Source organism: Vigna umbellata, chromosome 8 (assembly GCF_029865625.1).
Source record: "Vigna umbellata cultivar VRB3 chromosome 8, Vumbellata_1.0, whole genome shotgun sequence".
Taxonomy (NCBI): Eukaryota; Viridiplantae; Streptophyta; class Magnoliopsida; order Fabales; family Fabaceae; genus Vigna; species Vigna umbellata.
Genome location: NC_142172.1, coordinates 23,904,012 through 23,963,022, shown reverse-complemented (window position 1 = coordinate 23,963,022; position 59,011 = coordinate 23,904,012). Strand labels below are relative to the sequence as shown.

Genomic DNA, 59,011 nt, shown 5'->3' with positions numbered 1-59,011 from the left:
CAGGAGAATGAGTGAACATTTCATCATAGACTTTATGGTAAATTAAGGGAATAAAACAGTTAAATTATATTTTGTCATTTTTATTTTTATTAACCATCGTGTAAAACTAAATATCATCGAAACAAAGAAGTATTTTAATCACGGAAACAAATTTCGTCAGTAGTATTTTCGACTGTGAATATCGAAATTGACTTGTAGATTCTGAGTGTATAAACCTTCGGGCTTTTCAAGTTCCCCATCGGGCTGTTATTTTCTGCACTCTCACAAATACTAACTACAGCCCCACAATATTAGAAAACAACTTAAACACTATTCATAGGAAGAAGAGAAAAAAAAAAACTTGTTCTAAAATGTTTTTTCCATAACACATCCATTTGTTTCGTGAAGCTTTTTCAAAATACATTCAATAAATATATATATATATATATATATATGAATATTTTGAAACACTCATCACGAATAGATTTTGAGTTTCTAAAAGCTTTTTTCAAAAATTCTATTTTGAAAAATGTATTCTGAAACATAATTTAAATATTTCAGAAATTTTATTTCGGAAATAATGTTCTGAAAATTTCGTTCTGAAATTATTGTTACGAAAATTTCAAAAACCTTTCAAAATCTTATTCACTTTTCAGAGGGTAAAATGGGCATTTCATAAGTTTGAGGCTATGTACAAAGAAATTAAAGGGTGCAGGAAGTAAAAGCCTCTTGTGAGGCCTTGGAAAATTAAACCGTAAGCCATCTGTCTAATCCAATTAAATGCACTAATGAGTCACCTGACTGCTCTCATTAATGCACTGCGCCACACACTCAGTCTCATTAAAAACGCACTCACACACTCTGACGCACGCCTGCCAAATGTCACTTTGGAACCTTCTGAATCTGTAGTGGAAAACAGGTGTCCGCATGAGAGTGCACGTCCGTTTGACGTTGGGAAGAAGGAAATGAAATTCTGAAAACACTTCTTCTCACTCTCTGCATTCACCTTCTTCCTCACGAAACTCTGGCCTTTCTTCTTCTCCAACTTCTCTCTAGAAATCCTTCAACTTCTCTCTACTGTTACTCACCCGTTTATTCTCCGATCACGTTTCAGAACCGTAGGAACGTCCCCTACGCCGTGAGCTTCATTTTGGACTGAACCACTTTCGGTTCCGTAACCGGTAAGTTTTCCCAGCCTAGACGTTTGGTTCTGTGATACATGCAAACTAATATTCAGTTGCATGCAAGGGTATAAATAGAGTTCTCTGAATTTTTCCTTGGTTAGACTTAGTTGAAGAGCGTAAGAAAGATCGTGGAGGGTAGAAAGCCATAGTTGGGCAAGTCCAAGTTATACTGTTAGACGTACACTGCTATCCAGGTAAGGGAAGCTTATTAATTTAGTTTATACTTGGATGTTGTGTGCAAGTATGATATGAACTGACGGTATGACATGTATGCTGTTTGAGTTTGCTTGAACGATCGCTGTTATGCATGAATGAATATAGTATGTGTTGGTTGATACGTATGAATTGGAAAATGGATGATTATTGTATATGATGTGTGTTAATATGAATTCTATAAAGTATGTGAATTAAATGATGAATATGAAATTATAAGATTATGATTCGTATGAGAATTGTTGAGTTAGAATAGATGAAAAATCTGAATAGGATAATTCTTACTTTGATAATGTACGCTCGTCGTTGAACGGTCTTATACCGTTCGGTTTCCTAGTAAATGACTTAAAATGGAATTCTTTCATTCGGAAAGAATTCTAATCGAGAACGAGCGTCCTCTTGTGAAATGTTAGGTGTGAACGCTCGGTTCAGCTTAGCAGTATATGAATAACTTATACCTTAAAATAAGTAACGCTCGGTCTTATACCTAGCGTTCGTCATAAGCAGCGCTCGGTCGTATACCTAGCTTCGTTCTAATGAACTCTCAGTCTTAGACTAAGCGTTCATCCTAATTAGTGCTCGGTCATCTACTTAGCGTTCGTCCTAAGTAGTGTTCGGTCTTATACCGAACGCTCGTCCTTACTGTTGATTTCTAAATGAGCGTAAATAGCGTTCGTCCAAATACTTAGTAAATGTACATTGTCGCGTTCGGTCATTGACTGGCAGTCTATCCATTTAAAACGATTGTTCTCAGTATAATTAATTGTGTGTCTTGTTGTATCTTTATCCGTTTGGATTGGTCTAGAGTCTTTGTACCTAAATTATTCTGACCATTCATTTTGTATCTCTAAGAGTCGGTTCGTTCAACTAATTCGGGTAGCATTGACGTTCGTCGTATAAGTAGGTGTTAAGTTATTCTGATTGACAGCAAATCTTCTAAAATCTAATTCTTAGCGTTCGTCTTCGTCCTTCAGAAGTATGAACGTTCGTTATTTTATACTTTTAAAACTGAAGTTAAAGATGATGATAAATTATAAGATGTTGACATGTGAACACTATATTGAATGATTATACGATTATGGAATTTGAACGAGCGTTCCAGGGGGGAACGACTCTTACATATATTGAATATTAAATTTTGGTAAAGTATGACTGTGGATAAGTTAAGACTCGCAGTCCATCCTGATGTTCCGTGAGTATTCATCCTCATGTAGAGGGAGTATGTCATGTGTGGGAACGGCAGGAGGTCCTTAGTCCATAAGTTAACATGGGCGACGTAAGAACGGACTAACCTCGAGTGGCAGCTGTTTGGTGTATCCCAGTTACTACATCACTCGGGTGCAAGGACGCTTGTAACTACACAGATTCATACAGTCCGGACGGTCGGTCTAGAATATATATATATATATATATATATATATCTATATATATATATCTATATATATATATATACTATATATATATATATATATATATATATATATATATATATAGATTTTGGATGATGTTATATGTTAAAATTATGTGCTTGTGTGGATTGAAATGTTTATTGTACATGTTGATGTAGAAATTAAATTACATAAGCTTACCCTTTCGTTTTTCTTTGTGTTGTCCATTGTATATGTACGTTCGTCCTGTCTTGCAATGATCATCCGTGTGGATGTGAGCAGAAGGCGAGGTCACTCTGGAAGACGTCGTTGAAGAAGAAAATCTGATCGAGGTGGAAGTCAAAGCTGAGCCTTAGAACGCTCGTTTATGTTAGGAGTGTAAATGTTAGTTTCCATTTTTACGTTCGGTTAAATATTTTGTAAAACTGTTCGTTCTAGACTTTCCTTGTTTCCGCTTCGTGCATGTTAAATTCTGTATTAAAGTCGTTCGGCTTTGGAACCTCATTTTTTTAATGTAAAGACTGAAATGTTTACTGTTAATTGTAATTAATTCTGATTTATGGTAATTACTGTATTTTGGGATGTTACATTAGTGGTATCAGAGCAGTTTTGTTCTTTTAAGGACACTGTAGGTTATGAGTGCACTGTGTTTTTGCTGTGTGCTTATTGTGTGTTTAATGAGTTATTGTTTTTAACTCTTGAACATTATTAACGTTCGTTTTTCTCTGATCCAGAGAACTAATGGCGCCTAGACTCCCTCCTCCTCCTCAACCTAACGAGCCAGATACGTCCAACAACAATAGGTTATTGGAAACAGTAATTGATAGGCTTCAACAACAAAACACCACCTTAATGGAGCAGAACACTGCTGCCCTACAGAGTCTGGAGGCTGCACGCGCCAACTCTGAAGCCACACAGAGGCAGCTGATGGAGATTATTGCTGCCACTAGAGGCACGCCTGGAGCGTCCTCTTCCAACGCTGTCCAACCTGCTGCTGAGTGGAGCTTGGAGAGTTTTCTCCAACACCATCCGGCGAAGTTCAGTGGAAAGGGTCTCCCTGACGAGGCAGATCAATGGTTGCGGGATATGGAGAGAATATTCAATGCCAAAAGGTGCCCGGACGAGAACAGGCTGACGTTCACCGAGTATCTTCTTACTGGGGAAGCAAGCCACTGGTGGGTGAGTATGAGGGCAATCTTAACGGACGCTCAAAATCCCATCACCTGGGAAGTATTTCGGAACAAGTTTTATGAGGAATATTTTCCAGATAGCGTTCGCTTTGCCAAGGAAGTAGAATTTCTGCAGCTTGTCCAGGGGGGTATGTCCGTTTTAGAATACACTAATAAATTCAAGCACCTCGTCAGATTCAACACGATGGCCACGAGTGAAGAGTGGCAGTGCAGGAAATTTGAGAACGGCCTGCGGAGTGATCTGTGTTACCAATGAAGAGCATTGGTAAATTTGAAGATAAATAATTTTGATGATGTTGAAAGATGATACATTGTTATAGTTGTTTTAAAAGCAATTTGTAGATTATAAATGTATTAGGAAAAGCCTTAAACATGTAATACTTAGAAAAATTCGTATTTTTTAGAACTGCTACGCATTTAATCGATTATTAGAAGCTATAATCGATTATCCTGAGCCCTTCTGAAAAACCTCGTTGCTCTGGAATAATCGATTATTACTCCAAATAATCGATTATCACAGTTCTGATGAGAACTGCCAAAAGTCTCTGGAATAATCGATTATTCCTCAGGATAATCGATTATCACTTTTTGAAAACCCTGTAACGGACTCGAATAATCGATTATCACTAACAATAATCGATTATCTGCGGCAGTTGTAATTCATCTTTGCAAACTTTAGAACAGTGGGCTATATAGATGAGTTCTAGAACTCTTAGAAAAACTACTGAGCTTTTGAGAATACAGTGTGATCTGAGGAAGTTCCAAAAGCTAGTTCATTGCACTGCCTAGTCTCGTGAAAAGGAGAAGCTCTCGCTTTGTGGGTCAAAGGTCGGAGCGATTCTCTTCGAGTTGGCAACGCTATTGTTCTTCCGGTTCGTTGGTCGAAGGAAGAACTGTTCTGCACTGTTCCAGAGTTGAAGGAAAGTGTAGATTGTTGGCTTCCATTTCGTTGGTCGAAGGAAGGTTTTATATTTCGGTTTGTTTATTCACTCTTAATTGTATTTTACTGAAACTGATTTTAGTGAAATCGTTAATCACTCTTTATAGTGATTAAGAACTGGACGTAGATTCTTTTGAATCGAACCAGGATAAAAATCCAGTGTGTCAACTTTTCTATTCCTTACACTCGTTACTGTTTTATGCACATCAAGTGTTTGTTAAATTTTCTCTAAGAAAATTGATTTTCTAAAACGAACCATCATAACTCGATTTGTGACCGTAACACGCTTTCTGAGTATTTTATTCCGCTGCGCAACTCTATAACGGTACCGATTGTTCCGACAATTGGTATCAGAGCTTGCTTTGATATTCTTTCAAACTTTTGCGAAAATGGCCGGTCATCAAAATCAAGTATATGCTGAGGGTGCATCCATCAACATACCACCTCTTTTTACTGGTGATAACTATGCATTCTAGAAAGTCAGAATGGAAATCTTTATGGGGTCTGTTGACAGAGGCATCTGGGAAGCTGTGCTAAATGGTCCCTATATTCCTAAAAGAACTGTTGATGGTGTAGAAGTAGAAAAACCATTCTTTAATTGGACTCCTGAGGAAAATAGAAGAGCCCAATTTGATATTAAGGCTCGTAATATTATTTCATCTGCTGTAGTACTTGATGAATTTTATAGAATTTCAGTGTGTAAGACAGCACAGGAGATGTGGGAGGTCCTCAGAGTCACACATGAGGGTACAGACGACGTGAAACGTGCAAGGAAGAACACACTCATTCAGGAGTATGAGATGTTCAGAATGCAGCTTGGAGAAACAATATCTGATGTCCAGAAGCGTTTCACTCACATTGTGAACCACCTGACAGGTTTGGGTAAGACTTTTGACACTGATGAATTGAATGTGAAAATATTGAAATCATTAGACAGGTCTTGGCAACCAAAGGTGACTGCCATTTCGGAGTCTCAAAACCTCACTCAAATGTCAACGGCGATTCTCTTTGGAAAGCTTCGTGAGCATGAGCTTGAGCTAAGAAGATTAACTACAGAAGAGGATCAAGGCAAAAGAAAGACGCTTGCCCTCAAGTCTGAAATCTCAAAAGGAAAAAATTCTAAGAGAATTGAGGATGATGATTCCGATAATGATGAGGAAAACATGAGTCTTATGATTAAGAAGTTTGCTAAATTTATGAAAGCAAAGGGAAAAGACAAATACCATGGAGAAAGGAAAGAAAATCGAGGATCTCCATCAAGCATTAAATGTTATGGATGTGGAGAAAGGGGTCATGTGAAGACTGACTGTCCTAAGAATAGGAAAAGTGAAGAAAAGAAAGAAAGAAAGTTTCCAAAGAAGAAGAAAGCTTACATAGCTTGGGAAGACAATGCTTCTAGTTCTTCAAGTTCAAGCGATTCAAATGAAGAAGCAAACTTGTGCTTAATGGCAGACTTAGAAGATGCAGGAAGCCAAGTAAGTGATTCTAGCTTAGAGTCAAGTGATGAGTTTGACTTACAAAAGGCATTTCTTGAGTTGTTAAATGAATCTGAAAAACTTGATGTTGCTCATAAAAAGCTAAAGAAAGAGCATAATGAATTGAATTTGAGGTATGAAAAAGCACTAGATGATGAAGTTGTTTTGAGAAACAAAGTTAGTAATTTGGAAACTAAATTATCTGAATTTGATACTGTTATACAACCTGCTGAATGTCTATCGTGTAAAAGTCATATGTTTGATATTGACATTCTTGAGAATTTACTTGCAAAGGCAAATAAGTCTAAGTCACATGCCAAAACAAACTTTGAGAGAAGCAATGCTAGAAGTGGAAACACGCATCTACACAAAAAATATAAAGTGATAAGAACTCGTAGAGTTTGGGTAGAAAAAGGAACTCTTGTGAAAAAAAAAGTGTATGAGGCTTGTTGTTTTTACTGCATGAAACTTGGTCACACCTCAAACAAATGCAACATCAAACATTTTGGTGTTCCAAATGGTAAATATGCATGGGTTAAAATTGTAAAATGATGTATATTTGCGTAAACTAACCCAAAGGACCCATAATAAGATTGGGGACCTAAAGTCTTGCTAAAATTTGTTTTGTAGGAACTTACTAAGTCAAAGAAGTCACTGTGGTATCTTGACAGTGGTTGTTCAAGACACATGACCGGTGACAAGAAAATGTTTATTTCTTTTGAGAAGAAGAAGCAAGGATTTGTGACCTATGGAGATAATAACAAAGGTAGAATCATTGGCACTGGAGACAATGGAGGAGGAAACACATTGACTATAAAGGACGTATTATGCGTTGAAGGTCTCAAACACAATCTCCTAAGCATAAGTCAATTATGTGACAAGGGTCTCAAGGTAACCTTTGAAAGTGATAGATGTACCGTATATTTTAAAAATTCTACTGAAATTGCTTTGCAAGGTGTTAGGCATAATAACATTTACTTGATTGATATTGAACATGCATCTAGTCATAGTATAACATGTTTAGTTGCCAAAGAGGAAAATCCTTGGTTATGGCATAAAAGAGCTGCGCATATTCATATGCAACATTTAAATAAATTGAGTTCAAAAGATCTTGTGATTGGTTTGCCTAAATTAAAATTTGAGAAAGACAAAATATGTTCTGCATGTGAAAAGGGAAAGCAAACCAAATCCTCTTTTTCGTCTAAAAACATGATTTCAACATCAAAACCTTTAGAACTTTTGCATATGGACTTGTTTGGTCCATCTAGAATTAAAAGTTTTGGTGGAAACTACTATGCTCTTGTGATTGTTGATGACTACACTAGATTTACTTGGACATTTTTCTTAACCTTGAAAAGTGAAGCTTTTAAAGCATTCAAATCATTTGCAAAACGTGTTCAAAATGAAAAGGATTTGAAAATCAAAACCTTGAGAAGTGATCACGGTGGTGAGTTTGAGAACAAATCTTTTGAAAAGTTTTGTGAAAAACATGGAATTGCTCATAATTTTTCTGCTCCAAGAACTCCCCAACAAAATGGTGTTGTTGAAAGGAAAAATAGGTCATTAGAAGAACTAGCTAGGACTCTTTTAAATGAATCTAATGTGCCAAAATACTTTTGGGCTGATGTAGTTAGTACTGCTTGTTACGTGTTGAACAGAATGATAATTAGGCCTATTCTTAAGCTAACTCCCTATGAACTGTTTAACGGTAGAAAACCAAATGTATCTCATTTGAAAATCTTTGGATGCAAATGTTTTGTTTTGAATAATGGTAAAGATAATCTAGGCAAATTTGATGCTAAATCTGATGAGGCAATCTTCTTAGGATACTCTTTAACTAGCAAAGCATATAGGGTGTTTAATAGAAGAACCTTGAAAATTGAAGAATCAATGCATGTTGTCTTTGATGAAATTGTGGACCTTGAGGTGAACCCTCTTGAGTCAAATAAACCAATTGCAGGTGATGAGGATTATTTGAGGGAAGCTCTTGAAGAGATGTATCTAAATGAAAACTATCCTCCAGAAACTCAAAATGAACATCAAGTAGTTGATCCTAAAAGCTATCAACAACCAAGAGGACTTTCTCTGGACAACATCATCGGAGATATGTTAAAAGGGGTAACTACTAGACACAATCTTAATAATTTCTGCTTAACAGTAGCTTTTGTGTCTCAGGTAGAACCTAAGAACATAAAGGAAGCTCTTCAAGATGATAAATGGTGTGTTGCTATGCAAGAAGAACTCAATCAATTTGAAAGGAATGATGTTTGGGAACTCATTCCTAGACAAGATGATTATCAAATCATTGGAACAAAGTGGGTGTTTAGAAACAAGCTTGATGAAGATGGCAACATCACCAAGAACAAAGCCAGGTTAGTTGCAAAAGGCTACTGCCAAGAGGAAGGTATCGACTATGATGAAACTTACGCCCCAGTAGCCAGGTTAGAAGCAATTAGATTGTTACTTGCGTATGCATCCTTGATGAAGTTTAAATTGTATCAAATGGATGTGAAAAGTGCATTTTTAAATGGTTTCATTAAAGAAGAGGTATACGTTAGTCAACCTCCTGGTTTTGAGGATTTTAAATATCCTAATCATGTTTATAAGTTGAAAAAGGCCTTGTATGGTCTAAAACAGGCACCTAGATCTTGGTATGAAAGACTTAGTACTTTCTTGATTGAAAATGACTTCTCTAGAGGAAAGGTTGATTCAACCTTGTTTATTAAAAAAGTAGAAAAACATATTTTGATTGTTCAAGTATACATAGATGATATCATTTTTGGGTCTACAAATGATTCATTGTGTGAGGGATTTGCACAAATCATGCAAGGTGAATTTGAAATGTCTATGATGGGTGAGCTTAACTTCTTCTTAGGACTGCAAATAAAGCAAATAGATGGGGGAACTTTTGTCTCCCAAACTAAATATTATAGAGAAGTGCTTAAGAAGTTTGGTATGGATACTTGTAAAGAGGCCAACACACCTATGGCAACGTCCTGCTATTTAGATAAGGATGAATCTGGTGAAGGAGTAAATGAAACCATGTTTAGAGGAATGATAGGATCCTTACTTTATCTAACTGCTAGTAGACCAGACATTATGCAAAGTGTGTGTGTGTGTGCTAGGTACCAAGCTAATCCTAAAGAATCTCATCTAATTGTTGTCAAACGAATTTTGAAATACCTTAAAGGCACCCCATCTTTTGGACTTTGGTATCCTTCTGATGCTTTACCTAGTTTGATAGGTTATTCTGATGCAGATTATGGTGGCTGTAAAATTGATAGGAAAAGTACTAGTGGAACATGTCATTTTCTGGGCTGTTCTTTAGTGTCTTGGCATTCCAAGAAACAAGCTTGTGTAGCCTTGTCTACCACTGAAGCTGAATACATTGCTGCTGGAAATTGTTGTGCCCAAATTTTATGGATGAAACAACAACTGGAGGATTTTGATATCTTCCTTGATCACATTCCTCTGAAATGTGATAATACTAGTGCTATCAACCTCACTAAGAACCCCATAATGCACTCAAGAACTAAGCACATTGAAATTAGACATCATTTCTTGAGAGACCACATTCAAAAGGGAGATTGCCAAATTGAATACATTGACACTTTACATCAATTGGCTGATATCTTCACTAAAGCACTACCTAAAGATAGATTCTATGAGCTTAGAAGAGAGTTAGGAGTGTTAGATATGTCCTAAATTCAATCTTTATAAAATTTCTTCAATTCTGGTACGATCAACGCTTTTAATCGATTATCATAGGATAATAATCGATTATTTTTTAGCTTTGGCAAAACCCCTATTCGCAGATAATCGATTATAACTTATAATAATCGATTATTTTTAGCTTTGGCCAAAACCCCTATTCGCAGATAATCGACTATCACTTACAAATAATCGATTATTCATATTCAAAACCAAAACTGGACTTGTATGCGAAGATAATCGATTATCTTCATACATAATCGATTATTACCCAATTTCTGGAAAGTGACTTACGAGCAGATAATCGATTATCACTTAGAATAATCGATTATTACGCGATCTGTTTCAAAAATATAGCCGTTACAGTGAATCCTAACGGCTGGAAACGGTCATAAACGGCTAGTTTCTCCATTTTTTCTTATAAATAGCCCCCTATAATCGATTATTACTCACTTCTTTGCACCGAGAAACCTGCTGCACCCAAATCTGAACCAAATCTCTCATCTTTCTTCTTTCCTTCCAAAGTTTCTTTTGTGCCCACTTCTCTCATGGCTGATTCAAGAAGAACCCGAAGGAGGACTACTGGTGCTTCTTCCTCTCGCTCCCGAAACGTTCGTCCTGCTTCCATCAGATGAGGAGCAACATGGTGACTATGTTCATTTCTGGCAAGAACGCCGAATCATGGCGGTAAAGTTCATCCGTCTCGACTTTTATCGTTATTATGGCTTTCAATTTCCAGATCTGTTTCGTGCTCAAGGACTTACTCATCTAGTGGATCAAAAGGGGTGCATATACCCTGATCTTATCCGTGTCTTCTACTTCAATATGCGTTATCGTGACGGTATCATCACAACAAAAGTAAAAGGTGTCCCTATAATTCTGGATGATGACATATGGACAAATGTTGCACAACTCACACTATGGGATGATGCTGTCAAAGTCCATCTTGGAGTTCCGGACTTCAATCGTCTCCTCGCCTTTCAATCTTTTTTGCGTCATCCTGAACACCAAATCAATCGTCGACAATAGCTTGTGGGTGGATTCAAGGTTGAAGAAAGGATGATTCATTACTTAATTGTATGGATCCTATGTCCTCGTGCCACTAACCATGCTCAATGCTCGGAGCAAGATCTTCTACTACTATATGGGCTTTTAAATCACATCCACATTGATTGGCCAGCCCTCATCTCCGACACCATGGTAAAGGCCAAGAAATATTCTTCTTATCATTTTCCATATGCACTTCTCATCTCTCGAATTTTAGAATACAAAGGTGTAAGTGTGGACGGCGAACTCACTACCTCCATTCAAGCAATTGGCACTGAAATTGGTGAGACAACATTTCGCCAAATGGGTTTTGTTGCTCGTGGCCGTGTGCTCATTCACAAGGATGATGATCACCACGAAAATGTCAATAACGATTTGGACGCCCATATGGTTGATCCCGTCCCAGCTGCTACCTCTGCTGATGCTGGTCCTTCTCACATGCCTTCAAATTCATCCCTGACTATGGAGGAGCATTTTGCAAATCTGTCTAAACAACTGGAGGATATGCGTCTCTTTCAACAATCTCACTTTGACCAAATATATGAGTGGCAACAAAATCATGAAGAATTTGTGATCGACCAGTTCAATGACCTTGATACTCGCATTGGAAACATTGAAAATCATTTTAATCTCCAACCTCCAGAGAGACCACCAAGTCCTGAATTTTAGATTTAGGATTTTCTGATTAGTGTGCTTTCATGTTTGTTTGCTTTGAATTCCTAGAATGTTTTCTCATATTCATGTCTTGCTTTATGTGCCCTTGTACTCTTTAATGTTTTCCTGAATAAAATGATCTACTGTTTTAGTACTTACACTGTTTAATTGAGGGGAGCTCATATTAAGGGGGAGCCTTATCACTCTTTTTGCTTATGATCAAAAAGGGGGAGAAATATGTGCAGTTACTACTAACTCCTATTGTTGTCTCTCAGTTTGTATCTTTTGCAGATAACCCAACGTTGCTTTTAAAAAGTGATTTTTGATCATCATCAAAAAGGGGGAGATTGTTACCAATGAAGAGCATTGGTAAATTTGAAGATAAATAATTTTGATGAATCAATATTTTCTCAATTTCACTTAGCTTATTGTACCGAATTTAATCAGGGAATTGTGCTAAAACGTCCGGTATTATCCTATTTTTCCTAATTGTGCTAAATTTGATCGGAAATTCTTATTTTAACTAATTTGAATTATCTGAGCTAATTATTTTACAAGGAAAATTTGGAGATACAATTTCGGACATTTGAAGGTTAAATGAGAAATGGCAATTGAGCCCAATGCATCTCAGTCATTTCAATTTTCGCACAGTGCTGCGTGAAAGTTGTGTCAACTTGTGTGTCCTCGTTTGAGTTCAATTCTTATCCTTTTTCCATGCAACTTTTTTTCATAGTTTCGTATGGATGTCTATTTTCACGTATAGTTTTTATTTTGTTCAAATTCGTTCTGTTCTGTTCCCAGTATTGTTTTTACTCCCCTATGTCAGTCCAATGCTTACTGTTTGAGTGATTTCTAATCTGTTTGCATTTGCTTGCTGTTGGGTACTTGTGGTGGCTAGGAATTGATAATTGGACAGTGCTAAAACCTCCCAACACTCTTAAACAAGGCATACAACAGCTTGGCTTTATTGGATAGCAAAGAAAAAAAAAAGAAAGCAGCCACATGCACATCCAGCACCATAGAGAAGCCACGGCTGGAATAAAAAAAAGTGGAGAAGGTGGATTTGTTTTAGTGAAGTAAGGAAAGGAGGTGTATTGATTGACAAAGGGAAGGCCACGTAGAAAGCTACCCATTTTTCTTTGGATTAGACACCTCAAAGAAGGAGACACGGTTTACATGGTAGAAGAAATTCCAAATTCATTTTCTGCATGAGTTACGGGAATGATAGATCAACTTTGGAATATTTTATTATATGTTCAATTGGAAGGGGTTTGCAGGAGAAGTAAATGCCAATTGCTTTTTGGGAAAAAGACAAGAAGTGGTAAGAGTTTGGAGTGGTAAGCACGTGGTGGCAGGAGAGAAGCGGCCCAGAGATTTCTAGCTGCCACGGGGGATTAATTGGAACATTGTTTAAGAAAGGAGGGGGTGCAGGAAGAAAAAAAAACCACGTCCAGATTTGGTAGTAAAAAGAGGTGGCATCCAGCAGCTTGAGGGGTCCAGAAAAAGGAGAGCTGCACAGAGAATGGGAGGGTTTTAAAAACCCGTGACACATGGATGAAGGGGTGTCATCCAGGAGGGGGGCATCCAGCCGCCACCTAGAGTTTTTTTGGTTTTCTTTGCTTTGAAGAAGGGGCGCAGCACGTTGAGAGAATGGAGGGTTACGGTTGAGCTGGAAGAGTTGAGCTGACACATGGAGAAAGGGACGTGAAAGAGGGGAAGTTCACTCATTTTGTTCTATTCCATGAACATGTTTTCACTTCTTATAGTAGCTTGAATGTTGTTCTATTTCTCTTCTTGAGCTGTTGGAATGTACTGTTATTTTATTAGCACATCACTGAAATTTTACTAGCATTGGCTTATCTTTGCAATTCAAGTTCTTTACTCAGCTGAATGAGAATCTTATTTCCGCATACTTAGTGTTGAATCTTATTGTCATGAGCTTGGTTTTTCTTTGAGCAACTTAATTAAATGAGAAGAGAATTTGGTTTTGGCTTCTCTTCTTTACGTGAAGGATAAGAGTTGGTAATATACTTTAGCACTTGATTTTAAATTGTAGTTTAATCATAGGAGAAGTAAGTATGTTTACGTGTGGAGAGGATGAGAGGCCACGGTTTTTTTTTTTTTTTTTTTTGAAGAACCTATTTCCTTTTGTTTTATTTTTTTTCTTTTGAATGAAATACATGGAAGCTCAACATGTTATGGCATTTAGGAATTTTTAGAAATAATTTCACTTTCAAAATTTAATTTCTGTAATTGTGCGTCTCTGCAATTTACTGTTCCGCATTTTATTTTCACTGTGATTTCGATTTTTACTGTTTAATTTCGTTTTTACTATTTACTGTTTTATTTTTACGGTTTGTTAATTTACTACTTTCAACATTTACATTTTCCTGCACAAAAACAACCATCAAATTCCCCCCCCCCCCACTACGTGTTTGATTTGAGACTGAACCAAAATTGGTCCTTGAGAGATGACCTAGGAGTCACTTCCTAGCACTATACTGCATTCTTTTATGCACAACTTTTGTGGGAGGTGCGACCCTCTCATCAATGATGCTGAAAGATGATACATTGTTATAGTTGTTTTAAAAGCAATTTGTAGATTATAAATGTATTAGGAAAAGCCTTAAACATGTAATACTTAGAAAAATTCGTATTTTTTAGAACTGCTACGCATTTAATCGATTATTAGAAGCTATAATCGATTATCCTGAGCCCTTCTGAAAAACCTCGTTGCTCTGGAATAATCGATTATTACTCCAAATAATCGATTATCACAATTCTGATGAGAACTGCCAAAAGTCTCTGGAATAATCGATTATTCCTCAGGATAATCGATTATGACTTTTTGAAAACCCTGTAACGGACTCGAATAATCGATTATCACTAACAATAATCGATTATCTACGGCAGTTGTAATTCATCTTTGCAAACTTTAGAACAGTGGGCTATATAGATGAGTTCTAGAACTCTTAGAAAAACTACTGAGCTTTTGAGAATACAGTGTGATCTGAGGAAGTTCCAAAAGCTAGTTCATTGCACTGCCTAGTCTCGTGAAAGGAGAAGCTCTCGCTTTGTGGGTCAAAGGTCGGAGCGATCCTCTTCGAGTTGGCAACGCTATTGTTCTTCCGGTTCGTTGGTCGAAGGAAGAACTGTTCTGCACTGTTCCAGAGTTGAAGGAAAGTGTAGATTGTTGGCTTCCATTTCGTTGGTCGAAGGAAGGTTTTATATTTCGGTTTGTTTATTCACTCTTAATTGTATTTTGCTGAAACTGATTTTAGTGAAATCGTTAATCACTCTTTATAGTGATTAACAACTGGACGTAGATTCTTTTGAATCGAACCAGGATAAAAATCCAGTGTGTCAACTTTTCTATTCCTTACACTCGTTACTGTTTTATGCACATCAAGTGTTTGTTAAATTTTCTCTAAGAAAATTGATTTTCTAAAACGGACCATCATAACTCGATTTGTGACCGTAACACGCTTTCTGAGTATTTTATTCCACTGCGCAACTCTATACGCTATAACGAGCGCTGAGGCAGCGAGCTCAGGTAATCTCATAATTGGTGAATGCTTGCTGTTTGGTAGATCGTGTTGTGCACTGTATGATTCGGGGGCAACTCATTCCTTCATCTCGAAGGCGTGTGTTGAAAAACTGGGTTTAGAAGTGAGTGAGATGCAGTTCGACTTGGTGGTGTCAACCCCAGCGGCTGGCGAAGTTAAGACGTCCACTATGTGCGTCAGATGTTCTATAGAAGTGAAGGGGCGTAAGTTTAAAGTCAATCTCATCTGCTTACCTCTTCAAGGTTTGGAGGTGATTTTAGGAATGGATTGGTTGGTTACCAATCGCATCCTTATAGATTGTGGTAGGAAGGAGTTAATTTTTCCGGAAGAAGAAGAAGTACTGTCAGTGATGCTCGGTCAACTAAAAGAAGATATTATGGAGGGCGCCAGCTGTTTTCTCATCATGACACACGAAGACAGGGAGGTTGGGATTGCGAATGATGAACGATCGTCCAAGAAAAAGATTGAAGGACGATCGGTTGTGGACGAATTTCCGGACGTCTTTCCGGAAGAGATACCTGGACTTCCCCCTCACCGTGAAATTGAATTCTCCATTGATTTGGTGACGACGGCAGCTCCTATCTCGGTTCAGCCTTATCGGATGTCGCCTGCAGAGTTAGCTGAACTCAAGGAGCAGATTGAAGAGTTGATGGAGAAACAGTTCATTAGGCCGAGCGTATCACCCTGGGGAGCGCCCGTACTGTTGGTAAAGAAGAAGGATGGCAGCTTGCGGTTGTGTATTGACTACAGACAGTTAAACAAGCTGACCATCAAGAATAAATACCCATTGCCGATGATAGATGACTTGTTGGATCAATTGCATGGGGCTGCTGTATTCTCAAAAATTGATTTGAGATCCGGATATCATCAAATCAGAGTTAAGGAAGATGACATCCAGAAGACAGCGTTCAGATCTCGGTATGGGCATTATGAATACGTGGTAATGCCATTTGGAGTAACGAACGCTCCAGCAGTGTTCATGGAGTATATGAATCGTATCTTCAGGCCTTACTTGGATAAGTTTGTAGTCGTCTTCATAGATGATATTCTCATCTATTCCAAGACCGAAGACGAACATGAAGAGCATCTTAGACTTGTACTTGGAGTGTTGCGGGAGAAGGAATTATATGTCAAGTTGTCTAAGTGTGAATTCTGGATGAAGGAAATTCAGTTCTTGGGGCATGTGGTGTCGGCTGGAGGCATCTCGGTAGATCCAGCAAAAGTTCGAGCGGTACTGGAATGGGAGAGTCCGCGTTCGGTCACTGAGGTGCGTAGTTTTGTTGGACTGGCGGGCTACTACAGACGTTTCATTGAAGGCTTTGCTAAGATAGTAGCGCCGCTAACTCAGTTGACTCGTAAAGATCAGCCGTTCGCTTGGACTGATCGTTGTGAAGCCAGTTTTCAAGAGCTGAAAGTGAAATTGACGAGCGCTCCAGTGTTGGTCATTCCAGACACGACCAAACCTTTCGAAGTGTATTGTGATGCGTCTCACCAAGGTTTAGGTTGTGTGCTGATGCAAGAAAAGCGAGCGCCCGTCAGCTGAAGATTCACGAAAGGAATTACCCAACGCACGACCTGGAGTTGGCAGCGGTCGTTTTTGCGCTGAAGATTTGGAGGCATTTCTTGTACGGATCCACATTCCAAGTCTTCAGTGATCACAAGAGCCTCAAATACCTATTTGATCAGAAGGAGTTGAACATGAGGCAGAGGCGTTGGCTGGAGTTCTTAAAGGATTACGACTTTGAACTGCTGTATCATCCGGGAAAAGCGAATGTAGTAGCGGACGCCCTAAGCAGGAAAGCAGTTCTTGTCTCGGTTATGATGGTGAAGGAACTCAGCCTGGTGGAAAGCTTTAGAGATCTAAGGTTACAATTTGAGTTGGAGCCGAACAGTATTAAGTGTTGTAACCTTAGAATATCCAGCAACGTGTTTGACCGTATCAGGATGAAGCAACGCGAGGACGAGGACTTGGCGAAGATTTTAAGCGCGCTCGGTACGGATCAGGCCAAACGTTTCAACACTGGAACGGACGACCTATTACGATACATGGGTCGGACGTGCATTCCTAATGATGGCGAGCTGAAGATAATTATTCTGGAGGAAGGTCATCATAGTCGTCTTAGCATGCACCCTGGCATGACTAAGATGTATCAAGATCTCCGGAGTTCGTTCTGGTGGCCTGGAATGAAGAGCGATGTCGCTCGTTTTGTAGCGTCATGCTTAACTTGTCAACGAGCGAAGGCGGAACACCAAAGACCTGGCGGCCTACTACAGCAATTGGAAATTCCTGAATGGAAGTGGGATAGCATATCCATGGATTTCGTGACCCATCTACCACGCACGGTCAGAAATCATGACTCAATCTGGGTGATCGTGGATAGGCTAACGAAGAGTGCCCACTTCCTGGCAGTAAATTTGAAGATGTCGATGACCAACTTGGCTAAGTTGTATATCAAGGAGATCGTTCGTCTACATGGAGTGCCTTCAAGCATCATTTCCGACCGAGACACGAGATTCACATCTCGGTTTTGGCAATCTTTACAAGGCGAATTGGGAAGCAAACTGCAGATGAGTTCAGCCTATCATCCTCAGACGGACGACCAGTCTGAAAGAACCATCCAGACGCTTGAAGACTTATTAAGGACGTGCGTCCTAGATCACTTAGGCGCTTGGGATGAAATCTTGCCGCTAGTGGAGTTCACGTACAACAACAGCTTCCAGTCTAGCATTGGTATGGCACCGTTTGAAGCTCTCTATGGTAGGAAGTGTCGAACACCACTTTGCTGGTTCTAGGAAGGAGAGAACGTACTAACTGGACCTGAACTCATCCAGCAAACGACCGAGAAAGTGAAGTTAATCCAAGAGAGGTTGAAGACGTCACTGAGCAGACAGAAATCCTATGCAGATAGACGACGAAGACCTTTGGAGTTCGCTGCCGGAGACCATGTATTCCTTCGACTCAATCCGATCAATGGGGTAGGCAGAGTCGTTCGTCCAAAGAAGCTATCCCCCAAATTCATTGGACCGTACCAAATTTTGAGGAAGATCGGACCAGTGGCGTATGAACTAGCCTTGCCACCTCAACTGTCGAATCTGCACCCAGTCTTCCACGTTTCTCAACTCCGGAAGTATATAGCCAATCCCTCTCATGTCTTGGAGTTGGAAGACGTTCCACTACGTCACGACCGAATGCTGGAGTTGCAACCGGTTCGGGTGGATGGTAGCCGCACCAAGCTATTCAAAGGTAAAGACGTTCGTCTAGTTAAAATGGTGTGGGACGAGAAGACTGGCGATTCAACGTGGGAAGTAGAGAGCGCCATGAAGGACTTATACCCTCATTTATTTCCGGGTAAGTCTTAATTTTCGAGGACGAAAATTTTTGTAGTTAGGAGGAATGTGAGGCCTTGGAAAATTAAACCATAAGTCATCTGTCTAATCCAATTAAATGCACTAATGAGTCACCTGACTGCTCTCATTAATGCACTGTGCCACACACTCAGTCTCATTAAAAACGCACTCACACACTCTGACGCACGCCTGCCAAATGTCACTTTGGAACCTTCTGAATCTATAGTGGAAAACAGGTGTCTGCATGAGAGTGCACGTCCGTTTGACGTTGGGAAGAAGGAAATGAAATTCTGAAAACACTTCTTCTCACTCTCTGCATTCACCTTCTTCCTCACGAAACTCTGGCCTTTCTTCTTCTCCAACTTCTCTCTAGAAATCCTTCAACTTCTCTCTACTGTTACTCACCCGTTTATTCTCCGATCACGTTTCAGAACCGTAGCAACGACCCCTACGCCGTGAGCTTCATTTTGGACTGAACCACTTTCGGTTCCGTAACCGGTAAGTTTTCCCAGCCTAGACGTTTGGTTCTGTGATACATGCAAACTAATATTCAGTTGCATGCAAGGGTATAAATAGAGTTCTCTGAATTTTTCCTTGGTTAGACTTAGTTGAAGAGCGTAAGAAAGATCGTGGAGGGTAGAAAGCCATAGTTGGGCAAGTCCAAGTTATACTGTTAGACGTACACTGCTATCCAGGTAAGGGAAGCTTATTAATTTAGTTTATACTTGGATGTTGTGTGCAAGTATGATATGAATTGACGGTATGACATGTATGTTGTTTGAGTTTGCTTGAACGATCGCTGTTATGCATGAATGAATATAGTATGTGTTGGTTGATACGTATGAATTGGAAAATGGATGATTATTGTATAGTATGAGTGTTAATATGAATTCTATAAAGTATGTGAATTAAATGATGAATATGAAATTATAAGATTATGATTCGTATGCGAATTGTTGAGTTAGAATAGATGAAAAATCTGAATAGGATAATTCTTACTTTGATAATGTACGCTCGTCGTTGAACGGTCTTATACCGTTCGGTTTCCTAGTAAATGACTTAAAATGGAATTCTTTCATTCGGAAAGAATTCTGATCGAGAACGAGCGTCCTCTTGTGAAATGCTAGGTGTGAACGCTCGGTTCAGCTTAGCAGTATATGAATAACTTATACCTTAAAATAAGTAACGCTCGGTCTTATACCTAGCGTTCGTCATAAGTAGCGCTCGGTCGTATACCTAGCTTCGTTCTAATGAACTCTCAGTCTTAGACTAAGCGTTCATCCTAATTAGTGCTCGGTCATCTACTTAGCGCTCGTCCTAAGTAGTGTTCGGTCTTATACCGAACGCTCGTCCTTACTGTTGATTTCTAAATGAGCGTAAATAGCGTTCGTCCAAATACTTAGTAAATGTACATTGTCGCGTTCGGTCATTGATTGGCAGTCTATCCATTTAAAACGATTGTTCTCAGTATAATTAATTGTGTGTCTTGTTGTATCTTTATCCGTTTGGATTGGTCTAGAGTCTTTGTACCTAAATTATTCTGACCATTCATTTTGTATCTCTAAGAGTCGGTTCGTTCAACTAATTCGGGTAGCATTGACGTTCGTCGTATAAGTAGGTGTTAAGTTATTCTGATTGACAGCAAATCTTCTAAAATCTAATTCTTAGCGTTCGTCTTCGTCCTTCAGAAGTATGAACGTTCGTTATTTTATACTTTTAAAACTGAAGTTAAAGATGATGATAAATTATAAGATGTTGACATGTGAACACTATATTGAATGATTATACGATTATGGAATTTGAACGAGCGTTCCAGGGGGAACGACTCTTACATATATTGAATATTAAATTTTGGTAAAGTATGACTGTGGATAAGTTAAGACTCGCAGTCCATCCTGATGTTCCGTGAGTATTCATCCTCATGTAGAGGGAGTATGTCATGTGTGGGAACGGCAGGAGGTCCTTAGTCCATAAGTTAACATGGGCGACGTAAGAACGGACTAACCTCGAGTGGCAGCTGTTTGGTGTATCCCAGTTACTACATCACTCGGGTGCAAGGACGCTTGTAACTACACAGATTCATACAGTCCGGACGGTCGGTCTAGAATATATATATATATATATATATATATATATATATATATATATATATAGATTTTGGATGATGTTATATGTTAAAATTATGTGCTTGTGTGGATTGAAATGTTTATTGTACATGTTGATGTAGAAATTAAATTACATAAGCTTACCCTTTCGTTTTTCTTTGTGTTGTCCATTGTATATGTACGTTCGTCCTGTCTTGCAATGATCATCCGTGTGGATGTGAGCAGAAGGCGAGGTCACTCTGGAAGACGTCGTTGAAGAAGAAAATCTGATCGAGGTGGAAGTCAAAGCTGAGCCTTAGAACGCTCGTTTATGTTAGGAGTGTAAATGTTAGTTTCCATTTTTACGTTCGGTTAAATATTTTGTAAAACCGTTCGTTCTAGACTTTCCTTGTTTCCGCTTCGTGCATGTTAAATTCTGTATTAAAGCCGTTCGGTTTTGGAACCTCGTTTTTTAATGTAAAGACTGAAATGTTTACTGTTAATTGTAATTAATTCTAATTTATGATAATTACTGTATTTTGGGATGTTACACCTCTGGTGATATTTTGATGTCCATCTATATTTTTTTTCCTACTCTATGTTATACTTACGAAAATAACTTTAAAATTTATATACTGCTTAAAAGTTGTTGTTAGGAATGTATTAAAAACGTTTGAGTTAAGTTTTCCAGAAGCATTTTAAAATAAATATATTTCAAAATGTACTGTTATTACTTACATCCTTGAGCCTTGCTGCACGAGCTATTGAATGCTAAAAAATTTTTACATCAAGCTATAGATTTATAGAAAATTAACTTTGAAAGTGATCGTTCGAATACTTGTTCAAGGCTACTTAAAAAAAAGGGATATTGATAATATAAAAAAGTGAGTATGAGTTAAAGATATGAATAATCATTTATTTAAAGGTATGTTTTTATACAGGTTTTTAGTCTTCAATTAAAAATAACATGACAAAAAGATTAGTAACAAATATATTTAAAAAATAATAATTAATTTATTGATTTGGTACATTAATCATTAATTTATAAGATATTACGATATGTTTTTATAAATAAGTATAGCAATAAGTTTCAGTTCACATTTTATTAATTGAAATTCAAGTATTAATTACATATAATTCTTAAACTTATAATTTTAATTTGTTTTTCTTTAAATAGATTCATGTTTGATATATTAATGTTATTACATAAAAATTTTATTTTAAAAAAAACATGGAGAATCAAACAAATCCATCAATGACATTGCACCCATGAGAAAAAATACTTATTATAAAAAGAAAAATTAAGTAAGTGCATTGATGAAAAGTTGTAAACCAATGCAACACTAAACAATCATTAATCAAATTCATCATCATATCACAAGATTTGTCGTTAGCTAACTCTTTCACATTCCAAAAGATTTTTATAACACTTTTTTAGAAATCCTTGAGAAGATTTAATATTAATTTTCTTTAAACTATCCTATTAAATTTTCTTATAATTTGAACTAGTTCATCATCATCTTTGGTATTAGAATCATCCATCGCATCAAGTATATTAGTCTAGTTGGAAGCAATTTTCAATTTTTAACAAAATGAGTTTTCTTAAAAGTCAAAGAATTAGGAGCTGCCTCATAATTACTATGAAGTGAATCGAGATGTTGTAAATCATGCAAACTATTGACAATAGAAGTGACATCCTTAAAAAAAGGCATATCAACCAAATAATAAGAATCTACTAGCACACTACCATTAGTAGAAACTTCTAAAGTCTTAATAATATAATATACATTTCACAACACAAACATTATCATGATTTAACTCATGTCGTGACTGAACAAATGGTATCACAAGAGAAGGTACCATAATAGACTGAACTATAGGTTTCAACATAGGCTCCTCCACAGGATCCACCACAAGCTCCACCGTAGGCTCCACCACAAACTCCACAACATGTTCCACAAGCTTTAAAACCGAACCTAGAGAACCCTTATTCTCATCTTGGACACCCACCACCTTAAGACAATAAATTTCTTGATTTTTTTCCCAACTATCTATGAACCTTATGAACAACGATGTCTTAAAGACAATATAGAATAAAAGACAAAAAACATTTTTTATAAATTGATTGTTTGTTGCATCTTTTCCTTGTACAAACAGTAATATGAGATAAAAGGAAATGGAATATGAGTTAATTATAATAAATCTGATTAAATAAAATATTAATTGGTAATAAAGTTTAAATTTTTATCAGCCATAAATAATATTTACCTTTATATTTAATATTACATAAAAATATTAACAACATTAAGATTTTATTTTAATTATTTATTTTTTAAATTATATTAAATATTTCCAACAATCCTTACATAATTTAAAAAAAACAAAAATAAAATATCATCTTTTAAAAACAAAATATTGTATTTTAGTGTAAGGAACCTTTCAAGCTTCAGCCTTACACCTAGTGCTTATAAACTTCCACTGAGAAAACACAGAGACTTAATTATCTTAAGCTACAATCCCTATAATCGAATCTTAGTAAATAACACATACAATATTAGTGTTCATTTTATGTTTGAATCAATGGTTGCAATTTATGGCCATGTCCATGTATCTTGTTTCATGAGTGTCACTTATAGACTTGCCTATGTCTCACAATGGCGGTACCATCATCATACTCACTAGGTAAACCCTCAAAGGGTGGTTTATGGCTCACACCCTTACAAAAATTGTCATTGAGTTTATTAAGAGGTATTTTAGACATAATAATAAAAATACATTAGCCTTATTATTGCCACAATTTATAGTACACCTCGTCATAAGAATGAGACATAACATGTTTCATATCATCTGATGTACTTTAGTCAACAACAACTTCATTGTTACCACTGAACTTTATTCCATGGGATCACCACTCATGTGGAGATGGGTGTCCATTGTTGCAACTAATTTATGGGATTTCGTATCATTCCCCTTGACGAATTAAGTATTTGTTGATGCATAAATCTTTTGGTAATTAGTAGATGAAGACTTTGTAATACTCTCCATAATCGCCCAATAGTATCCTACTCGCAAGGCTTTTGCTTTAAATGTTCATCGTCCAGTATGGAGACCACACATGATGTTATGCAGTTCGTTAACCATATCTTGGGATTATTCTTCTAAGAGGCACTTTAATAATGGAGTGGAGAACCTTCTTCTGTAAAAATCTTCTCCCACAAAGGTGAACCGATCAAACACCCTCGTGTTCGCTGAGTTGATGGCATCGCCATCATCTTGCTTCCTCATCAACACCTTGACATCCTCTCTCCACTCCTTTTGTTTTGCCACGGATGTAGTCATACAATTCATTGTTGGCTTCGTCAACACTTCTCTTATTATGGTGGACAATTGTCTCTTCTCCTTGTCATTTGCAAGCTTAAAGATGGTGTTAGTCGTGCATTCTTCGTTTGGGGAATCTGCTTGATGTTCACAACTTCAAATCCCTTGATAAGCTTAATAGCCTTGTAAAAGTATTAAAGGAGTTGGTCGTCCTTAATTTGGAAGGTTCCATTCATTTAGTTGACCACCAGTTGGGAGTTTATCCGGCAATCTACTTGTCGCGCTCCCACGTCTTTGGCCAAGATTAGACCTACAAGTAAGGCCACACACACGACCTAATTATTGGAAACTTTAAACTTAAACACCAATAAGTGTTCAATAATTGTACCGTTTGGCCCCTTGAGCATGACATTAGCTCCACCATCCTTCTGATCAGATGACCCATCAACGTATAGCTTCCAAGTTGGATCTAGGCGGTCGTCTTGTCATGGGAGCTCCACAATAAATTTTTGAGGTAGTTTCCTCTAACTTAGCCGCACGACTAGAAACGAAGGTCAAATTATGAAAGTTCTACAAATCGTCTTACTAGGCATCCATCTAGGTCAAGCTTCCTCAAGATCTTCGCAATTGGGTGGGGTGTGGACAACCACTTGATGACTTTGGAAGTACGACCTCAACTTACGGGCTGTTGTTAGTATCGCCAACGCCACCTTTTCAATATGCTAATAACGTGTCTTAGGATTCTACAAAGCTAACAAAATATATTAGTTTTGGCTTAGGGCCTCTTGGATCAAATTTGCACTAATCACTTCATATGAGATTCCCGGGTAGAGTTGTAACTCATTCCTTACTATTGTTCGTGCCATGACGAACGGGCTACCTTCGCACTTTTAATCCCACTTAGTGGGAGAACTATTCCTCATCGTCTTTAGGACAAACTTTATTATCTCAACTAGCTTAGGGATGAATCAAGAAATGGATGTCAGACGACCCATCAACCGATGCACCTCTTTGAGATTTTATGGGCTCTTCATCTTCAGGATGGTCGCACACTCTTCCAAATTTGCCTTGAAGCCTCGTGTGGTGAACATGAAGCATAGGACCTTACTTGCTATAACGTCAAACATACATTTAGAGGGATTTAGGTGCATGTTGTAGCGTCTGATTTGATCAAAGATCTCCTCTAAGTCTTTGATGTGCTCCTTTACTAATCGAGATCTAACCACCATGTCATCCACGTAAACATCCATGCATCAACCAATTTGGTGATGAAAGATCTTGTCCATTAGTCGCCAATATGTGGCCCCAATATTCTTGAGACAAGACGAAATGGTATCTCTTTTTGTGTTTCTTTGTTGTATGGATTGTCAAATTAAGGGGGAGTTCCATTTTGTCTGATTTAGAGGAAGCTCTTTAATCATGAGATATTTCTTTATTATGATACAAAAAAGGAGAAGAAATAAAGCTTCTATCTTATGAATATTTAATATTTTCTCTTATTTAATATGTATATTTACAGGTTACTACAAAAGGCTTTAAAATATTTTTTTTATCATCATCAAAAAAATGAAAATTGTTTGTAAAATAAGACGATGATGGAAATAATTCTTTGAGAGAAAATTTTGATGATGATAAAAGCAAGTCAAGAACTTAAAGTAATGACAAAAGATATTGGAAAACTTGTGAAGGAAGCAACTCCACACTTTATTCTAGAGCAACCACGCACATCAGAATCGAGCAGCGGAATGGAAGGATGAATGAATTCTCTAGTGCACACCAAGTGTTTGATGAAAGGTTCAATGGAGGTTTGGTGAGTGTGTAAGGTGTCTCAAGCTCAGAAGGTCTTCCAAAAGGGAAGGAAGCTAGAGGAGGGAGTGCAAAATAAGCACAAGAAGGTGAACTCAAAGTATAGAGGTCTGGAGCAATGTCAACAACACTTCAATATATCTTTCAAGTTGGATTTTACATGGAGAAAAGTCTCTCTTTTATAGCTGAAGAGAGGGCTCTAAATCTGAATTTGCAAAGCTTCTAAGATCACCAAAGAAGAGTATCTAAGACGCTACTAAGCTTGGTCTACAAATTCCATGCAAAACATTAAAAACATGTTAAATGTGTAAAAGCTGTCAAAAATGGTTGGGCTCATGGTGTTGGTGGCCGGGTGCCTTGCATAATCCGGAAGCCATCTGCCTTTGTTATCCTAATCCGGAAGCTACCAGTTTCAATCCAGAAAACACATATTTCCTTCTCTTCTTTGACTCCTTTGCTTCCTTTGGCTCACCAAGCTTCTTTGGGTGATTGTCCATGGTCCTCAACCTTTATTTAAGACCTACAAAAGAATGCAAATGTATTTAGCAAAGTGAATCTTTCTAAGCCTTAGATAAGGAAAACAATAAAGAACTTTTAAAGTCTTGCTTCCCTTTCTTAGCCTTAATGCTAAGTTGATACTTCTTTGGATGGAAAGTCGTTAAAGGAGTTGTCATCAACTTGTAATTTATTTATGTATATGATCAAGCCTTTGTAATAAATAATATATTAGTAAATATTTTGTGTGTAGGACTTAGCTTAGAAAGTCACAAAAGCAGCATGCACGAAGATCACTACGAAAGTTTTTTTTTTCTTTTTTTCAGAAAAGTTCTATGATAACAGATTTTCACCAGTAATAGTCGATTATCTAGTTAAAATCCCATTTTTCAAAAGAGATTTTGCGATAATCGATTATCACTATTAGTAATCAATTTTCATACCAAAATATGTTTTCAAAAGATTTTTTGAGATAATCATTTTTGTGATAATTAATTATCTCTATGAATAATCAATTATCAATGGCAGTTGTGACTTAACTCTTTAGATTCATGACCTAGATTTCAAGTAAGAAGTTTATATATTTTTGGGAACCCTATTTTCCAAAATAACTTTTTACATGCTAGAGAAACTCTTTGTGTTTGTGAAAAGGGGCTTTGAAAAATCTAGTGTGGGTGGAGCGATAACTTTCACCAAGTAGGTTCTTGGGTGATTGAGTGTTGTTGTTATTGTTAGGAGAAGTTGTTCATCCTTTGTGTGACTAAAAAAAGGTGGTTCATTCCATGTATGATTCAAGGAAGGTGTCTTTCATATCTTGTGTCTTCAAAAGAGGTGTTCTCTAACCCATGAACTCTTCCCACTATGGTTATAAGTTTAGTTTATTTTAGTGTTTGAGTTAATCCCTCTTTAGAGAGATTAACAATTGCACGTAAAGTCTTTTGATATGAACTGGTATAAAATACCTTGTGTAATCTTTTTCCCTATACTCTTTAAATAATTTGTTGTTATTATAAAGGAAAGAATTTTAATTAAACTTTGATCTTAAAAAAGGAAAAATATTTTAAAAGTACAATTTTTATTAACAAGCCAATTCATCTCCCCCACCCTCTTGGTTTTTGTCTAACATAAAAATTATGTTGTACGACTGTAACAAAATAATAGAAGTGGTACTTCTATAGCCATGAAGTTAAGCTAAAGAAGAAGTTGTAAAGCAAGTCTCATGAGAAATTTTTCATCAGATTGGATTAAAGATGAAGATGATGTACAAAACACACCTCTAATATGGAATGAAAAACAATGCCCTAGAATACACCTCTAAAGAATATTTATGCATTAAATTAAAAAGTAACTTTTTCACCCCAAAAACTTACAAGAACATATATCATCATTGCACTGTTGGTTTGCAGTCAAAGTTAAAATTTCCCTTAGCCAACACCCTCTAGAAAGAAAATTCATTAAACAAAAATTGCATATTGTTATAATAAAAGTATAAATCTAACAAGAAAACATAAATAAGAGATTCTACATGTTGATGAAAAGAAACAAGATGGGGTAGAATTTAACGAACCCGCATAAGCAAATTAGATGGATTGGGGCAAGAGGTCAAGGAGAAAAGGTCGTTGAGGTTAACCTTGCACTTGTTTGAAGCCCATGTCACAACTCAAAGATGATGGGAAAAAGGAGAAAAGGGAGGCCACAACACTCAAAGATGGTGGAGGAGGTAAGCTCCTTCGCACCGTTGTGGAAGAGAAAGAACAACAAAACTTAGACTACTGAGTTCTGATTCAGAAGAAGTGGAAAAGATAACAACCAAACTTGGACTAGTGAAAACTAAATTAATTTACTTTTAGGGTCAATTTCTATTCTTGTCCCAACCTACTTTGCATGGGATTTAAAGGACAATGGCTTTACAAAAGTCTCCTATTGAGTGAGTAAAAAAAAAGACTTAAATCTAGAGGGAATTAGAATTAGTTAATCGATTAAGGGCTCAAATAAGACCTCTAATGAAAGGTACATCAATATAAAAAATTGCAAGTGTTATGATAACATTCACATGAATGTGGAAGATATTAATGAGTTAGTAGTTACATTTGCATAAGTGTTGTAAACATATTTATAAAGTAAATTTTACTAAAGTTTGAGTACTTGATTGTGATTGCATTGACGTGTGTAAGACAAATTCTTATAGAAATCTCAATAGAATTGTGATCACAAAGTTATAGTTAATTTCATAGTGGTGCGATAAACACACTTGTTCATAAAAGATTTAGAAGAATAAATATTTTTTTATTCACGTTACTAAAACATATGATCAAGGCATCAGGGTAAATGTTTTTTACTAAAATGAGAAAGGTCTATAATGTTGTGCTTGCATTGGAGTGGAAATGAAAATTGAAGGAAGAAAAAAAAGAAAACGAATAGAAAGTAAGGATGTTTGATTCAACAAGAGAAGTAAGTTGAAAGCTTATCCAAAGTCTAAAGTGAATTTAATTAATATAATAGAAAATTAAATAAATAAACTATATGATATAATAAATTACAAAACACGTAAGACTTAATTTGAATGAAATTGAGTATTCATTAAAATTTAGAAATTTATTTTTAAATTAATTAATTTAAAAAATTGAAAAAATATTTCCATTTCTTTTGAAATAACATTTCATAAAAGTAATAACTAAAATTTTAATATAATTTTATATTTCTATATGAGTTTAATTTATTTTGATAATATTTATTCTATAAGAAAGAAAATAAAAATAACTAATTTAAAATTAAGCAGAATGATTAAAATTTTAAGATCAGTTTACACCAGTAATTAAATACAACTCTCATCTTTTAGATTGAATAATGTATGTCCTTGTGAAATGTACTTAATATGCATGCAATTATGAAATTCAAATCATTTCTAATCACAAAAGTATGTTACATCATTTTGTCATGAATAATTTAATTTTGTAATTTCAACTTTAATCAATGTTTTGAATAATTACTCTTAGAAATTAATTACATTAAATAATAAGATTTATGAAGATTAATAGAGGGTGCAGGGTTGTCTATGAAAATAATAACTTAGTCTAATAATTAAACCGATCAATTTGGCTCCCCTAACATAATTTGGTCTTGACCCATATGGATTGAGATCACAAAAATCCACAGAACAGAACTAAAAAACTCCTCATAAAAAAAATTCACAAAACCAAAATATCTACAAAAGTCTTGTAGGCCAAGGTTAACCTATGAGTTTTTTTTTAGCAAAAATGTTCATATTTTGAATATAAGAAAAAATGTAATTAACTTTTAATTTATTATAAATTTAAGTGTTTTTAATTTGTCAAATAAATATATATGAACATTATAATCAAACTAAATAGATTTTGTAATAGATTTCAATAAACTTGATTGTTTGTTTATATAGGAAAATTAGGCAGCAACATGAACATTAAAATCCATGAACATTAAAATTCTTGATTAACTAAACATATTTAATTTTTCTTGATTAACTAAATATATTTTTAAAGTATATAAGATAATCATTTAATTTTGTTGTGCAAAAACTTAATGTATATTTCTCATATATATATATATATATATATATATATATATATATATATATATATATATATAATATTTCTCATATAAAAATATTAAATTAAGTCATTTATACTTTTTAATGATTTTTTATCAAAATTATTAATAAATTATTTGCAATATTAAGTCGTTTATGATGTATCGTTTTATGATATTCACTAAATTTATTATTATTAGAATAAATACTTAAAGATTATATGCATTTTTTATACTAGTTGTTATTAATTTAATTGTTCAACATGCATGTAGTTTATTAGTTTCTCATTTTTTTACTTTTGTAATATTTTTAATCATACATATATATTTTTAATTATTCTTTATGTTGATTGATTCACTTTAAAAGTATATGTTTTACTATTGTACATAGAAAAAAACGAATAAAAAATAATATAAAATGTTATATTTAACTCAAAATTTTAAAATATAATTTATTGATTTTTTCTTGTATATTATGTTTTAACATGAAACTTCTATCTTTATGCTTAAATTTCTAATAAGGTTGATTTTCTTTTTTATAGAATCATAAGAAATTTAAAAACTATTAAAATATCATGAAAAAATATATAATATATAAAAAATCAATTATTTATCACAAAATAAAAACATTCACTTCTTATTAATTAAGCAAGTCATTTATATCTTTTAAAATGTTTATTTGATTTTAAAGAAATTAAAACCTAATTAACACAAAGAAAAATTATTTTATCTATTTAACATGAACATTTTTTTTACAAAGAGTACATTTAGTTAGAGAATATGTTAGAAGTGATAACTCGAGTTTTTTTTTCTTCAAAAATTAGCAATTAATAAAATTATTAAATATTTTGATGTGGTCGTGTAATGATATATGAGCAATATATATAGCGTTATTTCATACATGAAGATTGTAATATATGAGTATGATGTAAAAATATATAAATATATATTTTATTTAATATATGAAAACTCAAAAAGTATGCAGTGTTATTATATATTTTATTTAATAACATAATAATAAGTATCATATAAAAATATCGATTTAAATATAATAAAATTACAACATATTAAACTATCTAATAAAACACGTAGTTTTATATGTTTATATAAATGATATTGTTTCTAAATGTTAAATAAAGTATTGTAATGGGTCTAAACTCATCTTAACCCTAACCCTAACCCATTTGAGATAGGACTCTAGGGGTTAATGCTTTTTTTGGCCTCCACTCGAGGGGCTTTCTAAAATAGGTCATGGGTCAAGTTGATACCACTACCAATAATGTCTTCTCCATCATCTAGAATTATTTTTTTCAACATTTATCTCTCACGATTATAGTATATGTACTCACTTTACTCAACCTCATGCACACATGCATAATAGATCATGATATGTCATGACTCTACTCAACCTGATACATGTATTCACATTCACACACATGATTATAGTACATGCTCATACTCTACTCAACCTCACACATACATGCACGATAGATTGACAGACACACATTTTTATTTTAAAAACTCAAAAACACTTATTTTTATTTTCAAAATCTTTTATTCTTACTTAGTGATCAAGCTCATCCAACGAAATAAAGTTAGTGATTTTTTTAAACTAAGGCTTATCCTATAAAAAAAGTTTGGATTGAAATAGTAAGTAAAATTTAAATGAGCTAAAAATATGAAATTATGACCAATGAGACCAATTTGTTATTAGTATAATAAAATGAATTAAAAAATTAAAAAATTAAAATAAAACAAATAAAAAGTGCAACCAATAAAATAAATCCATATATATCATAAAAGCCCTCAACGAAATATCTTACCTAGCGAGACTAGACTCTTCTAGCAGTCCAACCACCTTTAAAAGAATTTTCTTCACAACCCAAATCCCTTAAAGTCATTTTCACAAGGCTCACCCAATGATACCAAACTCGTCTAGCAACTCAGTCACTTTGCACTCTCTAAATTTTATATAAAAGAATTTTTCCAAACACGCATTTTATTCACCCAACAACCTAAACCCTTAGGAGCCTTTTTCACCAGGCTTAACCAATAAATAAAACAATTTGAGCTCTTTGAATTTTGAAATTTACAAATTCTCTTAGCAAATGATTAATTTGCCCAATGAGTATGTGTAATTCAGGAAACTCAATAAAGATATTAGTTATTCAAATTGGTTCCAATTGAATTTATCATGTGATTTCTCAAGCCAAAAATGATATATTTAGTCTAGAATAACCTTTTACAAAACTAATATGATTCATTGGTATGCTAATTAATCTCATACTTATGCAAACCATTTTATAACACAAATATCAAATCTTATTCACATTTAAATAGTCAATAATTCACCATTAGGTGTATCTCATTACATATATCATCCACACAACTAAATCATCTAATTATAGCATAATTAACAAGATAGCTAGCCACTAGTACAAAAACAGCGTACAACGTCAAACATTTTCGGCTTTTCACATCGAATTCGAGAACGACGTCATATCGGAAAAAACAACAAATTTCAGTTTTTGGAATTTTGTAAAGCATGAACTATGAACGTGTAATATAGTATCAATAACAAACAAAAATAACAAACAACAAACAAGTTCAATCAAACAACAAACAAGTTCAATCAAACAACAAATAAGTTCAATCAAACAACAACAAATAAACAAGTTCAACCAAACAACAACAACAAAGTTCAACAAAAAATAACAACAAACGAGTTCAACAAATAAGTTCTTCAAAATGAAAACTAACCTTGGTTCATCGGAATAAAGTATTGCCACAAGTGAGAGAGAAAACAAAATGTGCCTATGAAGGACAAGAACACGAAAATAATTGGTCAAAACAAACGAAAATCATACCTAAAGTAGTAAATTAACATGCATTTGTATCAAATGAAAGAAAGATTACATGTGATGGTCGTCAAACTTCGTTCGAGAAAAGTTTGAACAGAGAAGAGGGTCTCGCGCGCTAAGATAAAGTGAATGAATTTTCAATCTCCCGCTCAAATTTTTATTGAATTCACTAACCTTTTGACGTCTAACGCTCGAGCATTCGACGTTTTATATCTTTTTACGTCTAAGTACAATTCTAAACGACGTTTAATAATTGCATTTATTTACAAAAATGCCATCAGTCATTTTTAACGTTAACTATTGAGTGATTCAACGTTGAACGCATGACGTTATACGCTGTTTTTGCACTAGCGAGCTTTCCTTATTTGGGTTGAGCTTCTTACTCAAATAAGCTCCAAAGACCTTAATTTTCACATAATATTATACATATAGATAGAAAAATGAGATAATTTGAATACATCCTAACAATTCTAGACAAAGAAAGATTTATCTTGAATCTTTTTGAGTCACCGGGACAACTCTATCGCACATGTATGTAAAACTTCTAAAAATTGACTCAAAAGAAGTACAAATGAACTTATTCAAGATAAGTTTTTTATAGGCTAAGATTGCTCTATTATATTATAGGATTCCAATGACAATCTAATATTCAAAGTAATAAACAAAATAATTAAAAGACAAATAAATATTTACTTTAATCCTACATGCAACAACTCTACAATACACACATGTAAAATTCTAAAAATTGACTCAAGATACTCAAAATAAATTTTTGATAAAATATTAAAATGATAAACAAAATAGTAAAATAAACGTCAACTAATTAATTTTTTTTACATATAAACTTTGTATTTTAATAATACATTATTTAACCTGTTTATAAAAATCCAACTCTATTCTAACTAACTCTTAAATCCTTACAATAAACTATTATGATTAAATTATTTCTTTTAAATCGGTCAACTGTACACTATGGAAAGAGTGTTGAACATTTCTCAAAGTGAAACAACTTGAAAAGGCTGTACAAGTCAAAAGGAACAAAAAATTCCATATAGAGATTTTAGAGAAAGATCATTTACACTTACGAAAACAAAATTATTATACCAAATACATTTTAAATTATTTTGAAATGATAACTCCGTAATAATAAGTGTTTCGAATTAAAATAATCTAAAATTAATTTTAAATTATGCAATTCAAAATATATTTCGAAAAATTCATTCAAAAATTATTTTCGGAAAAAGTGTAATTCAATGTCTTTTAATGTATTTTGGATAACATTTTTTCATAAGTGTAAACGTTTTAAAAAATTGTTTTTATCATAACATCATAAAGAGAAGAAAACACAGAGATGCAAAAAGTCATTGTAATTAGTTTTCACTTTCTTTCGTTAGAGTGGGACTAATAGAATTGTAGGTTATATTGACTGTGCCCTATCCGTGGAAGGAATGGCGGGCTACGGAATAGAACAGCAAAAAATAAAATTCACTTTCATATACTTTCATATTTAAGTTAATTTTTCTCTGTATAAATTATTTTACTAAATATAACTTATTCTGGCTTTACTATATAATAATTTTAGAAAAATGGACAACATTGACGCAAGAAAAAAATGGACAACGTTTAGTATTAATTTTTTAATAAAAATAACCTTTTGGCGATCTTATTTGTAAGAAAATAATATCATATTTTTTAAAAAAAAAATCTTTGTTGATTCGTGTTGCATGTTGTAATGGATAAGAATGCATCGAGGAAGTAGAACCCAACTTTTTAGCTGACTTGTTTTCCACTCTGTTTTTTTCTTCCTATATTTATGTTCTGATAGCATCCAAATGTCAGACCTCATATTTTCTTTAAATGTAAATGCAACCCAATACATCTTAATAACTAATTAACAATTAATAAATAGAATTTATTGTTAAATATAATAGCAGAGTTAAAGTTTGTTGCAAAATTGATAGAAATAATTTTATCTTATGTATCGATCAAAATTCTATCATAAATTTTTTATTTAATTATGAAAGTCAACTATTAGTATGTTTTTATTAATTGCAATGTCTCTATGGTATGCATATTCTGTAATCTAGCATAGGAAAAATAAAGTGCATTAATTAAAAGGAAGATATGCTAGTGGAGAAGATAGTGTAAGTGTAGAACACTATGGCTCTTGACTTTACCCAAAGGGTAAGCTCTTACATAATTGATCCTACGTCTACTTATCAAATTCTCATGTCATACTTCTTCAGTCATATTTGATGTGCCATTAAATAAATATTTTTGTTCTCTTCAAATGTTTAAATTTCCTTCCTAGCTGTATCATAATTGCCATTAATTATTTTATGTTAATAGTTTATTCAAGGGCTATAAGTATAAAATTTTTATATATTTTAGTTTCTAAATTTTTATACATTTTAGTTCCCAAACTTTAAAATAATGAATACATTCATTTTAATTTAATTACATTAAATGTTTTTGACATGTCAATTACGTTTTTCATCTTATATTAAATCGAGAATGTGTCAAATAAAGTAAACAATTCAAATACTAATATAAAATATGTTTGACACATAAAAAAATTAACATAATTAGGTTAAAAAGACTATCTCCATTAATTTTTAGAGTTTGGTGGTCAAAATGTATCAAAATTTTAGATAGGAACACTATAGAAAATATTATAGAAACCCATTCACACAATATAAAAAATAAGAAAAAATATTATAGAAACTCATTCACGTTCTCTAGCACATTTACCATAAGAAAAAATATGAATAGATAATTTACCAAAAGCATCTCTCATAAAATGAACTAAAAAATGATCCAAATGTTTGTCGTAGTTCCTGGAGGCCTTGCCGTAAATAGAATAGTAGTAGTGAAGCGAGATCTCATCATTAAAACCCTAGAATAACCTTCAGGCCTTGGTTATTAGAAAAACTAAAGCCTAAATGATAATATGCTTTGGGTATTCATAAAACCGAAGCGTAAAGACTGCTACTAAGATAAAAAGTATAAATTTCAGTGATAATTTTGAAATTTTGATCAACCTTTCGAACTCAACTCTATAAAATTCGAAGCAGAACATATGCATGACTTTGGTTATTGAAAAACTCAAGCCAAATCTTGCTCAAATAAAATAATTAAAAAAATAGTGGCAATTTTGAAATTTTGATAAATCTTTCGGCTTCAATTATGTAAAAACCGAAGCAGAACATATGTATGATTTTTGTTCCCTTATAGTCGAAGCAATGGTGAAATAATTAAAAAAAGTAGTGAGAATTTTCAAAAAAATTGAAATTTTCAAGCACTTATAGGCCTTGATTGTAAAGTAACTGAAGCAAAATATATGTATGACTTCAATTTCTTTGCAATTGGAACCTATAACTCCACCCATGGTGAAATAATTAAAAACATAACAGAAATTTTGAAAATTTTCATGCATTATAGGTCCAGTTGTAGGCCGAAGCATAACATGTTTATGGCTTCAGTTCCTTTGCAACTAGGGCCTATAAATTTATGAAAATTTCAAAATTATCACCAAGTCTTTATATGTTTCATTCTCTTGAAAACCAAAACATATAACGCAATTTAAAATTGCACTAATATAATTATAAAAGGGGTACAACATATATTGATTTATATGATTTACTCATTAGTAAAATAAAAAAAAGTTTACTAAATATATTAATTGTCATCCAAGTATCTGACTCATCTCATCCAAGTCAAATAACATATTCAATCTGATCATACATGTGTTTATTCTGTTATTTGAACTTAAACATATATTAAAACTCTCTCTTTTATGGCTTTGAGTGGATAATTGTTGTTTTGAAGGACATTTATTATTAAAATTAAGAAAAAAATATTAATTTTGCTTAACGTAATCTTTAATTATATCACTTTATTAATATACTATAACTTTTTAGATTTTTATCAACTTTTGAGAGGAAAGAAAGTAATTTGATGTTATCCTTGACTACAAGCAAGTCACTTAAATAACAACCTATATTGTTTGAAGGGAAGAAAAGAGCATTTGAGTGAAGAGATCCCTTATTCATGTTAAAAGATCTTTTAGAACCTTAACATAATATTAAATTTTTTATTTTTTTTACTGAATTAGTGTCATTTAAGTGTTAAAAGTTCCAAAAAAGAAAATTAATGTGATTATTTTTTTGCATAATCCTCAAGCTAGAGTTTGAGCAATGAACTCCATCAATTGAGAGATAAGTATTTAAGTGATAATTCTTTTCACTTAAATTATAACTTGACAGTTAAATGATATATGCAAAACCATTATTTATATGCTATTGGTCATCATTAGATAACTTGGCAGTTAAATGGTATATGCAAAACCAACATAAAAATATTTTTCAATCCAAAGACACTATGTAATGTATTCTAACAAGATTTAGATATATTTTTTATATTGCTTAAGTATACAACATTTTCATTATGGATAATTTAATTTAAACTAATAGTTGAAGCCAAAATTTGATGTTCAAGTATAAAGTCCGCCTTACTTACCAACCAATCCAAATATCTTAATTTGCAATCTCAATAATTTCAACAAATGCAACATTCAATTAATTCTTAATTGTTAAGAATCTAAGTGCAAGTTTAAGTTTCAAATTGGATAAAGACTAGAAATGAACACTTTATAAGAAGACCCATAAACATATTGTCTTAAGGTTTTGGGTTGGAAGTGTATTTTTGTGGGTGAATCCCTCTCAAAAGACTTGTTAATTGTACCAAAGTCAATGATTCATCTTAGTGATCGATTCATACAAGTCCAATATGGGTGAATAATTCTAGATGTGAGAATTTCTTGTATCAGAAGTCTTCCTGATATGGGATTCAGGAAAGTTATCTCACTTTTAACAAAATGGAAGCATAAGAAGGTCACCATTGATGTATTCATAGTTAGGAATGCTCCTACTCAAAGGAGAGTGTACCAATATAGAAGAGACTCACTATTGAGGAGGAGATTGAGGAGTGTACCAATATGGAAGAGACTCACTATTAAGAAGGCAATTGTTGGAAAGAAAACCTATAAACTTATTTGATGGACGAGTGACTCCGAGAAGTGACCAAAGGCGCGACGCGGACTCCTCGAAGCTTCTCCTACGAGTGAAGACGCAGCGGAATGGAGAGGGAGCTCTAAATCGAAGAATGACTCTCAGGAAATCTAAGGAAACTGAGAGTGCACACAACGAAACTCTAGACCTAGGTTTAAACGGTGGAAAATGAATTTTAAACGGTGACAAAAGGTGTTTAATCGGTGGAACATGATAAACAAGGTGAGGAGAGGTTTTTAATCGATCCAGAAGCTAGATCAAACGGTGAAAATGAAGAAATGGTGAAGGATGTGAATCTGTGAAGAGAATAAGGTTTATAGTTGATGAAGAGGTGAATCTGTGAAGAGAGAAATGGAACCCTAGCAGATGCGTTTCAGAGGAAGAAACCCTAGCAGATGCGTGAGTGGAAAAATGGAAAATGATGCGTTGAAGATGATCTGACATAAAACGCGTGGCTGAAGGAACTTTGACGCGTGCCGGCAGCAGATTGGAGGAGAAGTGATTATGCGTGGATGATGAGAGAGAAACACCGTGAAAGTTGGAAAATGAAAGTGAGAGAGGTGCTTGGAAGGTGGCTAGAGGGAGTCTTTGGACTCTCTAGCCTATGACTTTCAAGAGAGAATAGTTTCTGATTCAGAAAACTCAATTCTCATTAATCTCAAAAGTGACAATACAATAGAGGAGCTGGGTATTTATAGTAACCCATGCTCCTTAAGAGCTAAACTATAAAAAGTAAATTACAAAAAAAGGACTACGTCAAGTAGGATTCCATCATTATTATACTAAGAGTTTATAATATCACCACATCCACATCGTAAGTAGTAAATTTTAACTTTAAAAATGCGCAGTGACATTTTTGTAAATATTTTTTCCAAATTGATGTCAGTCCTACTCATGTCAGACACTAATTTGCAATTTAACATCGGTCCCAGGCTAACAAACATTAAATGATGTTGGACTACCCTAAGTCTTACATCATTTAATTTCTATGGGTCCCAGGACAACGTTAAATTTAAAATTGATGTCTGTTGTGAGGGTGTTCGACATCAATTTTCTTTTTAAACTTTTAGAAACACCATTAGTGTCTAATCTTTCTCTTTAACATTTGCGTGACATCTCCCAACAAAGTGTAGCAATGCCGCTAAACTTGTAGGAGCAACTTCTTTAACCCATTTCACTTCATATTTCCATTGTGGTGCTCGTTTGGGCTGAAGTTTTATTTTGTAAATTTTAAATTACCATAACTTTTGATATGGACCTCAAATGGAGACGTTCCAAAAATAAAAAGTTGTTGGAAATGGGTGACAAACACGTTGACTTTCGTTTAAGGTATTTTTTTTTGGAATGTTCTGGAATGTTCAAAAATCCATATTTTAAGGTATGCCTTTTATTTTATTAATATTTTTCACCCATTTTTCTATCTTTATACTTTTATTTTAGATACATGTACTACTGCTAAAATTCTGGAAGATTTTATGATGTATTCTTGTCTTGTATATTGATTTTTCATGGTTTCAGTGAAAGAAAATATTAGCAAAAATTAAAATAAAAAATAAACCCACAAATTGACGTTTGTTGTTCCTGCAATAGACGTCAATTAACATCTCTTCAAAATGTAACAAACGTTAATGAACGTATGGTTAGAGACAACAAACATCAATTTAACGTATTTCGCTATAACATCAAACCTTTAAGAGACGTCAAAAGCTTAAAATAATAGACCTTAAAAGTCTTTTTTATATTAGTGTTGTCTTATAGCTTTGAGTAAGAGACGAAGTTAATCTCTGGTGTGAGTTGGACTCAGGTTCCATGGATATTGTATCTCCCTACAAAATCTTCCTAAAAAGAATCATCACTATAGACCACCACATACATTAATAATTGAAAAGTAGTTTCTCTTATCTAATATATAATTGTTTGTTTCCCACCAACAACAAAAATAAAGAACAAACACATCAATGCTAGTAGGACCTAAGGAAAGACCACTACAAAAGAATAAAATAGTCATCAACAAATGAATTAATTGAAAGATTACCTTTCTCATGTAAATATTTGAAACTTCACAATATTCACATACCAAAAAATAATGTTGAAGACACTTTTAAAGTAAAAGAGAAACTTATTATAAATTGTTTTCAAACATTAAATTTCATATTTATTGTGTGAAATAATAACTTAAATTTAATGAATATTATTTTTAATTTTTATACTATTTTTCCATTTTTAATTTTTGATTCTCATGACTTCAGATATATCTTCATTTCTAGTTATTTGACTAATTCAAAGTTAAAAGATTCATATTTAATTTATAGAAAAAATATTTTACTTAAAACTAGTTTATGGACTAAAAAATAATTAAAAATAAAAGCAGTATTTTATATTAAAATGGAGAACTTATAAATATAAAAGTTGATTATTTAAGATTCATTTTACAAATATTACTGTCTCTCTAAAACTATTTTTTCTTATTTATCTAAATTCTCTCTATTTTTTTTTATCAATTTGTTCATCATTGTGAATCATGGAAATCCTAACATAAAGTAGAACAATCCTTACCGATCAGGATAATTTTTTTGAGTAAGTTCATATTTACTCCTTGTTTTCAAACAATTTTTTTTAAGTTATGCATACATGTGGAAAGAGTTGTTGCTTGTGACTTTTAAGATGAATTTTTGTTATGTGTTCATATTGAGTTTTTTTTTAGGTTGAACCTTTTTGAAGCTGTGTTAGAGTAAAAAAAAGCTTAGTCTAAGTAAGCAAAACTAATGTTTTTGTTGTTAGTACTTTATATTAAATGATACGGTGGTAGATGGGACATGGTCAGTGTATTCATGTGAGAAATGTAAATTATGTTGATGAATTTTGGAAAAATTGATTGTTAATTAAATTTTAACATAAAGGTTGAGTTGATGCATATCTAGTTGTATAAGTTTTGAAACATTGAGATATATCAATTTAGTATGGTTTAAAATCATTTGGAACAAGAATGAAGTAGAAATTTCTTAGATTGATTTTATATTCGTGTTTTAAAATTATGTAGACTTGTTAGGCGAACCACCCACTTACTAGGCGAAATTTATATTTTTAAAATTCAAGGAGCTTAAGTCATTTTACTCGTTGGGCAAGCCTTTGAGAAAGACTCTCGGGTGAGTAGTTGAGGCCAAGACATGACCGAAGAACTGAAGCCGAACACTTTAGCCCAAATACTTGAGGCTAAGATTTGTCGAGTATCTGTGAGGTCGTGGGAGGCTGAGCAACAAATGCCAAGATATAGTCGAAGAGTTGAGGTTGAACACTTTAGGCCAATATTGGTCAAATACCTATGAGGTCGTGGGAGATCGAGCAATTGAGGCCAAGGTATGACCGAACATTTGAGGCCAAACACTTTAGGCCAAGATTGGCCGAGTACATGTAAGGCCATGCGAGTATGAGCAATTGAGGGACAAAGTATGGCCGAACAATTGAGACCGAACACTTTAGGCCAAACACTTGAGGCCAAGATTGGCCAAGAATTTGTGAAACCATGGGTGGTCGAGCAGTTGAGGCCAAGGTGTGACCGAACAGTTGAGGCTGAACATTTTAGGCAGAACACTTTAGGCAGAACACTTAAGGCCAAGATTTGCCAAGTACCTATAAGGCCATGGTAGGTCAAGCAGTTAAGGCCAAGGTAAGGCCAAAAAATTGAGGCCGAACACTTTAAGCCGAACACTTGAGGTCAATATTGGCCAAGTACCTATGAGGCCATGGGTGGCCGAGCAGTTGAGGCCAAGGTATGATCGAACAGTTGAGGCCGAAAACTTTTGGCCGAACACTTGAGGCTAAGATTGGTCGAGTAACTGTGAGGCCATGAGAGGCCGATCAGTTGAGGCTAATGTATGGTCGAACAATTGAGGCCGAACACTTTAGGCTGAACAATTGAGGCCAAGATTGATAAAGTACCCTTGAGGCCACGAAAGGTCGAGTAGTTGAGACAAAGGTATGACCGAATAGTTCAAGTGAAACACTTTGGGTCGAACTCTAGAGGCCAATAATGGCCGAGTACATATAAGGTCATGGGAGGCCGAACAATTGACACTAGGGTGTGACCAAACAATTGAGGCCGAAATGTTGAGGCCAAGATTGACCGAGTACCTCTAAGGCCATGGTGGCCGAGCAGTTGAGGCCAATAGATGGTCGAACAATTGAGGCCGAACACTTGAGGTTAAGATTGGCCGAGTACTTGTGAGGTCATGGGAGGCGAAACACTTGAGGACAGGGTATGACCGAACGGTTGAGGTCGAAAACTTTAGATCAACCAATGAGGCAAGGATTGGTCGAGTACCTTTGAGGCCATGGGAGGTCGAGCAGTTGAGGCCATGGGAGGCCGAGCAGTTGAGGCCAAGGTATGATCGAACAGTTGATCCCGAGTACTTGAGGCCAATATTGGCCGAGTACATGTCAGGCGATGAAAGACCTAACAGTTGAGGCCAAAATTGGCCGAGTACCTGTGGTGCCATGAGAGACCGAGCAGTTGAGTCTAAGGTATGATCCAACAATTGAGGCCGAACACTTTAGGCTGAAGACTTGAGGCCAAGATTAGCTGAGTACCTTTAGGCCATAAGAGGCCGAGGCCAAGGTATGACCAAACAGTTGATGCTGAACACTTTAGGTCGAACACTTGAGGCCAAGATTGACCAAGTGCTTACGAGGTCGTGAGAGGTCGAGCAGTTGATGCCAAGGTGTGGCCAAATAGTTGAGGTCAAACACTTTAGGCTAAAAATTTCAGGCCAAGATTGACTGAGTACCTCTAAGGCCATGGGTGGCTGAGCAGTTGAGGCCAATGAATGACCGAACACTTGAAGCCAAGATTTGTCGAGTACTTGTGAAACCGTGGAAAGCCAAGTAGTTGAGGCCAAGGTATTGTCGAACAGTTGAGACCGAAAACTTTAGGCCGAACAATTGAGGCAGGGATTGGTCAAGTATTTGTGAGGCCATGAGAGGCCGAGCAGTTGAGGCCATGGGAAGCGTAGCAGTTGAGGCCATGGGAAGCGTAGCAGTTGAGGCCAAGGTTTGGCCGAATAGTTGAGGCCGAACACTTGAGGCGAAGGTATGGCCGAACAGTTAAGGCCGAACACTTGAGGTAAAGATTGGCCGAGTACTTGTGAGGCAATTAGAGATTGAGCAGTTGAGGCGAAGGTATGACCGAACAGTTGAGGCGAAGATATGGCCCAACAATTGAGGCCGAACACTTTAAGCCAAGATGAGTTGATTACCTATGAGGCCATGGGAGGCCGAGTAGTTGAGGCCAGTGTATGACCGAACAGTTGAAGTCAAATAGTCGAGGTTGAACACTCTAGGCCAAGGTTGGTCGGGTACTTGTGAGGCCATGGGTGGTCGACCAGTTCAGGCCAATGTGTGACCGAACATTTGAGGCCGAACACTTTAGGTCGAAAGCTTGAGGCCAAGATTGACCGAGTACTTGTTAGGCCATGTGTGGCCGAGTAGTTGAAGTCAATGTATGGCTGAACATTTGAGGCCGAACACTTGAGACCAAGATTAGCCGAGTACTTGTGAGTCCATAAGATGCCAAACAGTTGAAGCCAATGTATGGTCGAATAGTTGAGGCCGAACACTTGAGGTTAAGATTAATTAAGTACCTATGAGGCCATGGGAGGTCGAATAGTTGAGGCTAAGTTTGACCGAGTGGTTTAAGCAAGTTGATGCTGAATATAAATACTGAGGCCGAACGGTTGGGCAATTAAGGTATACCAAAGTACCATTCATTGGTTCCTTATGGCTACCATGGGGTACTTGCTCAGTCCCACGGTGGACACCAAAATGTTTCGGGTATGGGTTGAGGTCTCTTATGGAAAGCACTTCAAGTTGTCCTGAAGACTGGATGAGCTACCTAGTGGTCCTCCATCATCCAAGTTATGTTGTTCGCTCTCCCTCCTTTTTGTGGATGCCGTGTGTGTGGGAACCTGTCAAAGGCACTCTGACGTTTAAGTCAGTAATATAACTGATTGGTTAGCACAACAAGTGAAAGATATAATGTGTAATATTCCTTAAGTCATACCTAAGACCTTTATTTATAATAGTTGTGATAGACCTTTACCTTTTGCTGGCCTAATGACGGTCCAGTCACATCTTAATTTGTATTAGGAGCTTAATGAGTCATTTACCACTAATAATTTTTCCATACTGTTAGGTCATATTGGACATGACCTAGGTGGTCAGTTTGGATAGACGACCTGAGTGGCGACATAGTTCTGAGGAGACTGGTACAAAATTTATATATAAAACTAATTTCTTTTAAAAAATCTAATAACGAATTTACTTCCTGTCTCCTCTGGGTGACCGATCGGTTTGAAGGGGTTGACCTGCGAAGACACTCCGACCTCAAGTCAGAATTTTTCTCTGGAGGTCTAAAGTAATTCCAGTATGAAAAAGTGTCCATTACCTCGAAATTAAACCTCTATTTATAAAGTTTAAAAAAATATGACCAATTAATTTACCTCTTAATGATCATTAATGTCAACCTTAACCACTCATCAATAGCAGTTATCGTATTGATTGTGCTTTAACTCTGCTCAACTGTTGTCGTGACCGATCGACAACGAAGTCATTTTCCATAGCTCGGTCATTCGGTATATTCGACTCAGCACCCAATCATGCCCGATCGGTCAAGTCTAACCCTATAGTAACATAGGCCCCCAAAGCCCTAGCAAAACCTTGGATATTGCGTAGGGTTTACTAAGATATACAGATCGGTTGACGAATTTATCTAAAAATTACCAAGGGTAACGACGATTCATAGAATGACACGTGTTTCTCCAGGATCTGTTAAAAGGCGGGAAATGGTAGAAATTGAAACATCAGGACTTTTAAACCGTCAAATCCCCTCTCATCCAACTTCTCAGATGGCTTGAGTGAAATGCTTTTATCGGCTATAAATAATGGTGGGGTCGTCCCTCATTTTCACTTTTACCCTCAAGCTCTCCGATTCCCGAACGTCCCTTCCAAATTCCCCTCCACAGCTTCAAGCCTTCGTCTTCCTCCAGGTAAACCATGTCTTCTTTGATGAGTTCTTCTGAGTCTGTAGGGATGAATGGTCGTGGGTATGTTGACGGTGCTGCAGGGTATACTTCTTTTGTTAACTCTTCTATGCTTGGTCTCAGTGATGTGAGAAATCCTCCCGTCGATAACCAGGCCGACTCACCAACCGTCGAAAACTCCTATCGTATTCTTGAGGATAGTAAAGATGAGGCAGTGGCGATCAATGTTGATTTCACCGGTGAGTGGGATGGAAGGTGCAAAGCTAGGCCCGCCGTCGTTACTGGTCATTCGATAAAAGAGCTGGTCGATAGGGTTTTCATGGTGAAGGCGACCAACAACTCAGATTGTTTCAAATTGGCAGTTTGCGAAATGACCGAACGGGCGTTCCATGACTGAGAAGGGTACGCCTCAAACTTCTTCTATGATTATTCAACATTCTGCGATTTGCGAGTTCTTCTCCCATTCTCAGGCTTTCAAATGGGTGTTCTGCGAGAACTCAACGTTGCTCCCAACCAACTTCATCCGTACGGTTGGGCTTTCATGCAAGTGTTCTCGATCGTCTGCGCCGCTCTCACCCTTACTCTCACTCTTGCATCGTTTATCTACTTCTTCCATGTAACGCCACACCCCAACAAGCCTTGGGTTTCCCTAATCTCAATAAAAGAAAGACAACTTTTGACGATGTTCAATACGTCTTATAAAGAGTTCAAGGTGAATTTCCACAAGGTTGCCATTCTCGAGGTCGGTCGTTCCCATTTTTACTTTTCGGACGATTAGCCTAAATTTCCATTTTACTGGACCAATCATCCCAAGAAAGTTATTTCTTGTCCCAAGTCCTCCATGACGCCCGAAGAGTTGGAAGTGATCAGCAGGCTAAGTCAGCTACCTCTCAAGGCCTCCTCCAGCACGCTCATACGCTACTTGGGCTCTAAGAATCTTCATAATAGAATGTTCGGTAAGCTACTTTTGAGACCTTATACCGAGCAGTCGTTTCTAACTTATCTAAATTTCTTTTTGTTTTGTAGATTATTTGTCAGTCATGGACCAAGGGAATAACAACACTTTTTCCCACATGATGGACCGCAAGCAAGAGGAACTCAAGAAATTTGGGGAAGGGTGCTCCTCCCGTCCTCCCATTACTCCTAATCCCGTGGTTGTGCAAAATCCTCTAGTTGACCCTGAGGTCCAGACTGCTGCCTTCGCTCGCCAAGCCGAGACTATCCCTATCTCTTCCGCTCCTACTCAAAAGAAGAAGAAGAATAAAAGAAAAGCCGCTCGACCCAAATCTATGGGTAGCTCGACGAATTCAATTTAACCTTTTCCTTGAGGAGAAGGAATACTTCAAGGGAATGAAAAGAGGAGGCCTCCAACATGGCCTATGAGCTTGTTGCTCGGTCCAATATATACATGGCCTATGTTGCTGATAGGAGGAAGGTTGTTGCCTCTACAGAGTTACAAGCTCTTCAAGAGAAGCTTGATGCAACTATATAGTCGAATGAAGAGCTTACCCTTCGGGTAGCCGAGGTTGAGAAGATCATTGTTGATGAAAAAGCAAAGGCCAAAGCTTTACTTGTTGAGGCTCGCACCACCGCTCGTCAATTGTAATGATCTAATGATGACCTGAAGCTGGATCTACAACATTCCACTGAGAAAAACAAAGAGCTGGACATGTAGAGAGACAATCTTCTCACCGAGCGAGACACTCTACGAGGCAAAGTGTAGAAGTTGTATGAAGAGAACAAGTTCTTGGGCGAAGAGGTTATTAAAGAACACGTCCTTGGTTTCAACTAGGCAATAACCCAATGCAACTTGTTCTATCAAGTGCCTTTAGACAATCCTTGCTACGAGGTTATGCAAACTGTGGTTGAGGGCAAGCTGGTGCCCCTCACTCCTTCTCCCGAGACTCCAACTCTGGTTGCCCCTTTTGTTGAGCCTCAACAAATTGTGGTTGAAGTTATTGAAGAGGCCAAAGGGGAAAATACTTAGGTTGCATAGTTTCTATTTACTTTTTGTACCACAGCCATATAGTTAGTTGCCCTTTAGCTCTTGTATTAAATTTTTTGAATGAATATATACATTACTTTGACTTTTCTTGTTCGTTCTTTATCTTTCCCACTCTTCTAATCGTTTTGATCCTAGTGAGTTACGAGAACGTTCCACCCTGAATGATGGGCTCTAGGAGTTCACTAAGAACATTTCCTAGGTTAGAAATGTTAAGGTGAAAGTTACAAGAACGTTTCTCATTGAGTGGTAGACTCTAGGAGTTCACTTAAAACGTTTCCTAGGTCAAAATATTAAGGTAAGTTACAAGAAAGTTTCTCACCGATCGATAGACTCTAGGAGTTCACTTAGAACGTTCCCTAGGTAATAAAATATTAAGGTGAGAGTTTCAAGAACGTTCCTCATTGATCGTTAGACTCTAGAAGTTCACTTAGAACGTTCCCTAGGTCAAATAATGTTAAGGTGAGAATTACAAGAACGTTCCTCACCGATCGTTAGGCTCTAGGAGTTCACTTAGAATGTTCCCTAGGTCAAATTTTAAGGTGAGAGTTACAAGAACGTTCCTCACCGATCGTTAGACTCTAAGAGTTCACTTAAAACATTCCCTAAGTCTTCGAATTTTTTGTATAAGTTGCTTAGAATTTAGATAACAAACACTTGGTTTTATTTATAATTTGAATTGCACATTACATCGTAAGCTTTCAATTGAAATAAAATTTGAGATGCGATGCATTCCAGGTGTTGGGTATGGCTTTTCTTGTCGGGTGTTCCAAACGGTATGCTCCGTTATTTAAGTCTCAAACCACCTTAAAAGGACCTTCCTAGTTGTCATCTAAATTTCCTTTCGCCCGGTTTCTTCGAGCGTCCCCTATCTTTCGCCAAACCAGATCTCCTTCGGCAAACTACCTTGGTCTTATCTTGGTGTTGTAGCAATGAGCGACGAGCCTTTTTTCAGCTTTCATCCGGACAACTGCTATTTCTCTTCTTTCCTCCAGGGTATCCAACTCTGCCCTTAGCTGATCATCATTCACCCGCATGTCCTCCACCTTCCTCCTAAGCGTTAGTTCCCCCACTTCTATCGGTAGCATAACATTCATTACATACGTAAGGTTGAAGGGCATTTCTCGAGTTGTACCGTGTGGTGTGCAACGATATCCCAAAGAAACTCTTGCAACTCATCAACCCAAGCTCATTTAGCATTTCCAAACGCTTTTTTAACTCAGATACAATGGCCTTATTAACAGCCTCCACCTTCCCATTCGTATGAGGGTGCTCCACTGAACTATTGACATGCTTGATTCCTAAGTTTGAATAGACATCTGCTAGCCCTTTGTCTATGAACTGTCGGCCATTGTCCATCACTATTGTTTGTGGCAAGCCAAAGCGACAAATGATCGTCCATATAAACTTCTGGACTTTCGCGGATATTATCGTAGCCAAAGATTTCGCCTCCACCCACTTCATGAAGTAATCAATGGCTATTAGGAGGAACTTCTTCTACGACCGACCGATCGGAAAAGGTCCGACAATGTCCATTCCCCATTTTTAAAATGGTCAGGGAGACACTAAGTTATGCAACTTTGCATGTGGTAGGTTGAGGTTATTCCCATGTTCCTAACACTTCACACGTTTCTGCAAGAACATCTTGTAGTCCCTATCCATCGTCGGCCAAAAGTATCCTACTCGCAACGCCCGTGCACGAAGGGCTCGCTGCCTAGTATGCATTCCACACATCCCTCCATGCAATTCTCTCCTCACATACTCAGCTTCGTCCAGCGAGACACACTTCAACAATGGTGCAGAAAATCCCCGTCTATAAAGGTTGTCGCCTATGAATAAGTAACGAGAGATCTTTTTAGCTTTCATTGTTCGTATTAATGAGCCATTCTCTTGCCTTTTGATCAACTCTCTAATCTCCTTTCTCCAATCAGGACGATCGGATATCTCGAAGACTGATAAGCATTCAATGGAAGGCTTCAACATGATTTGTCGTAAGACTGAGGACAACTAGCCCTGCTCCTTGCCGCTAGCCAGTTTCGATAGATATCCGCCCTTACATTTTCTACTCTAGGAACATGCTTGATCTCCACCACTTGGAATTGTTTAACCAACTCCTTTTTATGATAATAATGGAGCAGCTGGTCGTCTTTAGTTTGAAAGCTCCCATCCAACTGCCCAACCACTAGTTGTGAATCTGTTCGGCATTCAACGGAAGTTGCCCCCAAGTCTTTAGCTAGTTCAAGACCAATAATCACTGCTTCATATCAACCTGATTGTTGCTAATCTTAAACTTAAAGAGGATGGATTTTTCAACAAGTAATCCGTACGAGCCTTCTAAAACAACTCCCGCTCCCCCGTCTGTTTTGTCAATTGATCCGTCTACAAAGAGCTTCAAAGGCCGTGAAGGCTCCTCTCCTTGTATAGGTAATTTAGTTGCAAAATCAGCCAAGTGTTGCCATCGAACAAACCTGCGCCATTCAAATCGCAATTTGAACTCGGACAACTTTACCGATCAACCTATTATTCTTTTCCAAACAAAATTGATTTTGGGCCTATTTTGCCAATTGTGCCGCTTATTTGCATGGTTTACATCTGTTAAGTTTTAATTTCAGCCGCATCAACAAACATTATAACATCCAAAAATAATTTATGCGCTAAAGCTCACTCTTTAGGTCTCTTTAATTCCCAAACCCAACAATTTCAATCGTCGCATATTCACTTTAAATCAACCATTTAAGCATAAGAATCTCATTAAAATTTTGAATTTTAAAGCATAAATGTGGGCATAAATATCCACTCATCACTTAGCAATGGGATGGTCAGTTCTTACCACCACTTGATGGCCTTGAAAATGAGGCCTCAATCGCTGTGCAACTATGACAAGGGCTAAAACAACAGTCTCCACCTGCTTATACCTTGTCTCTACTTCTTGTAGGGTTTTACTGATACAATAGACAAGTTTGAATTCAAGGCTTTCTTGCACTAGAGTTGGACTGATCGTTTCCTCTGACAATGCTAGAAACAACTATAAATCATGCTTTGGATCAGGTCGGCCCATTACAGGCGGGCTAGCTAGAATGCCCTTTACCATGTTAAAGGCCTCCTCACACTGTTCGTCTCAGCTGGTCTCGACACTCTTCTTCATCACCTTCACAATAGGCTTGATACGCTCGACCAATCTTGGGATAAAACGGGATAACGAAGTCAGTCTCCCTACTAAGCATTGTATCTCCTTAAGGTTTTAGAGGCTTCTCATTTCTAACACCACCTTACATTTGTCTGGATTCGCCTTTATCCCTCTGGCCGTCAGCATAAAGCCTAAAAATTTCCCTACAGGTACCCCGAAGTTACACTTAGCTGGGTTCAACCGCATTTCGTACTTGCGCACCTGGTCGAACACCTCAACAAGATCCTTCACATGATCCTCTATTGATCTGCTCCGTACAACCATATTATCCACATAAACCTCCATGCACCTCCCAATCTGATGATGAAACACCTTGTCCATCAAACGCTAATAAGTAGACCCCACATTCTTTAGTCGGAACGAATTATCTCATAGTAGTAATTTGACTGCTCGTGACAAAAGTTGTCTTCTCATTATCAAGGGAACATGGGGATTTGGTTGTACCCCGAATAAGCGTCTAGAAAGCTCAAAACTTGAAATCTCGAAGCCCCATCTACGAAAGCATCAATGCTAAGAAGAGGGTAGGCATCTTTAGGGCAAGATTTGTTCAAGTCTGTACACATCCTCCACTGTCTGCTAGACTTTTTCACCATCACAATGTTTGCCAACCAGGTAGTGTACTTGACTTCACAAATGAAATTGGCCTCCAAGAGTTTCTTCACCTCGGCTTTTAGTGCTAACCTTTTTTCCGCTCTGAGCCTCCTCTTCTTTTGTGCCATTGGGCGGGCTTCCTTAAACAGGCCAATTTGTGTGACATGACCCTTGGGTGTATCCCCGACATGTCAGTTGTGGTCCAAGCGAACATATCATTGTTGCACATTAGCTCTTTGTCGATGAGTTTGGCCTGACCAATTCACTTCCAATGGAAGTAACTTGTTCTTCCGAGCGTCCAAGGCCAAACGGTTTTGTCTCTCCTAGTGGTTCCATTCGGTCATCTGTGTTGGTTTTGGGATCTAAATCTACCATTGCTACTTTTAACTGCTTGATTTTCCGTTGCGAAGTAGAGGGTTCAACCTTCAATCCCACAACATAACATTCTCGGGCAACTTTTTGGTCTATCCAAATAGTGAAAATGCTTCCCTTGTCTAATGGAAACTTAAGGGTTAAATGAGGCGTTGAAACTATTTCCCCAAAAGGTATTTAGGCAAGGTCTGCCTATAAGCACATTGTACGTGGTGCTAGCATCTACCAGCAGAAACCTGGTCTTCAGCTCTTTAGCATCCCATTCAGTATCGAGACAGGTTTTCAAATCCACGTATCCACTCGTTCTTCTGCAAACCCTACAATCTGCTCGTTGTAGGGTAGAATCAAGTCTTCCGACAGATCCATTTGCTGGAACGTCTTCCAGTAAAGGATGTTGACCGAACTCCCTTGGTCGATCAAGACTTTGCCAGCGCTGTACCGAGCGATAACAGCGGTTATCTCCATAGGATCATCCTGCTCAGAGTCGGGAGCACGAAAATCCTCGTTAGAAAATATGATTAGTGGCATTTAGCGTTTCTTCACATCCACCCTGTGCAGCCTCTTCAACTCTCTCAAATGCCTCTTTCTCGCCAAAGCTATCGACCCTCCTCCAGCAAAGCCTCCAAAGATGGTGTTAATGTGTCCTCGCAGTTGTCGATCTTAACTTTGACTTCTGCTGCAGCGGTCCTGCTCTTAACAACTCCTCAATCTTATCCTAGAGCGTGGTGCACTCTTCGGTGGTATGCCCCATATTTTGATGATAGATGCAATGCTTACTATCATTAACATTCTTGGGCATTGGTTTTTTCTTCAAAGGGGGGAGGAGATCAGCGCTAGAAGATTCCTCCAAAACTTTTTCCCTTAGGGCGTTCAGATGGGTGTACTCATTAAATCTAGATCCTTTTGGACCATCTCTATACTTGTTACCCTTAGGTCGTTCGTCAGGAACGAATGACTTCTTGCCTTCCTTTTGCTCTTGACCTGAGGACGAAGCATTTTCCCCATGCTGCCTTTTTTGGACAACACGCATCTCCTCAATTCGGATGAACTCAACGACCCTCTCCTGCATCTCTTCCAAGGTTCAAGGTGGTCGCGTGAACAAGCTATCCGCGAAGGAACAAGGCCTTAAGGTTGTGGCCAAAGTGCTCATGATGAACTTTTTGCCCACGTCCTTTACTTGTCGTGCAGTTCGATTGTACCAGTCCATAAAATCCCTCAAGCCTTCATCTTTTCTTTGCCTGATTTTTGTCAGTTCAATAAAGGTAAGGTTTTGCGCCTGGCTGGAGGAAAACTGTTGCGCAGGGTACCAAAATTGTCTGCAGTTCAAGGGCGAAGGGAATTAAACCATGCTAGAGCTTCTCCTTTAAGGATAGGGAAAATATCCTACAGCACACCAAGTCATCGGACGAATAAATTGCCATGGCGTCCACAAACGATCTCAAATGCTCCTCCGGATCTCCCAATCCATCATACTTGTCAAGAGCTGGAGGCATCCTCTCCAGCAATGGCTCTTCCATAATAGCCATCGTGAACGGGTGAAGTTCAACACCCCGACCGCATTAGCCAGGCGAACCGAACGGGTCTTGACACTATTTTCCTCTTGTGCAGCTTCCTCGGGCTCTGTGTGAGCAACCTCCACTGTAGGAGCATGGGTAGGTGTTGCCGACTATTGATTCGACTGCTCCTTTTTCCTGCAACTCGCTTCGCTCGCAAAGTCGGAATCTCCGCCTGCATGGCTTACATTTGCCTTTGCATTTCCTGAACTAAAGCCAACGAGTCTAGTTGTCCTGCAATCCTTATGGTCTTGATTGAGTTTCTTCTGCTATCCTCGGCCCCACAGTGGGTGTTAAAATGTTTCTGCTGAAATGGGACGAGAATGATTCCTGCGTAGCATTCCTACTTTAGACGAACGTTTACTTCCTCTATGCTTTGGGTGACTGATCGATTTGAGGGGATTGACCTGCAGAAGACATTTCGACGCTCAAGTCAAAATTTTTCTCTGGAAGTCTAAAGTAATTCAATTATGAAAAAGTGTCAATTACCTCGAAATTAAACCTTTATTTATAGAGTTTAAAAGAATTTGACCAATTAATTTATCTCATAATGATCATTAATGTCAATATTAACCACTCATCAATAGCAGTTACCATATTAATTGTGCTTTAATTTTGCTCAACTACTGTAACTGATCGACTATGAAATCCTTTTTCATACCTTAGTCGTTCGATACATTCGACTATGCACCCAATTATGGCCTATCGGTCATATGTAATCCTATAGTAACAATTTTAAAAAAGTTTTAATACCCTATTTTGTCCCCAGTTTCGCTCGAAAATGTCAAATTAGTCCATCCTTTAAAAAATGCGTCAATTACGTCCTCACTTAATAAAATTTGCATCAATGAAATCCCTTCCGTTAAATCCGTACAAACGGCGTTAATTATTTTTCTCTCTTATTAAGTAACGCCGTTTGTACGGATTTAACGGAAGGGATTTCATTGATGCAAATTTTATTAAGTGAGGACGTAATTGACGCATTTTTTAAAGGATGGACTAATTTGACATTTTCGAGCGAAACTGGGGACAAAATAGGGTATTAAGCCTTTAAAAAACAAAGTAATTCAATTATGAAAAAGTGTCCATTACTTCGAAATTAAACCTTTATTTATAGAGTTTAAAAAAATTTGACGAATTAATTTATCTCATAATGATCATTAATGTTAATACTAACCACTCATCAATAGCCATTACTATATTAATTGTGCTTTAATTTTGTTTAACTACTATAACCGATCGATTATGAAGTTTTTTTTCATATCTTAGTAGTTTGATACATTCGACTATGCACCTAATTATGGCCAATCGATCATATGTAATCTATAGTAACAATTTTAAAAAACAAAAATAGGTAAAGGCAGCTTAACATAAGTGATAGTGATTCCGAAGCCATTAACTCACCTGCTACGAACTTGTCAAATCTGGCATTGGAAGATTTCCATGAACGATAATAGGTTTCGTAAAAAAATAGCTGATGTAACAGGTCACGACCCGACAAGTTGGCAAAGTTGTAAACTTCAAATGGAAGAAGAGTCAAAACATGCCCAATTCCAGGCTTCGCCGCTAAGCCTCGTGATCTACGCGTTGAGCCGGGTCTCCTATGCTATGTTATTATCAACAATAAAATCAATATTTCAAAACATAATCCTTACTTTTATTTTATTTTTGTAAATTTGATACCTCTTCCTTTTTTATAATACATGCAGTAACAAAGAACACGACATTAGGAGTATTTGGACAGAACATGTCCCGCAGTCTGTTTCAAAATTTCCACAAACATTGCCACGTGAATGGTCTGATGTCATTACGAGAAACGGTCGTTATAATCAATGATGTGGAGAACACTGGATCCATAAAGTATTTTACCACTGGCGGACGCCGACTTTTCCTCGCATAATTATTAGTTCATGCCCATCATAGTTGCATACAATATTAATGAATAAATTTAAAACTTTTACAAAATTTTAATTAAACTGGTATATTTAACTAAAGTTTCCTGACAGTGAAATTGTGATGAGATAAATATAATTTTGATTTGTTTTCGTATATTTACACGACTGTCGTTGGATTGGACAAGTACATTGTACATATACCATATCGATATATCGAAATAATTGATTTTAGGAAAATGAATTAGAAGGTGAAAAAGAAAGGCGGGTATAGAATTAAATGGCTCTACAAATGAACGAACGGGTGTGGTGTGAAAGAGAGGAATTTTCTTAGGAGGCTCGTATTTCTTTTTCCTTCTTCGTCTATATATACCGGACCACTTCTCTCTGCCACTTCATAACAAAATAACTTGCCTTCAGGAACTTTCTAGACCACAGAGGATTCTCTTGTCTTCTGTGGAGAGCTTGTTTTCATTTCTTCATTCGCATCCGAGGAACAAGCTTTCCGCAGTTGAACACCCTTTCGTCCACTCAATCACCCATGGCTCGCTCTTTCACTAACGTTAAGGTTCTCTCTGCTCTTGTCGCCGACGGATTCTCCAACACTCCAACCAGGTACACCAATTGTTTCTCTTTCTTTTTTTTCTTTTCAATAACTTCTGCTATATTTCAAAAGCCGCAGTTCTTGGCTTTATTTGTGGAGGGAGAGAATTTTTTTCTTCTCCCTTGTTGCCTTTATTACGAAAGGGGGAATCTTGCTGTAACGGGTGGTGAAATGAGGGATAAAGAATTGGTAAAGCGGTGATTAACGTTGATATGGCTTTTTTGTGGGAACAGGCGTGGGTTTGCGGCGGCGGCGGCGGCGGCGACACAGAGCGCAAGCAGAGGAGGTGCCTCCATCAGCGGCAATATGGTTCCAAAATCAGGGGAAGAGAAGGTGAGAGGTGCTGAAAAGGTTTCGTGGGTCCCAGACCCTGTGACCGGTTACTACAGACCAGAGAACACCAACGAGATTGATGTTGCTGACCTGCGAGCTACGGTTTTGGGCGGAAAATTCAACCACTAATTTCAACTTGAAGACAGAACCTCTTTGGTCACTTATACGTTAGATGTATCTCGAAGTTCACAGAACCTTCGGGGATTATTCACTATGAGGCAATCATCTACATACAGTTGTTGTATTTCTCTCTACAGAATTAAGACTTTGTCATCTCCAGTTGAGAACTCGTAACTATCTTTTGCTGTATTCTCTTTGGAAAATAACAGGAGTTATTTGTAACTTTCTTAGCAAACCTCAAATCTTCTTTGTCCATTTTTTGTTTTCTTTTTTTCACGTAACTATGCTATTTTCTTCCGAATTTGTTTGGTATATTTTTTTGGAAAATTAAAGAGATTAATCCTTAAACTTTTAAAAATTTAATTAAACTAAGATTAAATAAATCTTGTGAATCAATCCTAATCCACTAGCTTGAGTTAAATAAAGAAAAGGAAAAGCATATTTAAGAAAGCTGGTGAAACAAATAGTTTATTTAAGAGAAGTGAAAGAGAAATATAATGAAAGGAGAAAAACATTCTAGACATCTGGTTTTAATTTATTGTAATAAAATTATTGAAAAGAATAATTAAATTTCATAAGTTAAATGATTGTAATACAAATAAAATCGACTGTTTCACTAAGTTATCACAAGATAAAAGATAAAGTTATTGTTAAGAATTTTAGGTAATTTCATATCTCATAAATTGAACGGTTAAAGAAAATTATATCTTCGATAATATTAATATATTTGGGATTTCAATATCACTCTATAGAAAACATCGTACCGTCTTAATTGGTAAAATGTTTAGGAATCAATTTGGGTACTATGAATCGTGTAACAATAAGGCGAATAAGCTTCCAAACAACAACCTTTACCGAAATCGACTTAAGGCTGAGAAGCTATACTGTCATATCAAGAAATTTGAGATTATAAAGGATATTTCTCAATCACAATCAAGTACTTAAAATAAAAGATCTTTATTCGGAGTTTGGGACAAATAAGATTTAGAACCTTAATGCTACGTTCAACTTGAGGGTGACAGGGGGAGATGATTTGGAGGAGAGTGATTGAATGAATTTAAGGAGATTTGAGTATATATTTTTTTGTGTTTACTTTAGTGGATTTAGAGGTAATTGAGACTGAATTTAGAGGTAAAATTTGTGAGAAGTAGTCTAGGATTTGATTGATGTGACAAATAAAAAAATTGTTTAATGGATAGAAATTGAAGATTACCAAAATGTCCCTAGTTATTAAAGTAATATAAAATGATAATTGTTCATGTTATATTTAATTGTAAAAATGTTTATAAAGAATAAAAAATTAACATTAATTATTTAATAATTAAAATTTAAATTTAAGAGCCTATTTAATATTATCAAATTGTTTTTTATTTATTTAAAGATTAAATTAGAAGGTTTCTAAGGCAGAATCTTAATTAGTTTTTAAGATAATATTAAATGGTGTTAAATATTTATGTATTAGAATTTAAATTTAAGAGGCAATTTAATACATCATTATAATGATCCATTATAATAGAAGAATAATAATACTGCATTAATATTGAAGAATAAAAGAAAGATTAAAAAGAAAACATAAAGAAAGCTTCTTCTTTCTTCCACATGTCTTTTGGAAAAAGAGACTGCACAGGCAATGCTATTCAATGATGTTAAAGCACTTGTTGAGTTTTTGTTTAACTCTGAAAAGAAAAGGGTGTGTTTAGGCCTTTCTCCTGAGCCAATATTTTTTCCAATTTTTGTTTGGGCCTTTATCCTCTCGCAGGCCAGCTTTGGGCTGCTTGGTGAAGCTTCTTCACTCCCTTTCTCTTTGTCTCACACGAAAAGGTAGCTAGGGTAGCACCTTTCTTCTTCTCCAACTAAGAACTCCAGTAATGGGAGTCTTGCAGCACACACGGGGAAAATTCTTTCCCTTTCTTTTTGGTTCGTGCAATCTCTTTTCCTTCATGGACAAACCCAGTGTTGGGGTCTTTTTGTCGCGTCACCGATGAGCTATTTCTCTCCTTCTCCATTCTAGGGAGGTCGCAGGGTAGAAAGCGAGATACCCTTCTCTTTTCTCTTTCTGTTTTGGACTGCTTGTAGGGGAACCACTTTTCTCCTTCGTCTTTGCTCCAGGTCGCGTATGCAATCGAATACAAAGCTCGTTGAGAAGTATGTGAACCGAATATCACCCACTCGAACCGAATATGGGTTCTTAAAAAATTATTCACATTCCTGGAACCGAATACGGGTGGAAGGTAACTGAATACACCTCCACTGTTCTTCCTCTTCTTTAGCTTTGAACTCGTCTTCATCTTCAACCATCATCTTAAAATCGATTATTATGTCAGCTTTAGGAGTTGGAATTATACAATGTGGGTAAATTAGCATTAGATGGTAAATCCCTTTAAATCTTTGCACTCCAGCGGGTGATGAAAAATTCCCCTATCCCGCAAATCCGCGCAATTCATTTTTCGCATTTCATCGTCCTTAAACACGCGTGAACAGTTATTTCTACTCAAGTGAACACATCCTAAACCTTTTATAGCTAATAAGAGATATCGATTTGTAATAATAGATAAATTAAACAAATTATAATCTCGAAAGTATGAAAAAATATTTTTTAAAAGCTAATAATCTATTTACATGAAAAAGTTAAAGTTAGTTTTATAGTACTTTCTATCTCAATAATCATACTATCTATATACTACATGGTGTGTCGAGAATAAGATTCCACAAATTACCAACTGATTGGACGTGGCCGATAAAAACAATCATTAAAAATAGTTTAAGACTAATTAATAATGTAATGATTATTAATGAATGGTTAACCAGTATATTAATAATTAATAATAATCAATTAATAGATTTGATTATTGTAACTCTGTAAAAACAGTTTGATATCGATATAAAGATATTTTTAACATAATTCAATTTATTAAGACTTCTTGATAAATATATCTTATTTGAACGTAAAAATGTGTTTTACAAGTTGATCATCGATCGATTCGAAGAAAACTGATGAAGAGACATGGACAATTATGATACGGAGTAGTTCAAGAGAGAACCACCATCCCTGGACCCTACGTAAACAGTCTATAAAAAATATAAATCATTAAAAAATTTATATGTTCTGCTTAACTTTAAATCACAATATAAACAAAGTACTGTTATGATATCATGAAAATGATAGATGAAGAGCACCTACCCATCACACTTTAAGTTACCTTTATCGTTGTAAGTTATGTGGAAGTTACTGATCCGTGAGACTCGTGATGATACAATGGAGAGCCACAAGGACCATAAAACATGCAAAAATTGAAGCCACAAGTCCCTAAAGATCAGCACCACATCTTTCCTTTTTCTCTTTTCAGCCACTGCTATGGGCGAGGCAGAAAGTTCAGATAATGAAATTTTAAACATTATTTTTGGAACATTAATAAATTGGAACATTTAAA

At 36.1% G+C, this 59,011-nt stretch overlaps 3 protein-coding genes across 3 annotated transcripts; all 3 read left to right on the top strand.

Moving 5' to 3' along the window:
* Window positions 1–3,616: 3,616 nt before the first annotated feature.
* LOC148194316 (uncharacterized) lies at window positions 3,617–4,210 on the top strand. Its single transcript, XM_088097187.1, has one exon. It carries the CDS (start codon window positions 3,617–3,619, stop codon window positions 4,208–4,210), a length of 594 nt encoding a protein of 197 aa, XP_087953313.1.
* Window positions 4,211–15,459: 11,249 nt separating this feature from the next.
* On the top strand, window positions 15,460–42,356 carry LOC148194315 (uncharacterized). The gene is made up of 5 exons (XM_088097186.1): window positions 15,460–16,023; window positions 16,231–16,578; window positions 17,055–17,340; window positions 18,253–18,696; window positions 42,148–42,356. The coding sequence occupies exons 1-5, from the start codon at window positions 15,460–15,462 to the stop codon at window positions 42,354–42,356; spliced, it is 1,851 nt and encodes a 616-aa protein (XP_087953312.1).
* A 12,555-nt stretch (window positions 42,357–54,911) lies between these two features.
* Window positions 54,912–55,815, top strand: SAG21 (senescence-associated gene 21). Its single transcript, XM_047293270.2, has 2 exons — window positions 54,912–55,138; window positions 55,361–55,815. The coding sequence occupies exons 1-2, from the start codon at window positions 55,065–55,067 to the stop codon at window positions 55,587–55,589; spliced, it is 303 nt and encodes a 100-aa protein (XP_047149226.1). The 5' UTR covers window positions 54,912–55,064; the 3' UTR covers window positions 55,590–55,815.
* The last annotated feature ends 3,196 nt before the right edge of the window (window positions 55,816–59,011 follow it).

Coding starts and splice junctions, on each gene's coding strand:
- LOC148194316 (XM_088097187.1), top strand. CDS start 3,617: ATGGAGCAGAACACTGCTGCCCTACAGAGTCTGGAGGCTGCACGCGCC.
- LOC148194315 (XM_088097186.1), top strand. CDS start 15,460: ATGCAGTTCGACTTGGTGGTGTCAACCCCAGCGGCTGGCGAAGTTAAG. Junction 16,024..16,230: donor AACAGTTCATTAGGCCGAGC/GTATCACCCTGG, acceptor ATCAGAGTTAAG/GAAGATGACATCCAGAAGAC. Junction 18,697..42,147: donor ATACCCTCATTTATTTCCGG/GTAAGTCTTAAT, acceptor ACTTGAGGACAG/GGTATGACCGAACGGTTGAG.
- SAG21 (XM_047293270.2), top strand. CDS start 55,065: ATGGCTCGCTCTTTCACTAACGTTAAGGTTCTCTCTGCTCTTGTCGCC. Junction 55,139..55,360: donor TTCTCCAACACTCCAACCAG/GTACACCAATTG, acceptor TTGTGGGAACAG/GCGTGGGTTTGCGGCGGCGG.